The 72,089-nt window shown below is 32.9% G+C and overlaps 3 protein-coding genes and 1 long non-coding RNA gene across 4 annotated transcripts; 1 reads left to right on the top strand and 3 right to left on the bottom strand.

Annotated features, from left to right (window-relative positions):
* Positions 1-33,548: 33,548 nt before the first annotated feature.
* Positions 33,549-37,053, top strand: LOC120081054 (epsin-3-like). The gene is made up of 4 exons (XM_039035733.2): positions 33,549-33,706; positions 34,049-34,171; positions 34,862-35,029; positions 36,491-37,053. Exons 1-4 carry the CDS (start codon positions 33,600-33,602, stop codon positions 36,903-36,905), a joined length of 813 nt encoding a protein of 270 aa, XP_038891661.2. The 5' UTR covers positions 33,549-33,599; the 3' UTR covers positions 36,906-37,053.
* A 754-nt stretch (positions 37,054-37,807) lies between these two features.
* Positions 37,808-40,665, bottom strand: LOC120082211 (actin-97-like). The gene is made up of 5 exons (XM_039037488.2): positions 40,545-40,665; positions 39,490-39,558; positions 38,988-39,381; positions 38,175-38,788; positions 37,808-38,080 (listed from the first exon to the last, which is right to left on the bottom strand). The coding sequence occupies exons 2-5, from the start codon at positions 39,547-39,549 to the stop codon at positions 38,015-38,017; spliced, it is 1,134 nt and encodes a 377-aa protein (XP_038893416.1). The 5' UTR covers positions 39,550-39,558; positions 40,545-40,665; the 3' UTR covers positions 37,808-38,014.
* A 7,361-nt stretch (positions 40,666-48,026) lies between these two features.
* On the bottom strand, positions 48,027-51,522 carry LOC150035163 (uncharacterized). The gene is made up of 2 exons (XR_016530906.1): positions 50,946-51,522; positions 48,027-48,242 (listed from the first exon to the last, which is right to left on the bottom strand). It is a non-coding gene; the product is annotated as an uncharacterized LOC150035163 (long non-coding RNA).
* A 5,634-nt stretch (positions 51,523-57,156) lies between these two features.
* On the bottom strand, positions 57,157-58,974 carry OBP3 (OBF-binding protein 3). The gene has a single exon (XM_090315707.1). The coding sequence runs from the start codon at positions 58,347-58,349 to the stop codon at positions 57,567-57,569; it is 783 nt and encodes a 260-aa protein (XP_090171833.1). The 5' UTR covers positions 58,350-58,974; the 3' UTR covers positions 57,157-57,566.
* Positions 58,975-72,089: the final 13,115 nt, after the last annotated feature.

Genomic DNA, 72,089 nt, shown 5'->3' with positions numbered 1-72,089 from the left:
TTTAGAAAGCCTTCAGACCGCCACATTTTTTTTCTTCCTTCTACGATTTTCTTAGCCCTTCATTCAATGTGCATTCTATACACCACCAACATTCCATCAAAACATTTATTCCCAACTAATTTCTAAAGAGAATTGAACGTCTCTCTCATTATTCACTTTCTGTTGTCGAACGTCTCTCTCATCTCATAGTTTTCTCTCGGATTTCCTCAGCCCTTCGGATTCTCTGGTAGCTTTCTCTCATAGCTTTCATCATCGGATTCTGTCCACATTTCTTCTTCCTTCAACGATTTCTTCAGCCCTTCATTCAATGTACAATTTCTTCTCTCAAATCGCTTTCATAATAAGTGTCGTTTAGTAAATTATAAATGATTATGTAGTAATTTATACACGATCGTTTAGTAAATTATAAACGATCATTTAGTAATATATGCAATAAGTAGTAATTATACACCATCGTGTAGTAAATTAGAATGATCATTTAGTAAAATATAAACGATCGTTTAGTAATTATTATACGATCGTTTAGTAAATTATAAATGATCGTTTAGTAATTATAAACGACCGCTTAGTAATTTACTATGCGATCGTTTAGTAAACTATTATACGATCATTTAGTAAATTACTATACGATCGTTTAGTAAATTACTATGCAATTGTTTAGTAAATTATACTCATTGCATATATTACTAAGCGATCGTTTATAATTTACTATGCGATTGCTTAGTAAATTATAAACGATGGTGTAGTAATTTATACACGATCGCTTAGTAATTTATACACAATCGCTTACTTATCATTGATTTGCTTATCCAATTATAGATCAATGACACTACTTCGCATTTTTGTACGATTTGGTAGGGATTAGGATGAGTCCGGAAGAAATTATGTTGGTAGTTATATGAAAGGTTTGAAAGTCAGAAATGATATAACAATCCATGAATTAGTGAGTATGATGCACCAACGACTGAATATCGATCCGAATATGTTTGATATACACATCAAATGTTGCTACAATCTGTTGGTTCCGGCTCCCCCAATTGACAGTTGACAATGAAGATCTTAGCTTCTTTTTAGAAGGTAGTGAGGCATCTCGGATGCCATTATTTGTATCAATTACACCTACTAACAGTCATGGAGTACAACAACATTGCAATCCAACCAATCAACCCGATCCAATCAATACCATGTCTTCAATTGATGATCATATTGAGCCATGTAACTTGGGGATGACCGAAGTGAAGCTTGGTTTGGTCGGAACAGTGAACCTAAATGTACTTCACAATTCAATACTGAACATGGATATGGACAAACTTCTTCAACACCTAACATCCATTTTCCAACCCCATCGGCTCCCGTTCCACCGGTTATGATGCCTTCGGTTCTTATGCATTCCACCTTTCCAACCAAACCATTTGTTGATATACCCGGACCATCAGAGAGCCCATCGTATGACAACCTTATCACAATACCTCATGATTGTCTGAATGACGAGGATATAAAGGTCGGTTAAATTTTCTTTTCGAAATATGACTTGTCAGTTAAATTATCGATGTTTACAATAAGAAAGAACTTTGACTACCGCGTAAAAAAGTTAACGAAGAGCTTGCTAACTGTCTGATGTTCGGTGGAGGAATGCAAGTGGGGGGTCTGTGCCAAAAAAAATGAAAGAAAGTGATTCCTTCAAATGACCAAATATCACAATGAACATACATGTTTTCTTGAAATGAAAACTGGTAATCATCGACAAACAAAATGTTGGGTTATTGGACACTTAATAAAGTCCAAATATGAACAAGTTGGCCGAAGCTACCGCCTAAGAGATATAATTGAGGACGTCCAACGAGAATATGGAGTGAACATTACCTACGGAGGGGCTTATCACGCTAGAGAGTATGGATTGGTGTATGCATGAGGGTCGCCAGAAGGATCATATGTTGTTGTTAGGGCATATAGCAAGACCTTAAGCTTGTAAATCCAGGTACCATATTTGTGGTTGAAGTAGAAGACGGACAATACTTTAAGTACGTCTTCATGGCACTTGGTCCGTGTTTCAAGGGTTTTCTAAACTGCATCCGCCCAGTAATCGTTGTTGATGGGACCCATTTGCATGAGAAATACAAAGGTATGTTGTGAATAGCAACGTGTATTGATGGAAATAATAACATATATCCTATAGCCTTCAGTATTGTAGATGGTGAGAATGATGCATCATGGACTTGGTTTATGACTCATTTGAAGACTTCAATAGGAGACGTTCCCAATCTAGTAATTATATCAGATCGTCACATCTCAATTGCAAAAGTGGTTGCAGAGATATTCCCTGATGCATTTCATGTCCTGTGTATATACCATATTTGGAACAATTTGGTGGACAAATTCAAGAATAGGATATAATCCCACATTTCTACCTAGCGAAAAATGCATATAGAATGTCTGAATTTCAGATGTATTGGGCTAAACTCCATCAATATCCTGGTGTGACGGCCTATCTTGAGGAGGTTGGATTGAAACGGTGGCCAAGGGTTTATCAAGTCCATTGTGGGTATGACAAGATGACGACAAATATAGTAGAATGCCTCAATGGAGTGTTGAAAGATGCCCGTGAACTACTAATAACCAGGCTATTAGAGCATATCTACGAGTGGCTACAAGGTTGGTTCTATATCTGACATACACACGTAATGGCATGCACAAACATTGTAACTGATTACGCAATGAGTATTCTTAAGGAATCAGAATTGATGTTTAAAACATATCATGTTTCTCCGGTGGATATGCATATAATTAATGTGGATGATGGATATTTGGGGGGGTTGATTGATCTTCATTCACGGACATGTACGTGTATAGAGTTTAATTGCCTCGAGATCCCATACTCCCATGCAATATCTACAGCGACGCTGAGTAACAAAGTGGTTTACAGTTGAGTGTGTGCATGCTGCTTACGCCGAACCAATCTTCCCAGTCGGACACAGTCAAGAATGGGTTGGAGATTTTGAACCAATTCTACCACCGCAAAAGATAGTAAGTATAGGTCGACTTCAAACCGCCAGGATACTTTCAATTGGAGAGGAGCCTCGATAAATACACAGGTGTACATGATGTGGTCAAACAGGACATGACAAGAAAATGTACAGACAAACGTTGATAACACCTGGCACTGGCCCATATAGACTAAACAATATGTTATTTTCGCTCTCGCTTCGATTTTTCTGTACAACACCAGTTATTCTGTACAAATTTACACTATACAGTATGTAATTTTAGCACCAATTATATTCTGTACAACACCAATTATTCTGTACAAATTTATACTATACAATATGTAATTTTAGCACCAATTATATTCTGTACAACACCAATTGTACTGTACAATATGTAAGCACAAATTTATCTAAACGATCGCTTAGTTATATATTTACTTAGTTAAATGTTAAACAACAATTGTATTCTACAAGTTTAGCATAAATTTATCTAAATGATCGCGTAACAGTTAGCTAAATGATCGCTTAACAAAACCTAAACGATCGCTTAGTATTATCTAAACGATCGCATAACAAAACCTAAGCGATCGCTTAGTATTAGCCAAATGATCGCCTTATAAATTAGTACACGATCATGTAACAGTTAGCTAAACGATCGCTTAGTATTAGCTAAATGATCACTTAGTATTATCTAAACGATCGCTTAGTATTAGCCAAACGATCGCATAATGGATATCTAAACGATCACGGAACCGTTAACTAAACGATCGCTTAGTATTCTCTAAACGATCATTTAATAAAAACTATAGTGGATAGCTTAACAATCGCTTAGTATTCTCTACACGATCGCTTAATAAAAACTATTGTGGATAGTAAACGATCACTTAGTACTCTCTCCAATCGCTTAGTAATATCTATCTGATCGCTTAGTAATATCTAAATGCTTGCTTAAAGTATTCGTAGAGACGCGTTCGGTCTGAAGGCTTTTTAAAAATTGGGGGTAATTTTGAAATTTCGCATGGGAAAAAGGTCACTGATAGAAAAGTTTTTAAAAAGAGGTCATTGGTAGAAAAGTTTTTGGGTTTCGGATCATTTCGTGAAATTTTCCACCTGTGGGTCTAACGGGAGACTGCATCCTCTTTTGGTGGTGGGAGAGATTTTGATATGATCTAACCATCCAGATTTAAGTTAGGTTGTGAATTTGATAGTTTACTCCAATTACTTTATTTAGTTGGTTGTATTAAAGTCCACAATTTTTAATCTTTTAAGTACAATGATTGATTCTTAGCCAAATAACAAAAACAATCTTTTAAAAGCTAATTTCTTCTAGTTCTCAAATTTTGGCTTGATTTTTTAAACCATTGGTGAAAGGTAGATAACAAAGAAAGAAATTTGGAAGTAGATGTAGTATCCATAGGCTTAATTCTCAAAAACAAAAACAAAAGACAAAATGGTTATCAATGGGGCCTAATTAATAATTTTAATTGATATAACTCAAAATTTAGTGGTATGGATTGATATTTGCTCATGAAAAAAAAAAACATAACAAAAGTGTGTTTCGCATTTATTTATTTATTTATTTTGTGAAGAATAATTTCTCAATATTGATGTACAAAATGTTGACAAAGAAAGAAACCATAATTGAAACTATAGATTCAATTGGGGACAGAGCTTGAGAAAATTAAGCAGGAGAGTATTAAAACTTTTCCAAAACGAAGAATTTTTTTAACAAGAAAGAATCAAAGCTCGAAAACTTACTGGCATAATCAATGGATCCAGCAACCTCACCGTTGGTAATCCTTCTCCGACTCACGAGCCGGAAGATTCAACTACAAGCAATTCAACTCTACGTGCATCGATCGGAGAATCAGCCTTGCACCAGTGCAGGCAACTGAGATTCTCATGATCGATGAGAAAAAAGAGGAAATTATACTAAATATTCTTTTGATTCGATTATGTGTTTCTTCTTCGAAAAGTTTTATTTTAACATAAATTAGAAGTCATACGTAACAATATCCAAGTTGAGGCTTATGAATACCTAATTTGATTTATGTTTTTTTTTTTTTTTTTTTGTGAATCCAAATATAATTTAGTGAGTAAGACATCAATTATCATTCTAAAGGTTAGTGATTTCATTTTTTATCTTATAATTGTTGAATTATGTCTTTTTGTAAAGTTGGTATTGTAGCCACAATTTTAACATCAGTGAAGATATCATTTTTAAAAAAAAATTATATTGACCTTTTTCCAACGGTTGATGATAATCATAGTTTTGATTCTTCTTATTCTTCTTTGTTGGAAGGTCAACATTGATTCAATAGGTTAGAGTTTAAATTGATACAAATATTAGTTTGGAGCTTTAGTTGATGTTGATACCAAAATCTGGACAAAAAACGTACATAACCTTCATGTGACATCAATGAATTTGTTTAAGGAGGAGAAGAACGTGACCTGCAAAAGAGAGAACCTATACACTGATGTGACTCTTGCCACACACTCTGATGCTTAAGTTGTTGGAATGTACCAATATGCAGCGGAAGAGACCAGGATCCATAGCACTCTAATTCATTAATTTTGGCAGAAAAGAAAACATACTTCAACATAAATAAATGGGTTTCATGACATACCTTTGAAGAACTTCCTCTAAGCTTGAATCCAGCTGCAAATCTCCTCTGAATCTTGTTATAGACCACCCCAATAACTTTCCTACTATCCTCTTGGCACTCTAGATTGAGTAGTGGGACTCAAAATAAGCTTGAATTAAGGGAATTTGGAGACTAACTTACACAACAACCCAACGTGAAGAACACCTTTCTTCTACAAATTTTCCAGAGAAATTCTATCGGCTGCCTTCACTTTAAAACACTCCAATCTTTTGAATATATTGCAGACATTCATGCAAAGAGATTTGTTGCATGAGATGCAGCTCATACTACGAGTTAATGAAGATTGAAGAAGTGGGTTGTTAGTGAGCTACTTCATGAAGAGAATGGAAAATGCCAATTTTCCAACTTTGTGATTTTTCTTCTATTTCAATTTTGATAAATTGATTTCGTAAATCAATTCTTTTAATAAAATTGAAAATATTATTAATTTTACAAAATTAATTTTACAAAATTAATTTCACAAATTAATTTTCTTAATAAAATTAATAAATAATTATTTAAACAATTTAAATAATTCTAATTAATTTGATATCAAATATTAAATTAACTTTACACAATACCATCTTCAAATACTTAAATCATGTTTAAATATTATTTCTCCAATTTTATTTAATTCTAATTTGAATACTTCAAATTAACTTATCACGCTATTCTAGAGCTAATCCATTTACGAGCTAGTAGGGGGACCACGCGGACCTATAGTTCATGGGCTCCAACGATCCGAGATTAATCGACTAAACTCATTAGACCGATTTAACCCCTATTCGTTAACTAATGGGTAATTCCACTAAAGCCCATAGTTGAACTCCCCCCACTGTAGATATATTATGTTCACTCGATATAACCATTATTAGTAAGTTAACTCTTCACAGGTTGCTCGTAATAACGGTTGGGTCGAATTTCTGTTTTACCCCCGAAATTACCTCTTGTTCCTTAAGTCCCACTGATCCTCTAATAAACAATTGATTTGTGATCCAATCAATAAATCAAATCCCTCTCGGGTAAATGAAAGGGTGAGGCCTCTTGTTCAAAACTCAGAATCAACACTTAAAGGGAACAACCTCTCTGCTATCCTTAATTGGGTAAGAGTGAATTTCATCTTGCACCCTATGTCCCCAGCTATTCATCCGGTCTTATCTCCAAAATGGTAAGCTTATTGAGCAGAGGTAGTTAGTCTACTCACACCGTTTGCAGATCACAGGATAATCCCGAACAAACAGGAGTTCATAGTTAGTTCAAGATTAAGGTCAAGTTACCTAGGTCATTGCTTTGAAATAGTTAGTCTTAAACAGTAAACAACGTTATAAAGTAAGAGTGACTGTTTTCGTGGTCCGATCTTGCACAAAACTCATTTGCACAGGACACCCCCATTCCTCATGTCCCAACATGAACGAATTAGGATCACTTCGTTTGTAGCACTTTACAACTCTTTGTAACAACTACAAGGTAGGTCGCTTCCAATAGTGTTACAAGAATAAGACACCTAACATTATTCATATACTAGATCATTTTGACTATTTACTCAAACTTGATCCACTTGTCTGTCTCCACATAAAGTTCAAGTACTCATGTAATAGTCAAGGGACTTTTGTTTATTGGATTTCTAAAAAACAATATATTCAATAACAACTTTATTGAATTTTCAAAATAAGTTCTATTGTTTACTAACCACGAGTTTCAGGACATAAAACCCAACACACTCCCACTTGGACTAAAACTCTAGTGGTAACTTATATATCCGATATATAAGACTGAGTTTCTGAGTTTTGTTGAGAAATACAATAAACTAGGGCATCCCATAGCCATGGTTTACCATTCGGTACCTCATATCTGATATTTCTCCCACTCGCCCTAGGTTATTAACCTGTTATTTCTAGTCTCACTAGGTGATTCTCAAACACTTTAGCCAAAAGAATCATTGTAAATATATTAGTGTACAAATAGGCTTCTTATTAAACTCTATGGGGAATGCATCTAATTCTCAATAATGGCCAGGAAGCACACTTTCCTCCCACTACATTGAGGTACTTTCAACTCTTTGATTAAGATGTGTCTGACCTGCCTTAACAACTCTTGTTAACAGCCAGATCTAGAAATCTTTAAATTTATTATACTTCGATCTTAGCAGTTTAATATCTGAATATTTACAAATGGATTTTAACGATTTGATTCTTAACAGAAGTTGCTATGAGATAGAACAAACATATTTTCTAAAAATGAACATTTCATTCAAAACAAAAATATGTACAATATGTTCATTACAAGATTTACAAAAGCAGGTAATATCATCTTCAACAACAACTTCTCCTACTGATCTAGCTGAGTAAGCGGTCTCCAGGAACTAAGTAGCCTGTTTACCTTTCTCTGTTCTCTTCTCTGCAAGATATTTAGGGCAATTTCTCTTCTAGTGTCCTTGTTCATTGCAATGGAAAAATTTCCCTTTCAAAGCAGCAGTTTTCTTATTTTTCTTACCAACAGGCTTCTTCTTCCTTTTCCCTTTGTCTTTCTTCGCTGGAATACTCTTACTCTGCAAAGAGGAGGAACCATCAGGCTTGGAGGACGTTCCTCTTTTCTCAGTAGAAGCAACATTTACTTCTGGTTCTAGACCCTTAAATCTCAACATAGTCTGAAAAGCCTACAGCTTATTCAATAGAGTGGTCAAGTTGTATTCAATTTTATTCATCAATGCATTCGTACAGAATTGCAGAAAATTCTTCGAAAGAGATTCTAGAATAAAACCAACTTGGCTTCTCTCGTCCATCATACCGTCGTTTACTTTAGCCACATTAAAGTAGACCATCATGTCTAGGACATGTTCACGAACGTTGGTCCCCTCTTTCATGCGACTATTGTAAATGTATTTGATAGCATCATGTCTAAGGGTGAAGGACGGTTGTCCAAACATCCCATCCCTCTCAGAGATTCCATAATCTTTTTGGCAGTACTCATATCCTCGTGTTTTTTCGCCAAAACGTCAGACAAGCTGGTGAGAATATAAGCACGAGTTTTATCATTTGCCCTGATCCATCTATCAAATGCTTCCCAAACAGTTCGGTTGGAATTAAAGCTAGGAATGGGAGGACATTCCTCCGTTAAGATAAATCTCAAATCGTCTATCGTAGTATCGTGTTCAAATTCGATTTCCATGTGACATAGTTATCCCCGATCAGTTTGTCCGAAGCCAACAATTGTATAATTGAACTCATCATTTTGAAATTATAAAAAAATTCTATAAGTGAATTGCTTTTAAATCCAATCAAGTTTTAGCAAAGTGATAATGTACCCATAATCATTATTTTTGCAATGATACTTGAGTGATTTAGAACAAATGCTACCGTGGGGCAGTCAAGAATTCCTTCACAAAAGCAAGACGGTTCTTGACCAAATACTATCTCCAGAATAACTCATATTCCGGTCGTCATTTAGTTATCATTTTCGGTCAAGATCATTACTAACACTTAGTAAGTCTTGTAAGTGTAGACCCATCATTTTTAGATCTTACAGAACAGTATGAGTATGCCTCCGAAATAGAAGACAATACCCAAGATGAAACTATAAGAACCTATTCATTTTACTGAAGCCTGGGTTGTTTCGAATCTTATGTTACAACCCTCCGTAGGGATCGTCGCGGTTAACAACTAGCTAGTGCCGCATAAAAATGACAACATGCGCAACATAGGAATCTCACGGTTCAAACTAATGGAAGAGACCGTAGGACAATGTTGACACATTTCCTTCACCCACTTACTATGAACGACTTCTCTCATTCACCTTATTATTGACCCATACAAACACTTTCCGTATGGAGCAGTCAAGGTAAAATCGACAAGAAGCCGAGCATGGATCTCACATTGTGAGCTCTTCAGGACGTGAGAGCTAATAAGTTTTATTCTCCCACTGAAGTGTTCTAAATGTTTGGGTAAATTTATAATTAGGTTCTTTTCGGCTAATAAAAAAACAACCCTAAGTCTAGGTGGTTTATCCAAGTATAGCATTTATAAATGGATTTTAAACCTACAATGTCTATGTGATAAGTCGTTTTTATTACCTCACACCGTTCACGAATGCTCATAAAACTGGTTACCAATGCTAAATTATTCGGCCATAATCCCTAAGTAGGAGGTGTTCCGTAGACCGTCAACTTAAGTACCCCTAGTCTTCGATAGGATTATATACCGGTTGAGTTTGTAACTCTAGTTTTACAAGTTCAAAGACCTATTTTAACTATTAAAACAAGTGGTTAATCTAAGTGAGCATGCAACTGTTCTTTGTTATGGATTTTAAACGTCTAACCCAAATTTATAACAACTTACAAAATTTTAGACATGCTAAACATCCACGACAAACAACAAAGGCATTCAATATATAATATAACTATTATATTAAATAAAAGAAACCCTAACATGCATACTATATATTATAACATTTTATAACATACTTTTGATGCATGTAACATGCTTCCTATGGTAGGATTTTAAATTTACATGGCATATTGTATGCACATACAAGATTTATTTAATTATAACACACATCACATGCATAAATAATTAAACACTAACTGATATGGCTTTAGTTTTGGCATAAACAAGCAAACAAAAACCTAATTATTACAAAAAAGCTTCTGAACCACTTCTGGACCGCTCCAACCGCTCCAAAACGAACTTAAGTAACTTGAACCAGACCCGAACCTTCTGAACTGGACCAGCCAAAACCATTCGAGGCTTAACCAGACTGGACCTCAAGAGAACTGGTCGAATCGGCAGCTCTCGCTAATGTTCAACATCTCGCTAAGTCTCATTGTTTCGCAATGACGACCATCGCCATGTGTTTTGCTTGATCGTTTAGTGTTTGTGTGATCGTTTAGCAACTATCGCATAGCTCCTGATCAAACTACACAATCGTGTAGTGTCCTCGTACTATCGCATAGTGTCATCGTCTAGTGTCGAAGGAAGTTACACGATCGCTTAGTGTCCAACACTATCGCGCAGCTCCATTGTTTAGCGCGGACAATTTACTACACGATCGCTCAGTGCCATCATCTAATGCCTGAAGTTGATCGTTTAGTGTGCACGGTAGGTGATCACGTAGTGTTATCGCTTAGCATCTCGACGCATCGCTTATCTGCCGTATAGAGGTAAACGATCGCGTAGTGCTATTGCTTAGCATCTCAATGCATCCTTTAGCTCCCGATCAAAGGTAAGCGATTGTGGTAAACGATCGTGCAACGCTATTGTATAGCTCTTCATCGCATTGCTTAGCTCCCACCCGAAGCTACACGATCGTGTAGTGCCATCGTATAGCAATACAACGCATCGTTTAACTCCCGCAGGTACACGATCGTCTAACGCACAACACCTCAACGATCAACCCGAAGCTACATGATCGCTTAGCTTTTCTTCAAATTGTCTAATGCATGAAGCTAAATGATCGTTTAGCTACTGAAGTTCAACGATGATATGAATAGAGGCTGATTTTCTGGAATCTGCAACTCGGCCTCTTCGCTTGTTTCTTCAAATTACAGCTTAATTTTAACTCTAATGACTCCAAATAAATTATAGACTCTTAGGAACACATATAAGCTCATCAAGCAAGAGCCAATTACAAATTTAGATGAGAAATCAAAGAGAAATTAAAAGCCAAAACTCAAAGAACCATATCAGTACAACAGTTTCATATTACTCATATAAAACACCTACCAAACCAAAATTAAATCGAATTGAACGCTTATTAGATGCTCTGATACCAGTTGTTGGAATGTACCAATGCACAGCGGAAGAGACCAGGATCCATAAGCATTCTAATTCATTAATTTTGGCAGAAAAGAAAATATGCTTCAACCGAAATAAATCGGTTTCATGACATACCTTTGAAGAACTTCCTCTAAGCTTGAATCCAAATGCAAATCTCCTTTGAATCTTGTTGTAGACCACCCCAAGATCTTTCCTACTATCCTCTTGGCACTCTAGATTGAGTAGTGGGACTCAAAATAAGCTTGAATTAAGGGAATTTGGAGACTAACTTATAACAACAACCCAACGTGAAGAACACCCTTCTTCTACGAATTTTTCAAAGAAATTCTATCGGTTTCCTTCACTTCAAAACACTCCAATCTCTTGAATATATTGCAGACATTCATGCAAAGAGATTTGTTGCATGAGATGCAGCTCATACTTGGAGTTAATGAAGGTTGAAGAAGTGGGTTGTTAGTGAGCTACTTCATGAAGAGAATGGAAAATGCCAATTTTTCAACTTTGTGATTTTTCTTCTTTTTTCAATTTTGATAAATTGATTTCATAAATCAATTCTTTTAATAAAATTGAAAATATTATTAATTTCACAAATTAATTTTCTTAATAAAATTAATAAATAATTATTTAAATAATTTAAATTAATTTAATATCAAATATTAAATTAATTTTACGCAATACCATCTTCAAATATTTAAATCATATTTAAATATTATTTCTCCAATTTCATTTATTTCTAATTTGAACACTTCAAATTAACTTATCACGCTATTTTAAAACTAATCCATTTACAAGCTAGTAGGGGACCTCGCGGACCTACAGATCATAGGCTCCAACTATCCGAGATTAATTGGCTAAACTCATTAGACCGATCTAACTCCTATTCGTTAACTAATGGGTGATTCTACTAAAGTCCATAGCTGAATTACCCTTACTATAGATATATTATATCCACTCGATATAACTATGATTAGTAAGTTAACCCTTCACATGTTGCTCGTAATGACGGTTAGGTCGAATCTCTGTTTTACCCTCGAAATTACTCTTGTTCTTAAGTCCCACTGATCCCCTAATGAACAATTGATTTGTGATCCAATCAACAAATCGAATCCCTCTTGGGCCAATGAGAGAGTGAGGTTTCTTGTTCAAGACCCAGAATCAGCACTTAAAAGAAACAACCTCTCTACTATCCCTAATTGGGTAGGAGTGAATTCCATCTTGTACCCTATATCCCCAGCTATTCATCTGGTCTTATCCCCAAAATGGTAAGCTTATTAAGCAGAGGCAGTTGGTCTACTCTCACCGTTTGTAGATCAAAGGATAATCCTGAAGAAACAGAAGTTCATAGTTAGCTCAGGATTAAGGTCAAGTTACCTAGGTCATCGTTTTGAAATAATCGGTCTTAAACAGTAAACAGCGTTATAAAGTAAGAGTGACTGGTTTCGTGGTCCGATCTTGCACAAAAATCATTTGCACAGGACACCCCCACTCCTCATGTCCCAACATGAATGAATTAAGATCACTTTGTTTGTAGCACTTTACAACTCTTTGTAACAACTACAAAATAGGCCGCATCCAATAGTGTTAACAGAATAAGGCACCCAACCTTATTCATATACTATAGATCATTTTGATTATTTACTCGAACCTGATCCACATGTATGTCTCCACATTAAGTTCAAGTACTCATGTAAATAGTCAAGAGACTTTGGTTTATTAGATTTCTAAAAAACAATATATTCAATAACAATTTTATTGAATTTTCAGAATAAGTTCTATTGTTTACTAACCACGAGTTTTAGGACATAAAACCCAACATAAGTCAGAGAGTGATTGAATGTGAAAGCTATGACGTTTGAGAGTAGGATTCAAATTACCTCATGTGGAGCTATAATAATGTATTTATAGAGGAGGTTATTCTAGGTTTTTTCCTATTCTCTTTTAAAATTCGGTTATCTGATAACCTGATCAGATTCTATGTGGGATTCTTAAGCTTAGGAGCGTGTTGGGGGCACCCTATACGAAATTTGGGCTCTTAGGCCTCGAAGACTGAGGCAGATGTGGAGTTGGGCCCAAAGATCCAAATCTCCTCCTTTGGCCCGTTATGTCATGTCTTGATCCCAATCTTGTTTTTTTTTTCCTTATTGGTTAAATTTATTCTTTTGATCCAAAGTCACTTATAACAATTGATATAACCCTTAAAATGAGGTGATATAAGTGATTATTTTAATTTATTTTAAAGCTGGAAGAAATTGTAAATATCTTGGATTTAGGACAGAAAAGGAAATTCATTTGAATCTCAAAATCAATTGGAATACCATAATCTTTTAACAACAATCAGTCATTGCATAACGTGTTTAGTCTTATATTTTTGTAAATTAAATTTATAAATACTACTTTTGTAAATAAATTTAGACTAAGAATTCGAATGAACTGTGAAAATTATCATAATAAAAAAATTTAGGAGGAAATAAACATAAAATAAGAAAATATAAAAGTAAAAATCATGGTCATAAAGTTAGCTAAATTGTATAGGAGGCAGTTACAAAAATAGCTGTAACACCTCACATTTTTAGGTAATTTTAGTTTGATTATCCAGATGAATTTATTTGGATTATATTTTGAATTTTGATATTAGAATTGAATTATTGATTGAGATAATTTAATTTAAATTGGAAGTGATAAAAGATTTAAAAATTTTGGATTTAATTTAAAGTTAGATAAAATTATTTTAAAAGTTTGAGATTGATTTGGTGGAAGATTGGAATTTAGAAAGGAAAGTAAAAGAAAAAATTTGTTTATCTGGGTGGCGTCTTCAGCCGCCATACCTCGCCCCCCATCTTTTTCACTCTCATTAAACCACACACCTACGAAACCAATGTCAACTCCCCTGTCATCTGCCACGTTTGCCGTATTAAGTAGAACTAAATAAAACCTTGCTTATTCATTTATTAATCAGAAAAGTCTTTATATAGGCATTTACACAGTGAAAAGCTAGAGATAACAAAAATAACAAATTAACAATATTTACAACAAACCTTTAATTAACCCTTAGCCTAATACTCCCCCTCAAGATGACAGAGTTATATCAATGACTCCCATCTTGGATACCAATGGAAAAAATGAAGAGGTTGGTAAGCCTTTGGTAAACACATCGGCTAGTTGCAAGTGAGACTGGATTTGGAGTAGCTTGACAGTGCCACAGACAATATGATCTTGGATGAAATGACAATCGATTTTTATGTGTTTTGTCCGCTCGTGAAAGACTGAATTTTTAGCAATATGGACAGCAACTTCATTATCACAGTATATTAAGGAATGATGAGCAATAGGCACTAAAAGATCTTTGAGAAGTTGAGTAATCCACAATAACTCATTTGTTGTAGCTGCCAGTGCTTGGTATTCGACCTCTGCAGAAGTCCTTGAGATGGTGGACTGCTTTTTAGCCTTCTAACTGATGATGGATTCACCTAAGAATATACAAAACTAGATATAGACTTCATTGAATTAAGACATGACCCCCAATCAGCATCAGAATATGCTTTTAATTAAAACAAAGTAACAGCTTTAACATGATGCCTTGCCCTGGAAAAGTCTTCAAATATCTCAGTAAAGACATAATAACATCAAGATGAGGCTTCCTCGGTTGAGCAACAAATTGGCTAAGCTTGTGGACAGCAAAGGATATGTCAGGACGAGATATAGTTAAGTATAACAATCGTCCAATGATCCTTCGATATATTGTTGCATCGGGTAGAATAGTGCCATCATCAGTACAGAGCTTCAAATTCGAATCAAAAGGCAAGGAAGCTGGCTTACAAGCCAAAAGACCATGATCTTCCAAAAGTTGTAAAACATAATTTTGTTGTGACAAGACGATGCCCTTTGAAGACCTTGTAATTTCTAGCCCCTAGAAGTATTGAAGAGATCCCAAGTCTTTCAACTTGAAAGTGTTGTGAAGATGTTCTTTCCACTCATTTAGTATAGGTAAGGAAGCACCGGTGATGATTATGTCATCTACATAGACTAGTAAGGCTATAAATGAATCTTCAGAGCCTCGAATGAATAAGGAATTGTCTGATTTAGATTGAGAAAAACCTAGACATATGAGAGCTTTTGAGAATTTGTCGAAACATCTTCTAGAGGCTTGTTTCAAACCATAAATGGACTTGTGTAGATGACAAACTAGATGTTCACCCTATTTATGAACAACATTGTGTTTGTATCCTAAGGGCAAGTCCATGTACACTTCTTCAATTAGATTACCATGTAAAAAGGCATTGTTGATGTCGAGCTAAACTAATGGCCAACTTTTGGAGACTGCAAGAGTATATCCCTTTGCTATAAACGTCTCAATGTTGTCAAGTCCCTTTTGTTGTGTATATCCCTTTGCTATAAACACGCCTTATCGGTTAATGCTTCCATCTGCTCTATATTTTATTTTGTATATCCATTTACAGCCAATGGAGTGTTGTCCTTGAGGTAAAGGAACAATAGACCAAGTCTTATTGGTCTCCATTGCTAGGAGTTCATCTTTCATAGCTTTGTGCCAGTGTTCATGAGGGACTGCTTGATGATAAAACATTGGTTCATATGTGGCTGAGACATTGAGTGCAAAATGTTTGTAATCAGGGTGTAAATTTTCATAGGACAAGACAACTTGTAAGGGGAATTTAGTAGTGTTTGTTGAGGTTGATTCTGTAATAGTAAATTACAATGATATTCTCGGAGATAAGAAGGTTGTTTAATGACTCTTGTAGAGTGCCTAGGTTGAGAAGATTGATGGATGTTGTCAAGATTGGGAAGATTAGGTAAAGTGGTGGCAACTGCATCATTTGGTTCATAAGGAGCTTCAACTATATCAGGCACCTCATGAGGAGGAGTGGCAACGGCAGTATGTAACTCAGTAGGAGCATTTGTTGGACTGTCCACTGTAGGCATATGGCTATCATATGATAAAATCATTTGCACAACCAGATAATCCCCTGAAAAAGAAAGTGACACTGGTAATATTAAGTTAGGAAAGGAGTCAAGTACCTCTTCTTGAGAGCTGATGTGATGAAAAGAGAATATGTCTTCATGAAAAATAACATCTCTAGAAACAAAGATCTTTCTTTTCTCAATGTCATATAAACGGTAGCCTTTGACACCTGTTGGATAGCCTAGAAAGACAGAGGCAATGGCTCTTGGTTGAAACTTTGTCCTGTGTGAAAACAAAGTAGATGCAAAACAAAGACAACCAAAGGTACATAGTGAATGATAATCAGCATTTTCACCATTCAACCGATAAAAAGGAGTTTGCCAAGAGAGAATATGAAATGGAATTTTGTTAATCAAATAAGAAGCAGTCAGTATGAATTCTCCCCAAAACATTATTGGCAACCTAGACTGAAACAAGAGAGATCGTGCAACATTTAACAAGTGTTGGTGTTTTCTCTCTACTACTGAATTCTGTTGGGGCCTTTCAACACAAGAAAATTGATGTAGAACTTCTTTAGATGCAAAGAAATCAGTAAAAGCTAATTCTGATGCATTATCAGACCAAAATACTTTAATAGACTGACCATATTGAGTCTCAATCAGTTAGAGAAAGCGAGGAACAATAGTAAGAGCTTCAGACTTGTTTCTCATTAGAAAAACGAAAGTATATCGAGAGTAATCATCAACTATTGTTAAGAAATATCAATATAGCATGAGTAGCCTCATTATAGGGTCCCCAAATATCACAATGTATAATGTCAAATGCATGAGTAGCAAGCTTATTATTGCTTTGAAAAGAAAGTCGTTTCTGTTTTGCTAATGGACATACAAGCATTTATTACAAGTATTATCCAACTCAACATGTAAAATGTCTTTTAGTGATCTAAGATGCTTGTAGGATGGATGTCCAAGACGATTATGCCAAGTAAAAGTATAATGTGTAGTAGTGGAAGAACAAACAAGTTCTGTGAGCATAGAAGAATGTGTGGGGGGATGCAAAAACTCATCATTCGTAGCTTCTAATAGGTATAGTCCTTGCCATTTGCTAGCCTTGCCAATCATCTTCAAAGAGCATTTGTCCTGAATTTGACAAGAATCACTAGAAAATGTGACCATTACTGGCAAATTAAAAGTTAAAGAGCTTATGGAAATCAAGTTGAAATAGAATGCTAATATGTATAGAACATTCTGTAACATGATATCTGCATTTACTTATATATCCCCAACAAATTCAACAGAAAGCTGAGACTGATTTGGTAAAGAGACAGTTGCTGCTTTAATTGGTCGTAAAGAAGTGAATAAAGCTTTATTATAGAAAATGTGGGTTGAAGCACCAGAATCAAGTATCCATTGATAAGAGGAGATATCAATGAAAGAACAAATACCTGCTACATGACCATTAGTATTGGTTGGTTCTACTACAGTGTTGGGTGATTTAGACTTATTTAGATGGGACTAAAGTATGGCTAATAAACCTTTGCATTGCTCAGCTATAAGAGATGATAAGGAATCAGAATGCTCTATTTTTGTTGATGACTCGGGAGGCTTATAAAGTATGTGGCCAGGACGATATCCATGAAGCTTGTAGCAACGATCCACTGTATGTCCTTGAAGATTGCAATGAGTGTAAAGTGGCCTCTCCTTCTTTTTGTGTTGGTTAGTGTTGCGAAAATTATTTGAGGTAGTTTGTAAAGATGAGGCAGATGAATTATTCTTCACAAGAAGAGCAGCTGAGTTTGGTGAAGACACATTGAGGCTGGGAGATAAAGAAAGGGCTTCCTGATCCACTTCTTGTACAACCAAGGAAAAGGCACGATTGATAGAAGGTTCCGGTTCCATCAGCAGCAACTAAGATCGAATAGGGGAAGATGTTTCATTTAGGCCCATTAGAAAGGCTATAACATACTCTGTTTGAAAATATGTTTGCAGATTCTTAAGCCTCGATAGGTACATTTTCCACAAGAACAGGAAGGACGATACAAAATCAGTTCATTCCACAATGTTTTCAATTTTTCGTAGTATGTAGTAACAGAATCTTGGTTCTGAGTTAGATTAGAAAGTTCCCTTCTAATCTAAAGAACTCTTGATCGATTCTTACGCTGGTACCTTTCTTGAAGATCAGACCAAATTTCTTGCGCACAATCAAAAAAATTGATGCTCGTAGAGATACTCCATTACAGATGATCCAAGAACTAAGTAACTCACCAGAAGGACGAGGAATTTCTCCATTGATGAAGCCAAGTTTATTCTTGACAGTGAGCCCTATTTTCATCGCCTGACTCCATGAGTTGTAGTTCGATTCCGTGAGGAGATTGGAAACGAGCACAAGACTGGTATTGTCTGAGGGATGAAGAAAATAAGGGTTATGGTATTGTTCAAGAACGAATGGATTTGAAGCTCGAGCATTCTCCATGGAGTTGGAGTTTTCTAAAGAAATCGGATTTTCGTTTCCGATCATGGAGAAGATGGAGGGAAAAAAATTAGGAGGAAAGATATTTTGAGTTAATGCTCTATTACCATATTAAGCAGGACTAAATAAAACCATGCTTACTCATTTATTAATCAGAAAATCCTTTATATAGGCATTTACACCATGGAAAGCAAGAGATAACAAAAATAACAAATTAACAATATTTACAACAAACCTTTAACTAACCCTTAAGCCTAATATGCCGCATGTCGTCACCACTTTGTCGTTGCTATTTATCACATGCCACCACTCGTCGTCATGGGTTATCGTCGCCAACACTAAAGGTCACTGAAATCTCAGTTTTAGATGAGTTTTCCTTGAGTTCTTTGTGATTTTGGGTGTTTTAAAGAATTTTTAAGGAGTATCTTGAATACCTATTAGCTTTTGGCTTCAATTGATCGATATCCATTATGCTTTGGATTTTAAATTGAAGTTTTGGGGTGTCAAGAGTCGCCATACAGGTGGTTCGAAGAGGTTACGTGTAGGATTGTATCAGCAACAACAAAAGCATAAGGATCATCTAAGCACTCTAATTCACTAATTTTGGAAAAATATGAAGCATGCTCTTACAGAAAACAAGTGAGTTTCAAGACATACCTCTTGTAGAAATTCTTCAAAGCTTCTTCTCCAGCTACTATCTTCTCCAAATCTTGTTTCAGACCACATCAAGATCTTCCCCACTATTCTCTTGGTGCTCTAGATTGAGTTGTGGAACTCAAAACAAGCTTGAATCAAGGAATGAAGGAGAAATGCTCACTGCAGTAATCTTGTTGAAGAACCTTCTTTGACCTAAATTTTCTCTAAAATTCTCTATAGATTGCATCACTGAATTTCACTCCAAACTCTTCAATATATTGCATATCAACATGCAAAGGAGAGAGTTGCATGAGTTTCAGTTCATGCTTGGAGAAGACAAGACAAAGTGAATGCCATTTGAGTGAGCAACTAAGAAGATGGATAATGGAAAAACAAGCTTTTCAATTTTGTGTTTTTTATTTTTTATTTTCCAGTTTTATCAAAAATCAAAACTTGATTTTATAAAATCTATCTATTTTGATTTTAAAACTGAAAATTTAATTAATTTCATAAATTAATTATTAAATAAAACTTAATTAATTTAATATCACATATTAAATTAATTTTAACACATATCCATCTTTATATATTTAAATATATAAATTCTCCTATTCTGTTTAATTCTCAAATTAAACATGTAATTATATCTCATATAATTACTAATTCCCTTAATTCTAATTTGAACGATTCAAATTAACTTATCACGCTATTCTAAAGCTAGTCCGTTACGAGCTAATAGGGGGACCTCGTGGACCTACAGATCATGGGCTCCAACGATCTAAGATTAATTGGCTAAATTCATTAGACCAAATTAATCCACATTCATTAACTAATGCGTCACTCCACTAAAGTACATAGTTGCACTCCCCTTACTGTAGATATATTATGTCCACATGATTTAACCGTAATCAGCAAGTCGACGCTTCACAGGTTATTCGTGATGAAATACGAGACATACGCAGCAGAATTGGGACCTAATTATACTCTAATTGCTTCTAAATTAAAGGATAATAACATGCAATTAAAGAAAAAACAGTGATTAAAAATGATGAGATGCTACCTTTGAAGCTCCCGAACAACGCTTTTCCTCGCTGAATCTCGACCCGAACTCTTTCGGACCACCACTAAAGTTGACCTACTATCCTCTGGACAAAGAACCGAGTTGTGGAACCCGGTGGATGAAGAAAATCGAGAGAGAGAAAAGAGATGGAAAATAAGATGGAATTTGGGTAGGTTTGGGTTTTACTCTTTTTTCAAAGTTTTGATTTTTCCAGCCCAAATATGAAAACCAATTTTCAAAATTGAAAAAAAAAACTCTTTTCATTCAGAATGAAAGCCCAATTTATAAAAAAATCCATGCAACAATTGCATGAATCAAATGCATAAAAACCCAACACCTATATTCCACTATCTTAGTGGGCTTAATGTCTCCACTATAAGCCAACACCTAGCCCACTATTTTGTTAGTGGAATTATCCAACAAAAGTTTGGATTTTCCCACTAACTATAGTCAAAGGGCAAAATAGTCATTTGGTCAAAGTCAAATTTTGACCAAAAAGTCAACATTTTGACTTTTTATGATTTTTCCCGTGTTGACTAATTTTGACCTCCCGAGCATGAATCCGCATTCATTTTCTCGAAATTTAAATCAAATTTGAATATAAGGTCGGTCAAAGTTTGACTTTTCAAAGTCAAAAGTCAACTTTTTGACTTTTTACATCTTTGACTATTTCCATTATTTCCGAGCTTCCGAATATGAACATTTTCATATTCTTGATATTTAAATCACATTTAAATATTAAAGTTGTATCTCTAAGCTGAAAAATCCGACCACTATATCACATATACTTGTCAGTTTCTCTCTCTACATAATTCGAACAATTCGAATTATTCTATCATACTGTTCTAAGTTTATTCCATATGAGCTAGTAGGGGAACCTAACGGCCCTATAGATCATGGGCTCCAATGATCCGAAATTAGCTAGCTAAACTCTTTAGACGAAGCTAATCAACATTTGTTAACTAACGGGTCATTCCACTAAAGTCCCGTAGTTACACTCCCCTCACTATAGATATATTTGTGTCCATTTGATATAACCATGATTAGTAAGTTAATCCTTCACAGATTGTTCGTAATCTCGGTTGGGTCATAAAAATCGTTTTACCCCTAGGACCACATCTTGTTCCTTAAGTTCCACTGATCCTCTAATGAACAATTGGTTTAAGGTCCAACCTATAAACCGAATCCCTCTCGGCCCAAGGAGAGGGTGGGGCCCCTTGTTCAAGACCTGGATTCAGTACTAAAGGGAACAACCTATCTACTGTCCCTATAACGGGTAGGAGTGAATTCCGTCTTACACCCTATGTTCCCAGCTATCCACCCGATCTTACTTCTAAAATGGGAGGCTTATTGGGCCAGCGATATTGAGCTGCCCTCACCTATGCAGATCTAAGGATAATTCTGAGTGAACAGGAGTTCATAGTTATCTCAGGATTAAGATTAAGTTACCTAGGTCATCAATTAACGAAATAGTCAGTTTTATACATAAAACGGTATTTAGAACGTTAAAAGTGACTATTTCATGGTTCAGTCTTATGTAAACTCTTTACATAGGATGCCCCCACTCACATATCTCTATATAAACGATTTAGGATCACATTGTTTGTACTAATTACAAATTGGACCACATCCATAGTATCTCCAGAATAAGGCATCCAACCTTATTCATATACCATAGACCATTTTGGTTATATATTTGAACTTGATCTACCTTTATGTCACTACATAAAGTTCAAATTACATTAAATAGCCTCAGGACCTTAGTTTATTGGATTCAAGATTACAACTTCAATAACAAATTTATCGAAAAACAAAACAGAATATATTTATTAATTTACAAACTACGAGTTTTAGGACATAAAATCCAACAAACTCCCACTTGGACTAAAACTCCTAGTGGAGTATCACAATTTTGAATTTAAGTGAGAAATATATGAGTACAATAAACATATGAATACAATAAACTAGGGTATATACCCAAAAAATTCTCCCACTTGTCCTAGTTTACAAACTTTGTAGACCTAGACTCTGTAGGTGACCTTCAAACACTTTAGCCGTGAGGGCCTTTGTAAAAGGATCAACAATGTTTTTCTCAGAAGATATCTGGGTCACTACAACGTCTCCACGATGTACAACCTCCCAGATCAGATGGTATTTGCACTCAATATGCTTGCCGCGCTTGTAGCTTCTTGGTTCTCTTGAGTTTGCAACTGCACCACTATTATTACAATATAGGGTGATAGGCAGATGCATATTTGGAACTACTTCCAAATCTGTCAAGAATTTCCTCAACCATACTGCTTCCTTTGCTGCTTCACAAGCAGCTACGTATTCAGCTTCCATTGTGGAGTCCGCAATACAGTTTTGCTTTACATTTCTCCACACTACTGCTCCTCCATCAAGAGTGAACACTGATCTAGATGTAGACTTTCTAGCATCTTTATCAGTTTGAAAATCAGATTCAGTGTATCTAATAAGGATCAAATCCTTAGTACCATACACAAGCATGTAGTTCCTCGTTCTCCTAAGATACTTGAGGATATTTTTAACGACAGTCCAATGATCATATCCAAGATTGAACTGATACCTACTGACTATCCCTACTGCGTAGCATATGTCAGGTCTAGTACATAACATTGCATACATCAGGCTCCCTATTGCGAAAGCATAGGGAATGTGTCTCATATCCTCAACCTCTTGAGGTGTCTTAGGACATTGATCCTTTGACAAATGAATTCCATATCTATAAGGTAACAGACCTCTTTTGGAATTCTGCATCTTAAATCTAGACAACATTTTGTCTATATAAGTTGCTTGAGACATGGCTAGTGTTCTATTCTTGCGGTTTCGAATAATCTGAATCCCGAGAACATACTGTGCATTTCCTAAATCTTTCATTTGGAACTGTGTTGCTAGCCATTTCTTGATGTCAATTAGGTAACCTACTTCATTCTCAATGAGTAGAATATCGTCAACATATAAAATTGAGAATGCTATAGTAGAATTGACGATCTTCTTGTAAACACAAGGCTCGTCAACATTCTGTTCAAAGCCATAAGATTTGATCGCAGTATCAAATCTTATATTCCAAGATCTAGAAGCTTGTTTCAACTTATAAATGGATTTTTGAAGCTTACAAACCTTTTGTTCTTGACCTTGTGCAATAAACCCCTCTGGTTGAGCCATATAGATACTCTTCTCAAGATCGCCGTTTAGAAAGGCTGTCTTGACATCCATCTGCCAAATTTCATAGTCATAAAAGGTGGCAATGGATAAGAGTATTCTAATCGACTTAAGCATGGTAACGAGAGAGAAAATTTCTTCATAGTCCACTCCCTCTCTCTGGGTATAATCCTTTGCCACAAGTCGAGCCTTAAAAGTCTATACTTTACCGGCTGGTCTCGTTTTCTCTTGTAGATTCACTTGCAACCAATTGGTTTTACATCATTTGGTTGATCTACAAGTTTCTAGACAGAATTGAAGTACTTAGACTCCATTTCGAGGTCCATGGCTTTGACCCACTGATCACAATCCACATCTTTTATCGCCTGTTTATAGGTCAATGGATCTTCTATGCCGTCATCAGGTATGACGACTTGTGTTTCTGTAAAACCCAAGTAACGGTCAGGCTGATGAACAACCCTCCCACTACGTCGAGGCATTCTCAACTCTTGAGAAGGATGTGACTGACCAGATGTACTAGTTTTATCTACTACTTTAGTAGATGAACTAGCTTTATCTATAGTGTCTTTGGAAATTTCATTCAATACTAGTCTACTGCGAGGTTAATGACTTCTTATGTGGTCTTCCTCTAAGAATGTGGCATTTATTGATACAAATACCTTATTCTCTTGAGGATCATAAAATAGACCACCTTTTGTTTCTTTTGGATAACCTACAAATAGGCATAGTTTTGAACGACGTTCCAACTTTTCAGGATTTTGCACCAACACGTGTGTCGGGCATCCCAAATCCTAAAGTGACTAAACTGCCTTTACGCCCTTTCCATAGCTCATAAGGTGTTTCTAAAACACTTTTAGAGGGAACGTTATTCAAAATATAGACAGCAGTCTCTAATGCATGTCCCCAAAAGGAATCAGGTAACTCAGCAAAGCTCATCATTGAGCGAACCATGTCCAACAAGGTTCTGTTTCTTCTTTCAGATACACCGTTTGCTGAGGCATATTAGGTTCATAGAGTTGTGACTTGATTCCGTGTTCTATCATATAGTCCTGGAATCTTAAGTCCATATACTCCCCACCTCGATCTGATCGTAGTGTCTTAATTGTTTTACCTAACTGGTTCTCAACCTCAGCCTTATATTCTTTGAACTTTTTAAAAGAATCAGACTTGTGATGCATTAGGTAAATATGACCATACCTTGAATAATCATCAATAAAACTGATGAAATATTCATACCCACCTCGAGCTTTGACATTCATCGGTCCACAGAGGTCCGAATGTACGAGCTCTAAGGGTATTGTGGCTCTGAGACCTTTTCCAGTAAAAGATCTCTTAGTCATTTTTCCCTCAAGATAAGACTCACATGGAGGTAAAGAATTGTCTTTTAACTGATTTAGTAGTCCATTCTTAACCAATCTCTTAATCCTATTGAGATTTATGTGACCAAGTCTTAAGTGCCATAGATAGGCATTAGAAGAAATTTTTTTTCTTTTATTCTGAGTTTCGACTGTTCTAAACATCTCAGTATTTAAGACAAATTTTTCTTTAGTTGGTCTTAACTTATATAAGTTGTTTTCAAGTATAGCAGAACAAATTTGAATACCTTTTCTAAAAAATGAACGCTTCATTAACTTTAAAAGATATTTATACATTTGTTCCATAATACAAGCGATAGATATTAAATTCCTCTTTATAAGAGGTGCATACAAAACATCTTTAAGTATGATATATCTATCGTTGAAAAAAACTTCAAGTCTCCCACTGCTTCGGTCGAGACAACCTCTCCTATTTCAACCTTGAGGGTAATCTCGACTTCTTCAATCTTTTTCTAAGAACTAGTTTCCTGAAAAGAAAAGCAAATATGTGTAGTGGCTTCTGAATCTAATATCCAGGTTTAGGTATCATCTTCCACTAAACATGCCTCAGCAACTAGTAAATCATATTTACCTTGTGCTTCTTTCGAGGCAGGGGCCTGAGGACATTTCTCAGTTAAGACAAATCTCAAGTCATCTATTACTAGTGTTGAATTCATATTGTTTTTCCATATTGAGTAATTATCGTCGTTTAGTTTCTCAGAAGCTAAGAGTTGATCAAAAGAGCTAGTCATGCTGAAAAGAAAAACATATCCTTTTTAGTAAAAACATTAATCTGTTAAATCCAATCAAGTTTAGCAAAAAATCTAATAATGTACCCTTCATTATTATATTTTGCAACGATATTTCAATGGTTTAGAATAACCTCCACTGAGGGGTGATCGACTATTCCTCCGTTGAACCAAGACTATCTTGACTAGATACTATCATCAGAATAACTCTTATTCCTATAGTAACTCAGTTATCACTACTTTGGTTAAGAATTTACTAACACTTAGTAATTCTCGTAAGTGTGACCCTCCATTTTCAGACCTCAAAGATCGGAATCATTATGCTCTCGAAGTTGGAAAGACAAGAATGAAAACGGACCTGAGAGACCCTATCTATTTTTAGAGTTCGCGGAGTTCCGAATCCTATAATACAGCCCTTTGATTGGTAAGGTCGCTTCAGGGCAGACATGCAGGCGCATTATAGGAATCTCACGGTGCGACCTAATGGAAAAGACCGTAGGATGTGTTGACACACTTCCTTCTCCCACTTACTATGAACAACTTCCCCTATTCACCTTGGTATTGACTCATGCAAACACTCTCCGAATGGAGTCCGCTCCCAGGGTGGCCCAAAGCCAAGCATGAATCTCACAGTGTGAACTCTTAGGGACGCTAGAGCTAAAAGTACATTACTTCTCTCTAGCTGAAGTGTTCTAGACGGTTAGGGTATAAAATACTTAGCGATACATTTCGGCTAACTAAACATATCCTAAGTCTAGGTGATTCATCCGAGTATAACTTTTATACTGGATTTTTAACCTACGAGATCTAGGTGATAAACAAATTTTATTACCTCACACTACTCACGCATGCTCATCAAACCGGTTTAATCTAACTCAGACGCTGGCTCGATCTCCAGGTAGTAGGTGTTCCGTGAATCGTCAACTTAAAAACCTTCAACCTTTGTCATCTTATCTGACTTTTTGCCAAGATCTTACCGGGTGAGTTTTCTTGTAACTTCGGTTTTACAATATATCGACCTCTTTTCTATGAAAATTAGGATTGCTCAATGGTTAACCCTAAATGAGCATCATCTTATCTTTGTTATAGATTTTAGAAGTCTAGGTTATTTTATAACATGCTTCCTTCAATCAAACATGCTTTAATATAATATTTATATTAAAACTAAGCATGCATAGTATATATTTTATAACACTTATAAGATATAACAAATGCATGTCACATGTTTTTCCTATGGTGAGATTTTAAAACTATATGACATACTATATGTACACATAATCAAAGAACATTATACATCACATGCATAATAGATAAACAACACTAAAGTGGACCGATTTTGGCATTAAATACAAAAAAATAACTAGTTTATTACAAAAAACAGCAACCAGCTTCCCTGAATCGACTTCAAACACTTTGAACCATCAGAAACCGCTAAAAAATCACTCGAACCGGCCTGAAAACACCAAAATCTAAGCTGAACCGGTCAAACCGGCTCAACCAGGTCAAATGGACCGGTCCAGACCGTCTAAACCGACTGGTCAACTTCCACTGGCATGGTCAACGGAGGTGTGGGCGCGCGGGTTGCGGAGCGGGTCTCGGGCAGGCAGGCGAACGGGTGCGCAAGGCTGCACGAAGCGGAGCGGGCGAACGGATCGGATCCGGGTGGGGCAGGTGTGCAAATCCAGACGCGCATGCGAGCTTCCCAAACTGGGTCGAATCCGGACTAGAGAGTCGGATATGGAAGCTTCTCTCGGGTCTGGAGGCTGAATTCGGGTCTGTGATGCAATTTTTCTCCAATTTGTTGTTCTTCTCTCTCCTGGAATCAAGAATTTATAGCCTAATTTCAACTCTAGTGACTCCAACAAGTTTACAGACCCTTTTTCACACATTAATGCTCATAAACAAGTGAGCAATTACAATTTCCACAAGAAATTTAAAGAGAAAAAAAATGTCAAAATCATAATAAATCCACTTTAGTCCCCATTTCATTCAACACTTGAATAGATAGGAAAAAAACACCAACCAAAAGCAGTTGAGAGTAATTCTAGCATGCTCTGATACCACATGATGGAATATGAGACATACGCGGCGGAATTGGGACCTAATTACACTCTAATTGCTTCTAAATTAAAGGATAATAGCATACAATTGAAGGAAAGATAGTGATTAAAAATGATGAGATGCTACCTTTGAAGCTCCCGAACAACGCTTTTCCTCGGTAAATCTCGACTCGAACTCTTTTGGACCACCACTAAAGTTGACCTACAATCCTCTGGACTCAGAACCGAGTTGTGGGACCCGGTGGATGAAGAAAACCGAGAGAGAGAAAAGAGATGGAAAATAAGATGGAATTTGGGTAGGTTTGGGTTTTACTCTTTTTTCAAAGTTATGATTTTTCCAGCCCAAATATGAAAACCAATTTTCAAATTGCAAAAAAAAAAAAAACTCTTTTAATTCAAAATGAAAGCCCAATTTATAGAAAAATCCATGCAACAATTGCATGAATCAAATGCATAAAAACCCAACAACTATATTCCACTATCTTAGTGGGCTTAATGTCTCCACTATAAGCCAACACCTAGCCCACTATTTTGTTAGTGAAATTATCCAACAAAAGTTTGGATTTTCCCACTAACTATAGTCAAAGGGCAAAATAGTCATTTGGTCAAAGTCAAATTTTGACCAAAAAAGTCAACATTTTGACTTTTTATAATTTTTCCCGTGTTGACTAATTTTGACCTCCCGAGCATGAATCCGCATTCATTTTCTCGAAATTTAAATCAAATTTGAATATAAGATCGGTCAAAGTTTGACTTTTCAAAGTCAAAAGTCAACTCTTTGACTTTTTACATCTTTGACCATTTCCATTATTTCCGAGCTTCCGAATATGAACATTTTCATATTCTTGATATTTAAATCATATTTAAATATTAAAGCTGTATCTCTAAGCTGAAAAATCCGACCACTATATCACATATACTTGTCGGTTTCTCTCTCTCTACATAATTCAAACAATTCGAATTATTCTATCATACTGTTCTAAGTTAATTCCATATAAGCTAGTAGGGGAACCTAATGGCCCTATAGATCATGGGCTCCAATGATCTGAGATTAGCTAGCTAAACTCTTTAGACGAAGCTAATCAACATTCGTTAATTAACGGGTCATTCCACTAAAGTCTCGTAGTTGCACTCCCCTTACTATAGATATATTTGTGTCCATTTGATATAACCATGATTAGTAAGTTAATCTTTCACAGATTATTCGTAATCTCGATTGGGTCATAAAAAGCTTTTTACCCCCAAGACCACATCTTGTTCCTTAAGTTCCACTGATCCTCTAATGAACAATTGGTTTAAGGTCCAACCTATAAACCGAATCCCTCTCGAGCCAAGGAGAGGGTGGGGCCCCTTGTTCAAGACCTGGATTCAATACTAAAGAGAACAACCTATCTACTGTCCCTATAACGGGTAGGAGTGAATTCCGTCTTGCACCCTATGTTCCCATCTATCCACCCGATCTTACCCCTGAAATGGGAGGCTTATTATGCCAACGATATTGAGCTGCCCTCACCTATGCAGATCTAAGGATAATTTTGAGTGAACAAGAGTTCATAGTTAGCTCAGGATTAAGATTAAGTTACCTAGATCATCAATTAACGAAATAGTCAGTTTTATACATAAAACGGTATTTAGAATGTAAAAAATGACTATTTCATGGTTCAGTCTTATGTAAACTCTTTACATAGGATGCCCTCACTCACATATCTCTATATGAACGATTTAGGATCACATCGTTTGTACTAACTACAAAGTGGATCACATCCATAGTGTCCCCAGAATAAGGCGTCCAACCTTATTCATATACTATAGACCATTTTGGCTATATATTTGTGCTTGATCCATCTTTATGTCACTACATAAAGTTCAAACTACATTAAATAGCCTCGGGACCTTAGTTTATTGGATTCAAGATTACAATTTCAATAACAAATTTATCGAAAAACAAAACAGAATATATTTATTAATTTACAAACTACGAGTTTTAGGACATAAAATCCAATAGTTCATAATAACGGTTGGGTCAATATCTGTTTTACCCCCGAGATTACGTCTTATTCTTCAAGTCCCTACTGATTCTCTAATGAACAACTGGTTTGTGATCCAATCACCAAGTCAAACTCTCTCAGCCCAGTGAGAGGGTGGGGCCCCTTGTTCAAGACCTAGATTCAGTACTTGAGAGAACAACCTTTCTCCTATCGCTAAATCGGGTAGGCATAAACTTCGTCTTGCTCCTATGTCCCCAGCTATCTATTATGTCTTACCCCTTAAATGGGAGTCTTATTGAGCCCGTGTTGTTGAGCCAATCCTCACCTATGCAAATCTAAGGACAATCCCCAATAAACAGGAGTTCATAATTAACTCAGGATTAAGATCAAGTTACTTAGGTCATCTAGGTGAAATAGTCAGTCTTATACAATAAACAGTGTTATAAAGTAAGAGTAACTTATTTCTTGGTCTTGATCTTATGTAAACTCATTATATAGGACGCCTCCATTTCTCATGTCATAACATGTACGAATTGGGATCACATCGTATGTAGCACTTTACAATTCTTTGTAACAACTATAGAGTAGGCCGCATCCAATGTTGTTACCAGAATAAGATACCCAACCTTATTCATATACCATAGATTATTTTGACTATTTACTCGAACCTGATCCACTCTTATGTCTCCACATAAAGTCCAAGTACTCAAACCATAGTCGTGGGTCTTAGTTTATTAGATTTAAACTTTCATACAATTTATGAAATCAATAATAAGTATATTGATTATAGAATATGTTTATCATTTTACAAACTGTGAGTTTTATGACATAAAACCCAACATTACGATTATTATTTATTTTTTTTATGTGTGAGAATTAAATGACCAAAACATTTCAAATGAATTGGTGCGGCTGGAATTGTGGTCCTAGTTTTTAAACTCGTGATTGGTCTAGATTCAAGGTCGAGACACACTGTCCGACGAGGTAAAGGTTGGCTTTTGGTGATATGGGGGTAAATGTTGGCTTTTTGAAATCCTTGGAATAAAGATGGATTTATTGGGATTTCAACATCTAATACTTATTAGTGAACTTGCTTAGATTTGAACCTTTGAGGTGATTGTTGGATCAATTCACTTGGGTATATTGTTGGAATTTAAGTTGATTTGTGTTTTAGAATTAGGTCCTAAAGTTTGGAATTGAGTTTGGTTATGGTTTGTGGTAGAGGTTCAATCCAAGCCAAGAAAGAGACTAATTTGCTTGGTTGGGTTTAAATTTGAGATAAGTAATCTTACTATTGGAATCGCCTTTTAGCCAGGCAACATGGATAGTATAATTGATTTACTTGTTTTGATAGATATTGAAAAGCATGAGATATTATGAAAATAAAGAAGTTTATGAGCATGATATTACTTGCATATGATTGATTTGTATATATAGCATATTAGACTTCAGAAGTATGTTAAGTGTTTCGTTATGTGTATGCTAGAACTATGAGAATATAGTAATGATTATGTTGTGGGACCATAGATAAACACTAAATGATTCATGTTCAGTGGTGACAACTGCCCTTCTAACACCAGTTAGTTTTCTGATCCTTCGAATTCACTACTATGTTACCGGGAGCCCACAGATTTCTTACCATGTTACCGTGATCCTTCGAGATTCACTACCATGTTAGCTCCGAGGTCCAATGGATTTCCTATCATGTTTGTGTGCCTTCTGACCACTAGATACGTGTTAGAATGGGTTAAATTGTTCATTAGATGGTCATCCATGTTTTTCTAAGTTTCCACATATTCAAGTTTCCATGATTCTATGATGATTTAACATATGCTAGTCCCACCAATATGCATGCATTTGTAGATATGTATTCATATCCTGACCTCGATAGTGGGGTCACATATTGAGTATTTTATACTTATTCTTTATTATGTTATGTTTTTCAGGTAAGGGTAAGGACACATCGTTGAATGACAAAAGGAATCTGTGACAGTACCATTGGGACCAAACAGATGCTTTTGCTCATGTTTCATAAATTCCAGTCTTGACGTTTGAACCCAGAGTTCTAATTTTTGCAACATTAGACGCTTTATACAAAATCTTCCAGATTTATTTTATAATTTTAGGGGTATCCCAATCAAAGATTTTCAATTTCTTAGATTTTATAAAAGTTATTTACTTTATAAAGTTCTTTTTATTTTTTCTAGTTAAATTTATTTTTTAAAAATAAAAAAAAAGGTCGTTTGAGGTGTATGCATGCATGTAGTAATGACATTTGCAAGTCTTAGGAAGTCGGGTTGTTACAATAGCAATCAAGCCCAAAGTATTAGTGAACAAAATTTAGATTTAACTCTGGAATCTACCAATGAATACCATATTGCTCAGAGAAGTCTATTAGTGATAGACTATACTACAAATAGAAGTGTATCAATAACAGAGTCTATAACTAATAGATTTTGTTGTATTTACAATTCTTAAAAAGTGTTGTTATACACTTAGGCTCTGTTTGTAACTATTTGGTTTTTTGTTTTTGTTTTTGAAAATTAAGCCTAGTTCATCCAATGATTCTTTCTTAAGTACAATAGTTGAATTCTTAGTCAAATGCCAAAAATAAAAAAACAACTTTTTAAAAGCTATTTTTTTAGTTCTCAAAATTTGGCTTGGTTTTTCAAACCGATGGTAAAAGTTAGATGATAAAGGAAGAAATTTAGATATGAAAGTATTGTCCTATGCTTAATTTTCAAAAATAAAAATAACAAACAAAATTGTTGACCTTAATTATTAACCTTTAAAGTACTACTCACTATAATTCCTCTATAAAATAATACATAATGATTATCGTGATATATCTTAGGTCAATTATCCATTATCATTGCAAAATATAATATTAAAGCATTAATTACAACCAAGTTAGCAAGATTTTATATTTTTAAATACAATTTATTTGCATCACTTTCTTTTAATACCAACCTAAATACAATCTTTAAAGTAGATTGGACATAACTAAGAAGTTATAATTTCAAATCATTTCCTCTCAAATATTGAACTCACATTTTAAAAGAAAAAATACTTATTTATAAATAATTTCTAAAATGAAAGTAACCAATTAAATTTCCTTTATAAAATCTAGCCAACCTCCCCCACAACAATTAGGCAAAGGAACCTAATTTTTTCCCCTCTCTCCTATCTGATCTTTGGTCTTAAAAAAAAAAACTATAAATAGTTATTTAAATATTAAGTAAAGAAATTCTTTTAAATGATAAAACTATTGAAAATATTTATAAATAATAGTAAAATATCACAGTCTAATATGTGATAGATCATGATAGACTACTACTATTGCATCTATCATAACACAAATAAATACAATCCTAACCCAACCCGGGAACGGACTGGAGGGAATCGCAGCATGGGGAATGTCCGCGTCTCGTCGCAAGGCTCATTTTGGTAGTCTATCATAGCTTATTATAAATAAACAATAAAATTTTATTATATTTATAAATATTTTGATACATTTTTCTATATTTGAAAATGGTCGAAAATATTAAAAAAAAAAAAAAGAAAAAAGAAAAAAGAAAAAACCTTCTAAGTTTTTTATAATCTTGAAAACACTTGGCTTTTGTTTGATATTACATCTGCCATATCCATTTTGGGGGAGCAGTTGAGAGATTGAGTGGAACAGTTATATTTTCTTATATCATTTAATTAAGATGAGGCCTTAAATGATTTATTATTGAATTTTTTCATTGTGATTATCTTTTTTTTTTTCAGACAACAAAAAATGGAGGACACTTATTTCCATGAATTGAAGAAGCAAGCTTATTTCTTCTTCAAAACTAATTTCAAAATGGCTCGTTTGGCTCTCACTGATGTTACTCCTGCTCAATTGTAAGTTTGCCTTTTTTTTCCTTTTTTTTTTTTTTTTTTTTTTTCTTTTCAAATAAGGGGATTACGCGTCTTTTGTTGTTGAAAATGTTTGAACTTCCGTCTTTAATGACGATTCTATAAAAACATAATTGAAAAGATAAAACACGATCGTTCAATTTATTTAAGGTCATAAATTCAAATTTTCATAAACATGATCATTCAAATTATCGTTCAAATTATTTAAAGTCATAAGTTCAAATTTTCATAAACATCATCGTTGAAGTTATTTAAGATTATAAAGTAACCTGAACCAAAAGAAAGATTAGGTTATTTTGTGATGTGGGTTGGGATATTATTTTTCAGGCTGACAGAGGAAGCCACAAGTGGGAATCCATGGCCACCAGATTCACCCACCATGAGAGAGATAACAAGAGCAACTTTTGAGGTTGATGATTTCTTCAGAATTGTGGACATTCTTCACAAAAGGTTTATTATTATTATTATTATTATTATTATTATTATTATTATTATTATTATTATTATTATTACAAAAGAAAATATCATGTCAGTCCTTGGATTTAAAGTCTAGTTTTCATTTCTCCCATAAATTTTAAAGTATTAAATTCTTACTTCACAGTTTTGAGTTTAATTTTCATCTAGTCTATAGGTTTTAGAATTTTACATCTTTACCTTTGAGTTTTTAGTTTAGGTTTTATTTCATTTTATGTGATTTCAATATTTTATACTTTTACTCTCGAGTAAATGCTCACTTTGATATTGAGTGTTAACTTTTACTTAACTAATTTAAAATAATTATGATGTGAAATTTTAAATTAATTTTAATAGTAATGAAGAATTAGTGATAAGAAATTTAATTATAATTAATTTAATTCTTTTAAGTTAATTTTATAGACATTTATATCAAATTTTGAAAGTGAATATTTAGTATAAATCTTCAAATTTCATAGATCAAATTGAAACAAAATTCAAAACTCAAAGTTCAACCGTAGTATTGATATCTATAAACCAAATGAAAACTAGATCGAAATCTTAGGAATCAAAAGCGTTTTTTTTTTTCAATGCAATACATATTTATTTATCCATTGATTGGTTTGTTTGTTTTTTTTTTTTTGTTTTGTTTTCCCTTTTTTTTTTTTTTTTTGTAAATTAATTGAGACTGGAGAAATTTGAGGCAAAAGATTGGAGAGGAAGTTATAATGCAGTGATACTGTTAGAACATGTTCTAACACATGGCCCACTGAGCTTTGCTAAAGAATTTGGAGATGATAATAATAAACAAGTTTTGAGGGAGATGAATGGCTTCCACTTTGTTGATGACAAAGGGTTAGTTCAATTTTTTCTATTTTGGCGTTCATTTCTATTTTTATCTTCAAGTTAAAAATAATAAGTGAATTGACTTTTAATCTTGAATAAAATTGATGGGTTTATACAAATCTTCATTTAAAAAAACATGTTCAAATCCAAAGGAACAAATCATTCAAATTTTAAGGAATTGGATAATGTAAAGTAAGATAGGTATGGCAAAATCTGACAAAAATATCCAAACTTTCTAAGGTTAAATTATAAGTAGGTTTGTATCTATTTAATGTCTAATCTTTTGAAAGTGGTTAACAACATCAATATGTTTATTCGGTATAAAAAACTAAATATTTAAATAATTCGTCTAAAAAACATTTCGATTAAATTACAAATTTAATCTAAGAATTATCTACTTTACATCTATTTGGTCCTAAACTTTAAAAAGTATCAAACAAGTATGTAAACTTTTAATTTTATATCTAATAAGTAGTTTTGGAGATTATTAAATATAAAATTGAAATTCAAAGGCTAATTATATGTATACTTTTTTCTTTTTAGAGTTTAGACCAAATAAACACAAACATACGAATTTAGAGATTACATTTGTAATTTAAACTCAAAATTTTCACAAAGATACTAAGGATAGAACTTTTTAAGTGTTTAATTTTAAAAAATAAGTAATTTTAGAAAAATTTGAAGTATTTGACTACTGCTCAAAATAATTTTTGAAATATTTTCAAAATATATTTTAAACATTTTTTTTATCAAAAAGATTTAAATAATAATGAATTTTCTTAAAAACAATTTCTTCTCTCATCAATCTAAAAGCGCCCAAAATCATTAAAAAAATAAAAAATAAAAAATTAACAAGTGTATTTTTTAGATTTTTTGTGCTAAGATTGAAAGACTCAAATTTGAATACTAACATTTTGCTTACTCACATACCACTTATACCTCTTAGATTGTCCTTGCCTCCCACCCGTGCTCTTCCCTCAAATCCTTGCACCCTTGTTTCCCTTTCTCCTCTTTATACATTGGAAGGCGAGCAATCCTTACCTTCCTCCTTCATATTCTCAAGATAAATGGTCGGAAGGTGGTTAGAACCATGAGCACAAGGTTGTTGAAGTGGGTGATGAACGATCAGTCGTGGCTCGAAGCGCGAGTGTGAACGTTCGTCGAAGTAGGTGATGGATGGTCGAGTAGTGGCCACAAATGCGAGCGAGAGAGGGAAGAATGCAACACGAGTATAATGAGGAGAAAAGAGCACAATGGAGGGGAATGAAAAAAATAATGTGCATGATCTAAATGATATGTGACATAAACAAAAAATTAGTAGAGTCATTTAGTTACGATATACTTTATTCTAGAAGAACAGAACAAAACAAAAAAAAATCTTTTATATATATTCATTTATTTATTTTGCGAAGAATAATTTGTCATTATTGTTGTACAAAATGTTGAGAGAAACCGTCATTGAAAGTCCAGATTCAACTGGGGACAGAGCGTGAGGAAATTAAGCGGAAGAGTACTAAAACTTATCGAAGACGAAGAATTTCTAAGACAAGAAAGACTCAAAGCTCGAAACCTTACTAGCGGAATCCATGGATTCGGAAACCTCACCCGCCGATCCTTTCCCGATTCACGAGCCGGAACATTCGATTACAAGCAGAGAGTCGACCTTGCTCCGGCGCTGGCAAGGGAGATTCTGGTGATCGATGAGAAAGAAGAGGAAATTAGAGATGATCTGAAAGGGAAATTGAAGGAGGAAGCTGATTCAGAGTCAGAACTGAAGGGAGATGGTGTAAATATTGAGATTGATCATCCGTTTTCTCCAATTAAGCATCATCGCCTTTCACAATCTCTTCTACACAATTCTCAGTCCTCTCCGCAGCAAAATTGAACTCCACTTGAGGCATAATTGAATTCAATTCCAAAGCTTATTGGTATTTAGTTTTGTGTAAGAGAAACTTTGAGGAAGAACATTAATTTGTAAATATTTAGTATTTCTTAAGAATTCAACCATTTCGTTTTTTTCTTATTTTTAAAAATTAAGTGCCTATTTTCCCTTTATTTTTATAATGATTTGCATGCTTCTTATAAATAATGATTGAATTCTTAACCAAATTTCAAAAACAAAAATAAGTTTTTGCTACTTTTTTAAGTTTTCAAAATTTTGCTAGATTTTTTAAATCATTGGTAAATAGGATATAGGATATAAGAAAAGAAGAAGTTTGAAGATGGAAAGAATGTTTATAGACTAACTTTTAAAATAAAAAATGCAAAAACCAAATGATTATCAATCGAATAAAAGTTTATAGATCAATCAAATTTTTTTTAAGAAAATAAAATTGTGGTTAAACCACTCTAGCAATTATGATGCCGTTGAAATTGAATAACAAGATTACTAAAGGAAATATAATAACAGGAAGATTCTATGATATTCAAAATTATGATGTAAAAAGTGAAGTTCTTAAATTACTTATTAGGAGAAGAACAAAAAGAATTGACACAATGTCCATCATGCTCCATATGAGGTTCTTAAAGAACAAAGAATCAAGTATCATAAATAATATTTTATCAAGTAGTACTTGATAAAATTATAGTACATACATAATTGGTTCAGAAAAATAAAAAAGAAAGAATAAAAAATCATAATAAACTTCATATTTTATAGACTTTGAGAATCAGTAAAAAGAAAACAACCCACATAAAATTCTAAAGCCCCTCTAAAGCCCTATCCCTTGACAGATTTAGAGATAAATCTTGAGGGAAAATAATAAGAAAGAATATGACAGATTGTGAAAAAATTTTCAATAACAGAATATTATTGAAAGAATTTGAACCCTTTTATCAAGTAAAATCCAGGCCATCTCAAAATTTGAATAACAGAAGGAATAAACAAAGCTAAAGCCAAAGAGAGGAGCTTTAAACAAGTTTTGATTCCATTTCAGAACACACCATTTTTGCTCTTCTCTTCCACCAATGAATCTTCTTCCTATTCTTCTTCCTTTAGAAGCATTTCCTGTGCACAATCGATGGTCCAGATTCATCGTATTCCGCTTTGGCAATCCACATCTGCAGTCCAAAAGAGGTCAATCAAAGTTATAAATCTACTAGTAATCGGTAAGTTGGCTTGTAAATTGTTGGCATTGAGTATAAGAAAACCAACCTGTTGGAAGGTGCTAAGGGATGCCAAGATGGATCCTCCGATCCAGACACTGTACTTTCTCTCCGGTGGTGCCACTACCTTTATCTTCATGCTGCTAGGGGCCAGGGCAGAGATTTCCTTGTTCATTCTATCAGCAATGCCCGGGAACATGGTCGAACCACCGGATAGGACAATGTTGCCATACAGGTCCTTCCTGATATCCACATCACACTTCATGATAGAGTTGTATGTAGTCTCATGAATGCCTGCTGCTTCCATCCCGATCATGGAGGGTTGGAAAAGAACTTCGGGACATCTGAATCTCTCTGCACCGATGGTAATCACCTGTCCATCAGGCAATTCGTAGCTCTTTTCAACGGATGAGCTGCTCTTGGATGTTTCCATCTCCTGTTCATAATCAAGGGCGATATATGCCAGCTTTTCTTTCATATCTCTCACAATTTCACGCTCAGCAGTTGTGGTAAAAGAGTATCCACGCTCAGTGAGGATTTTCATCAGGTTATCTGTGAGATCACGGCCTGCCAGGTCAAGACGAAGGATGGCGTGTGGGAGGGCATACCCTTCGTATATAGGAACAGTATGACTGACACCATCACCAGAGTCCAACACAATACCTTAATGAACAAACACAGAGAACCTATTAGGCCAAGACCACATGCTCTACAAATTACAAACATAGAACTTGGATTATTCAAACTATTGCCATTCTCCCTGTTCAAATGAGATCACATGAACACTGTCACCAATTAAAGTTACATGATAGCACTAGCATCCCATAAGCTAAATAAAATGACTCAAATGGATACTTCTTACCAGTTGTACGACCACTTGCATACAAGGACAGAACGGCTTGAATGGCAACATACATGGCTGGAGTATTGAAAGTCTCAAACATGATTTGTGTCATCTTCTCACGATTGGCCTTTGGGTTAAGTGGAGCTTCTGTTAGGAGAACCGGGTGCTCCTCAGGTGCAACACGAAGTTCATTATAAAAAGTATGATGCCAAATCTTTTCCATGTCGTCCCAATTGCTAACAATACCATGCTCAATTGGGTATTTCAAAGTCAAAATACCACGTTTGGATTGAGCCTCATCACCTACATAAGCATCTTTCTGACCCATCCCAACCATCACACCTGTGTGGCGAGGACGACCCACAATACTAGGAAACACAGCTCTTGGAGCATCATCTCCAGCAAACCCAGCCTAGAGAGTAACACAAAAGACACCATTTCATCTTAGATGAAAATTGAGTTCACAACAAATTAAAGAATGATTGCAGATAATGTGTTAAGAAATGTATCAACTCAGTACCTTAACCATTCCCGTTCCATTATCACATACGAGAGGCTGAATATCCTCAGAATCTGCCATTTTCTAAGCCTGCTAGAAGAAAATGCAAGTTAAATATCAAATACATCCTTTGCTTCTTCCAAGGGCATACACTTCTCAACAAGCTAGCTCACATACACCTCGACTAGTCTTGCACGACGCTATATTACAGATATGTTTGAGAGTGATTCCAAAATGGTTGAGAGTGATTCCAAAATGGTTAAAATCACTATGAAACTCGCTTTTAATGATTTAAAACCAACATTTTGATGATATGAAAATTACATTTAAAAGGGTAAAATTAAATATTAAATTAATTTTAAGTGATTAAAGACATGTTTATTTTAAACATGAGAAAAGTGATTTAAATAATTTTAAAATCACTTTCAAACATGCACTGCCAAGGTCATGAAAACATTATTATACACTCAAAGCTGCCAACTCCTACACGTATCTACTTAATTAACCAAATTGAGTTATCTAATTGGTTATACTAAAAGATACCCCTGTCCCTATAAATTGCAACAAAAAGAAACAGCTGAATAAAACCAGGCCTCATGAAAGAAAACTTCTTCCTCCCGTGGATCTTTTGTCAATCCTCACTCAAACAGACGCCATAAATTCTATAGAGGCTTAAATATACACAATGCAATTCTTAAAGATTTTCAAGAGGAGCAATGGAGAAATGATCCACTAGACGATTCATTATACAAAATTAACAAAAAGAAAAAAGAAAACGATCAAGAAATCAATGTGATCCTTCGATTCAAACAAACCCCAAAAGGTATGATTACCCATGTACGATCAATCAAATCAAATCTAAATCTAAAAACACAGGCATCCTCACGTCCAAAAACAGAAATAAAGATCCCCCACATTGCCATTCCTCTTCCCATTTCTTTCATTCATTCAAACATCAAACAAAACAAAACTATCAAGATGCACAACAAACAAACAAAACAGATATGAATGAACAAAGGAAGCAAGAGATAAAGAAGAAATCAAAGGGAAATGAATGTAGAGAGTGAGAATTGAACCTTTTGGCAATGCAATGAGAGGATTGATTGAAGGAGAGAAAGAAAGCGAGGGAAAGAGAGAGAGAAAGAAAGAAGCATATAAAGGAGGAAACGGAGAAGACGGAATGGAAGAGGGAAGTGAGATTGAATGTGGGCCGTTGGATCTTGAAGAAAGTTCGACCCAGACTGGATCCACAAGAACGCGTCCGTTGTGCCTCTTAGGCCACACCACTTTCCGGCTTTCTTGTCATTTTTCTTAAATTGCCTTTTGCTCCCTTTACTATTTTTGTTTTCGTATTCCACATTAAAATATTACTCCCCAAATCTTTGCTTAATTATATATATATTATCTAACATTACAATTTTGATCCTTTATGTCCCTGTTTGGTTTTTATTTGATTCTTTTGTGTTAGAATTGAGGATTTAGTTTTTTATGGGATTCTTCTTTATAATCTTAAAAATCTCCGTTTAAGATTGAATTTGAAATTGTTAAAATTATTATTAAATATATATTTAATCATTCAAAACAAATATTAATAGTAAAAAAGTCATACTGATACTTTAAAACCAAACACAAGAATATATTTCGAGAATTTTGCGTTAAACATTTTAAAGTTCTCAATTTTTTTTATAATTTCAATTTCAAGTGTTTCTTAATATTGTTTTAATTAATCTAATTTTTTTAACTACTTTTTATATTAATTTTTTCCTTTAAGAAAAACCCATTTTGATTGTCACAATTGGTAAGCTAATACTAAACACACTTTACATCATAATTTTTTAAAGGTGCATATAGAAAAAACTGTTTCATTTTAATATATATATAGATATATATATATATTTCTAAAGTTATTCTAAACATCCTCTTTTTCCAATTTCATCAAAATACATCTTCAATTTAAATATGTTTTGTAATTTTTATGTTAAATCAGAATAGATGTTGCTATTTTCATCTTTCTAACAAGATTGCTACTTGCTTATTACCTCATCTCTTATAAATTGATTTTCATCTTTCCCAAGAAGGTGTTTATATTCTTAAAGAAATCAATTTTCATCTTTCTAACGAGATTTAAATAAGTTCCCAATATCAATTTTTATAGGTTTTGATGGGTCAATCTGTGGTACCTCATATGGATATCGATGAGAAGCTTGGCCTTGTTGAGAGCCAACCAGAAGGGTCATTGAAGCAATGCAAGTTAGAAAAATAATACTCTCAAGTCGCACCTAGAATGTTTAGCTCGTAATGCTAAGTAGTGAAACTTTAGACCCAACATGGATGCAAGTTAATGTTATGGGTGATTTTGGATCGAAAAGTATAATTTATATAAAATAAGAAGATAACAAAGTTTGGGCCAAAAAAAAAGCATCCTAGGCCCAAAATTGACCTGGGGAAGAGGGTTAGACCGGTCAAAGCCCAAATTGACATGTTTGGCCTCGGCCTCGGCTGACCCTAGCAAAAATAACGAAAGTGGCATGTCCTACACATTTTCTAGTCCAAAGCATCGCCCTAGGTCCATTTTGACATGTCCTGCGCATTTTCTAGTCCAAACTTGGTAAGTCATCTAATTATCCTAAGGCGACTCCAAAATCTTAAGGACCAACCTAGGTCACTATAAATACATCATTATAACTTCATATGAGATAACTTGAGTCTTACTCTGAAACTCTGTAGTTTCCACTCTTTTACTCTCTAATTAAAGCATCGGAGTATGTATGGCAAGCACCACATTGGTGTGCAAGTTTTATCTTTTGTAGACCACGTTATTCTCCTCTTCAAACAAATTCACCATTGGTATCACACGAAGGTCAGGTGTATTTTCCCTGTCCAAAATTTGACATCAACAAGTACAATGATTGAATTTTTAGTCAAAATTCAAAAAAAAAAAACAAGTTTTTAAAAGTCATGGCCTCGTTTGGTAACCATTTCGATCGTTTCTGGTTTTTTATTTTTGAAAAGTAAACCTATAGACACTACTTCTACCTCCAAATTTCTTCATTTATTATCTACTTTTTATCAAGGTTTAAAATACTAACCAAAATGTGAAAACTATAAAAAGTAGCTTTTAAAAATTTGTGTTTATTTTTTGAATTTAGCTAAGAATTCAACCCTTGTACTTAGAAAGGATGCAAATCATTGTGAGAAATGGAGATAAAATATGTTTAATTTCCTTTTAATACTTTTGTTTCCCTTTTTGACGTATATTTATCAAGAAATTTCCATTCTTTCTAATTTTATCCGACAACAAGATTTCGGTAATAAGTTTCAAACTTATTATATACTAATAATAATTAAAAAACAATATTATTAAAAAAAAATACCCTGAAAATTTTTTTCCTTACTAATACTTCATTTGCTAAAATTTTAATATTTTTTTCCAGAAGTTTTCTCTAAAGTTTCCTTTTAATTTTTCTATTCCTTTCTCTGATTAATTTTATCCTCTCTAACACATATATCCTTTGATTTCTTTTACTTAATTTTTTTTTTTAAAAAAAATCCTTTTTGGTTCTCAAGAATATACTCAATTCCTAAGTGCGTTTAGTCATTGGATTCTTAAAATCCCAAGATTTTAAGAATATGTTCAAAAGTCCCTAAAGTAATTCTTTTATTATTTTAAATAAAAATATGACATTTTAAATTTTTATAAAATTATCTATTCTCTCTCTTTCAATTTTTTAATTGTTTTTCTAATTTAATATATCATATCATCATTTAAAATAAGAAACCTTTTAAAATTATTCTTAAAAACTCAAAGACTAGAAGGTTATATTTTAGGAAGTCAGAGGCGGTTTGAAACATAAAGTTGATTATTATTGTTTGTGGTTATTATAATATTATGTATTTAGAGTGTAGACTATTTTAACTCAGGTTATAATATCTTATGTTTCGGCCTTGAGACCAACTATTTTTAGTCTAGTTATAATAGTATGTATTTGGGTGTAACTATTTTAGTCTATGTTTAGATTTTTTTCTACTATTTTTTATTTTTTTGTAATTACATTCTTGTACTTTAATTTAAGAAGGGAAGTTGATTAATTTTTTTTATGCTTCATTTTTTTATAACTATACTAAATTAGAAAAGATCAAGTTTGAAACTTTTTCAGTGTTTATATAATTATATTTTTTTATATTTTACTTTTTTTTTTTAAAAAAAAAAGAATTGGATTACTTTTTTTATATACTTCATTTTTTATAACTACACTATTACAAAAAAAAAGGTCAAAGTTGATTTTTTTAATTACATTTTTTATATTTAAATTTAAGAAATGAATTTAATTAATTTTTTTATGATTAATCTTTTATAACTATACTAAAACTTTAAAAAATCAAAGTTGAAACCTTTTTTTTTATATAATTACATTTTTTAATGCTTTAGTTTAAGAGAGTACTTTGATTCCATTTTTTTATACTTCATTTTCTATATATTTACTAAAGCTAAAAAAAGGGTCATGTTGAATTTTTTTTTTTTTTTTGGGAAATATTACTACAACTAGAAAAAATGTCAAATTTGAGTTTTTTTTTTCTACTTACAATTTAATTTGAGAAAGCAAAAGTTGGAACTTTTTCAATTTTTTTTATCACTACATTTTGTATACTTTAATTTAAGTTAAAAATCTGAATAGACTTCTCAATAGACTTCTTTTATATTTCATTTTTATAATTATGCTAAAAAAGCTACAAAAGAAGGTTAAAGTTGAACATTTTCATATTTTTTGAAATTACATTTTTATATATATACTTTAATTTCAGGAAGTATTATTTTGTAATTTAATGGTTGTATCTTATTTTATATTTAAATGAAAATAGAAAACTGGTTTTTTTGTTTTAAATGATGTTATTTTAATAATTATTAACAAAAAGATTTCATGCTCTCATGTAATTGTAGTTTGTAATTTACATGTGTTTGACATATACATACCTCCTATTGATGAATACTAGAAATTGTCTCATTTCAAGCGATGCTATGAAGGTCGTTTCCATTCAATACAACATCTAGATTATTGGTCATAATCATCATTTACAGAAGTTCATCCAAATGTAGACTTATTAAGAGAACAGAGTTGCCCAAAAAGTATGCTCATTCATAATGAAATGGATTGGAGAGAGATTAGCCAAAAAGTTCAAGGTACAATTTGCAAAGGAGAAAGACATAACAAGCGTACTTGTCCACAACGTACATTAAGTGCTTCCTCTTCGAGCCATTGATGACTTCGTTATGTAATCCATTTTCTATGTTTTTTTTATTTTTTATGTAATTATATTTTTTATGAAATAGATTTTGTTATGTAATGAATTTTTTTTATATATTTTTTTTGTTATGGACATAACTACTATATTGTTGAACTTTATCCTTTGTTATGTAATGTAATTTGAACTTCTTAGGTAATGGAGTCCGGTCCTTCTAATCATATGCAACTATATCAAAGAAATACCTGTTGTTCATAATCGATATGGGATCGTTCTTCTACCATAGTTTTGGGTTGCCGGAGAGAGGAGAAATCTGCACAACATACTATCCCATTTGATCCATGCATTACTCCTCACGTTCAACAAGTTGGTTTTCTTGGGGTTGCACAAATTGGATTTATCCAACTTGATTGACACCTCATTACTGCTTTAGTAGAGCGTTGGAGACTAGAAACCCACACATTTTCACTTGTCTTGTGGGGAATGTACAATTACTTTACAGGATGTTGCTATTCAGTTTGGGTTACGAGTGGACGGAGAACCTTTGGCAGGTTCATTACAATATGATTGGAAAACTGTTTGTGATGAGCTCTTGTGCGTTCTACCAAATGATCTGAAAGGCTCAAGATTAAGTATCCCGTGGTTAGCGTCCCAATTTTTCTAGAATTTCCTCCTGATGTCGACGACATCAGCGTACGTAGATATGCATGAGCATACATTATGCAACTTATTGGAGGATTTTTGTTCGCTGATAAGTCAAATTCTCTGGTACATCTTATGTTTCTCCCTCTACTGTCTAATTTTGAACATGCTGGTATGTACTCATGGGGTGGTGCCTGTCTTGCATGACTTTATAGAGAACTTTGTCGGGTTACTAATACACAAGCGTTGGAAATAGCGGGATCACTGATACTACTACAGGTATGGGCTTATGATGTATTTAAAATTGTAGCACCACAAGTCTAGTTATAGGACCCTAGGTCATCGTCCACTCAGTGCCAAATATTTTTTCATTTATATATTTATTCCATTATCATTTTATGTAATAATATAAATTAATTGTATTTTTTTTATAATTTTAGATAAAGTGGTGTATTAATTGGCTCTAAACAGTCACAAATATGTTACTATTATACCAACAAATATTTGACAGATTGATGCACAATCAAGTAACAAATGTATATATAAATGAATATTTGAAACCTTTTGGGTGTATAATAATAATTATTTTTTTGTCAGATTAATTGGACATCATACACACAAGATATTTGATCATCATTACTTGATTACTGTCGTGATGGTCAATACATCTGGTTGACCATTAGCTCTTTTATATGCTTCTATATAGTAGAGTGGCATCATCCAGATTGTGTGTTGAGACAGTTCGATCTGCAACAAATGGTACCTTCGTTGTGTTATACACTCCCAGCACTATACCAGATTGAAGGTAAGCACAACCAATACTGACGTCGAATTCATGCAGAATATATATCCTATTGGCGTGTGCGTCATGATCGTTGTGCACAGGGAGAAATAAAAAATGGACCAGCTATATCAGATGATTATTTTTCCTGGTGACTCAATTACGAGGCGATTTATCACATCTGACTGCGCTTACTATTAATGCATGGTAAGAGATTTATAATCTTACATTTCCCAAATATATAGTATGAATATTATTTAATATTATTTTTTCATCGTACAAAATAATTTTATATAAGATGTACAACAATATTTACGTTGAGTTCAATGTGTGACCAAACATTGGTTAACGTAGAAAGTATTATTTAACAAACAAGATGACTCAATGTTGCTGACACTAATTGAAGACGTATTCATCATAGATGACAATGGCAACAAGGTGAAGTTAATTTAAAGACACACGAAAACAACCACTGTGGGGTAAGCATTAAGAGGGTCGTCTTTGAACTTCATGTAAACTTCTATTTTGAAATTAAAAAACTATTTTCTCTTTTTCTAAATAAGACTCTACCATATCCATGAGATCTTCTTTTTTTATTATTATTATTTTTATTTTTTATAGAGATGTACTACTTAGTCAAGTCAAATTTTTATTTTTAATATGGGTGCAAACTAATTAAGTTTTCATTACAAATTAAATATATAATTAAGTTTAGTAATGATGAAATTTGATAATTAAAATTAAAAAAAAAAGTCAAAGACAAAAAACAAAAAACAAAGGCAAATCGTGGACTCAATCCACGAGTATGCCTTTGACCAGTCCACCAGCTCTAACCTGATACTATAACATGGTGCTGACTTGATGTTGATTGGATTAAAAGTTAATTGTGTACCGGGTACACGATTATCCTTCCCAAAAATTATCTTATTTTTGTCAATAACTTCCATTCACACATATTTTTTAAAATTCTTTTCCATCTACCCCGTTTTTGTCACTAGTTTGAAAACCACTATTTTCTTGAACTTTACCCTAGAAAACTATTCAAAATTATGTTAACATATTTCTATGTACATTGACATACTAAAAAAAAAAAAAAATTAAACTTGTGGACACTACTTCCACCTCCAAATTTCTTTCTTTATTATCTACTTTTCACCAATGATTTAAAAATAAGCCAAATTTTAAGAACTAAAAAAGTATCTTTAAAAAAATTATTTTTGGAATTTGGAATTTGGCTTAGAATTCAATCACTATAAATGTGGATAGAATATACCTAATTTTCAAAAACAAAACAAAAAACCAAAAGGTTACCAAACGAGCCTGAGTGATCAACTATAATAATCCATTCCATTCAACTCTACTTGGGGCTCAAACCTCTCAGATCTAATTGCACCTATTCTTCAAAACATGAGAACTAGAATGGTAATTTTCTGAAGTTACTTTTTTTTTTTTTTTTTTCTTTTTGCTTCCTTTAAATTTCTTTTTGTGTATTACTTTTATTTCAATTTCTCTTCTAATATATATTTTTCCTTTTTCTATCTAAAGTTTCTCTAATGTACACTAAGAGAAATGTGACTTCTCCCGATGTCACATTTCGTCGGGAGAGCCTCTCCCGACGAATAAACGATCGTCGAGAGTTTGGTTGGGAGAAATCCGTCAGGAGAGGATCTCCTGACGCACATTTAAACGGCGTCGACATGTGCGTTGGGAGTTCCCCCATAACCCCCGACGTCGTTTGTACATCGGGAGATCTACCATAACTCCAGACGCGGTTTTAAAGTGCGTCAGGAGATCCTATATGCGTGGAGAGTATTAAAATTTAATATATCGTTTGTAATTTTTTAAAATTTGATCTGAAAACCTGTAAAACATATTAAACCAAATAAAGATTCACATAATTAAAAAACGAAAATGAAGTCCATATTATAACAAGTAAATAAAAAATTACAATATCCAAACAAAGTCGATATTAGAAATTACAATATCCAAACGAAGTTGATAAACATTCATATCACAAATACATAAAAGAAGTAAAATCAAAACAACATCTAGAACACGTTCCGAACACAACATCTTTAACAATTGTCCTAGCTCATCTCCGAACAACATTCTACAATAAAACAAAAATATTGAAATGTTATATCGATAAATATCCACAACACGTTCAAACTTCAATACCGGTGGTAATAAAACTCTACCCACCCTCCACGACAAACATGTAACCTCCCGAACATCAAAAACACACAAAACGCCTCAAGAATGACCAACACACATAAAACTCAAATTTGTCTCCAAAATGGTTTATCTCAATCCCCTCCCCTCCCCCCTCCCCTACTAACACAACACATTACCCATCCCCGACGAAAAACATGGAACCTCCCGAATATCAAAAACATACAAAGCGGCTCAAGAATGACCAACACACATAAAACTCAAATTTATCCCTAAAATGGTTTATCTCAATTCCCCCCCCCCCCCCCCCTCCCCCCCCCCCCCCACCCACCACAACACATTAAACTTCGTAAACATTCATAAATACACAAGATAGCCAAGTTCAAGGACAAGACGGGTGTAATGAAACTCTACCCACCCCCCATGACAAACATGGAACCTCCCGAACATCAAAAACATACAAAACGAGTAAACAATGACCAACACACATAAAACTCAAATTCGTCCCCACCAACCCAACCCCTCACAACACATTAAACTTCGTAAACATTCATAAATACACAAAATAACCAAGTTCAAGGACAAGACGGGTGTAATGAAACTCTACCCACCCCCCACGACAAATTGGAACCTCTCGAATATCAAAAACACACAAAACGAGTAAACAATGACCAATACACATAAAACTCAAATTCGTCCCCATAATGGTTTATCTCAAAGCCCCCCACCCCCGAACATGGAACCTTCTGAACATAAAAAGCATACAAAACGAGTAAACAATGACCAACACGCATAAAACTCAAATTCGTCCTCAAAATGGTTTATCTCACCCTCCCCCCCAACACATTAAACTTCATAAACATTCATAAATACACAAGATAGCCAATTTGAAGGACAAGACGAGTGTAATGAAACTCTACTCACCCCCCACGACAAACATGGAACCTTCCGAACATCAAAGACACACAAAACGAGTAAACAATGACCAACACACATAAAACTCAAATTTGTCCTCAAAATGGTTTATCTCAACCCCCTCCCCCCTACCACAACACATTTTAACTTCGTAAACATTCATAAATATACAAAATAGCCAAGTTCAAGGACAAGACGAATGTAATAAAACTTTACCCACTCCCACGACAAACATGAAATCTCCTGAACATCAAAAACACACAAAACGAGTAAACAATGACCAACACACATAAAACTCAAATTCGTCCCCAAAATGGTTTATCTCAACCCCCCACCACAACACATTAAACTTCGTAAACATTCATAAATACACAAAATAGCCAAGTTTAAGGACAGATAGGTGTAATGAAACTCTACCCACCCCCATGACAAACATGGAACCTACCGAATATCAAAAACATACAAAACGAGTAAACAATGATTAACACACATAAAACTCAAATTCGTCCCCAGAATGGTCTATCTCAACACACCCTCCCCACCACCACCACACATTAAACAATGAAAACATTCATAAATACACAAGATAGCCAATTTGAAGGACAAGACGGGTGTAATGAAACTCTACCCACCCCCACGAAAAACATGGAACCTCCCGAACATCAAATTCATCCCCAAAATTCACAATATGAGGGAGATATTCCATATGTTAATAGATGTCGTTTCACAATATCTATCTTTTCCCAAATTGAATTCATACAATTCTTGCATGGACATCTTATTCATCCAGAATCATTAACATGAAATCTTGTCATATCTAAGAACTGTGATACTCCTTTCTATACTCCACTAATAACTTATTCCTTAGTTTAATCCATTCTTTATTCATCCTTAAAAATAAATATTTTCTGACCAACTTGTAATCCAAAACAATAACTTGGATTAGAGGACAAAGTACAAAGTATTATTAAGCATTGAGTTCCATAATTTTCATTTTTTAAGGCAAAATAAACACATAGGTCCTTAGACCGTTTAAATTGTCTTAACAACTTTCAAATATTTTATTTAATACATCTCCAAGCTTTCAATTTTGTGTCTAATATAGGTCTTTCATCTATTCAATATTTTCTAAAATTTACAAGCCTATTGGACACAAAATTTGAAGTTCAATTTTCTATTAGACACAAAATTTAGTTTTATGTCTAGTAGATTCTTTAAACTTTTTTAAAATATTAAATGTGTTAAGTATCAAATTGGAGGTTTAAAGATTTATTTTATATTTTTTAGATTAATATAGGTCTTTCATCTATTCAACATCTTCGAAATGTTAAATCATGCATACTTGGGTTCCAAATAATCAACATCATATGACATGTTCGTTATAAAATTACTCTCAACAATTTCAAAAAATTGTAAAACAAATATATTCTGCAAAATCGACGAGATATTAATGGGCATGATTTGTACAAAAAAAATTCAGAGAAGATTTTAATGGGCATGATTTTAATGGGCATGATTTTAATGGACATGATTTGTATAACAATTTCAGAGAATTAACAAAAGCGAATACAATATTGAAACACATTTTAATGGGCATGATTTGTATAACAATTTCAGAGAATTAACAAAAGCGAATACAATATTGTTAATGGGCATGATTTGTACAAAAAAATGTGAAATAATGATTTAAATAAATATACAAGATAAAATAAAATGAAAAGATTACCTGCAAAGAGACGACGGAGGCGGCGGGCAGTTGATTGGGGGTGTGGCGGCGGAGGAAAAATGGATGAAAAATGGGAGAGGGAGGGAAAGGAGTTGGTGGAAAAACACTAAAGGGAGAAATGGGAGAAAAATAAGGTGGGAAAAATGGGATTGGAAAAATGGAGAAAATGGAAGGTAAGGTATAAAAGGATGGGAAAATGGGGAGAGAGAGGGAGAATGGTGAAGAAAATGAGGAAAATGGGAGAAGGAGGGAAAAAATTGAGAGGGAGAGGAAGAAATAGCTTGGCGGCACCGGTTAGGGGAAGGGGGAGATGGGGTTAGGGTTTTATGAAAATGGGGAAAAAAATGGGGGAATGGGGAAGAAGAAGGGGTCTGGTTTAAACCAGACCCCTCTCCCGATGGGCAACGCCTAGCGTCGGGGAACTCCTGACACCCTAACTCCCGACGTTCTATTTAGGCGTCGGGAGAACTCCTTTTTCTTGTAGTGGTATCTATCTATCTCTAAAATTTATCTTTCTGTTTTAGTGCATCTCTCTAAATTTTCTCTATGATTTTTCTTATTATTTCTCTAATTAGTTGTAGCTAGCCTAACCTATCCCTCCTTTTTTAACTCTATGTCTAACATTATCATTTCATTCTTCCTACTCCCTTTTTCTTTTTCTCTAATTAATATTCTCTCTTTAACATATTTCTAAATTTTAATATTCTCATTTTGATTCTCTTCTTCTAATTCTTCTCTCACTCTATCTTTCTAAAGTTACTTTCTCACTCCTTTTTATTAAAAAAATAATTTTAAAATTTTTTATTTTGTTCGACTTATTTTATTGTTTCTAACATTTTTCACTACTATTCAACTAAAATGGTTATAAGACGATAAGTATCCTCCTAAATAATTTGGAATACCATGGTACAAATCACACATTTTTCACCTATTGAAATAATTATTTTCACACATTTTTTTTTGTATTCAAAGGTGGCTTTTGTTTCTTTTTTCCAAACTTTTTTTGTGCATGCTTGTGACAGGTAAAACTATATAGTACTCCAAGGGGATGAATATAGTTTAGTTTGAGGAGTTTTTTATTCTTTATTTACTTCATTTCTTGCTTTTGAATTTTACCCCAAAGATATATGTGTTTCTTTTAGTCCAAATTGAACTAACTAAAATTTATTGCAATTAATTTCTAAATATATTTGTAAAGCAGAGTTGATTTTCATAGGTTCGCTTGAATTAAATTTTTTTCGAGCATAAGCAATTCATACTTATTATTAATTATTCAAGATAATTTTTCTTGTAATGAAAATATTTATGAATATGTTCCTCTTAAACTTAATTCGGATCTATTATTGTTATTATAAATTATTTTTTTAAATTTAATAATATGGAAAGATTTAAACTTTTAACCTCTTGATTGAGATTCATGTATCATATGTTCGGTGGAACTATATTTAAGTTGACTTAAAATTAATTTTTTAAGTTTTTAAAATATATAACTTTTCGTATATGAATTTCAAATTTAATTTGATGGTTGAGGAAGAAAATAAATTTTTAAGAAATTGACCTTTTATTTTATTTTTGTTAAATATAAATTTTTGAATAAATGACTCAAAATAACTCAAACCCTACAGCGCTTTGTGGGGTGCTTAGCTTCCAAGTGCTTGATTAGCTATCACAATGAACTTTGAGGCTGTTGTGCCAAGTACCAAGCATCTCATAGTTGGTTTGGGAGCAATGGAGATTCATTTAATTCGTCATTGATGAAGTTTTGTTTATTCGCTTGTGATCAACTATGTTTGGATTGACTATTCATCGACAATTTTAGATCGAGAAATTCGATGTTTAAGTAATTTATAGCTAAATTTTATTTAAAAATAATGTTTGGTTAGATTACAAGTTTAGTTTTTAAACTTTCAAGGTTATGTGTCTAGTAGATGAGATATATTTTTTTTAAAAAAATCAATTTTATATATCAAATAAGTCAAGTTGTCATTAATAACTCTATCAACTGAATGTTTACAAGACATGATGACTGTTGGGCGTGTTTGGAGGCTAGAATATAATGAATTTATAATGGGTTGTAATTCCAAACTTACGTTTGGATTAAAGGCTTTGGGCATGTTTTATAATCTATATTTCATTTTTTTTTGCATCCACTTTTTTAACTCAACCCTCTTTTCCACTGTTTTCAAGCTTCACGGTCCTATTTTAACATCGATTTTAACATTTTATCATGAAAAAATCGTAAAAAGTACAAAATTGAAAACTTTTTAAATTACAAGAACCTATTAGAAGTATAACTTTCAATGTATAGTGACCTTGTAAAAATTTAGAACTTCAAAAAGTTGGAAATTGCTATAAACTATTAACTTTATAATTAGCTGATAGAATATAATAGAAGGAAAACAACATGTTGATTTTGGTGAGTGAGAGAATTAAATAGTGCATAAAGGGAATGGCATAAGGAAAAAAAAGTGAAAGCTGCCATATATATTACTTTCACTTTTCACAAAATTCCCTACCCTTTCTCTCCTTAATTTACCTCTCACTCTCATTCATCTCTTCTTTCTTTGCTTCTTCACTTCTTTTCCCTCCACATTCTTCACTAATTACATTGTATAATATGATAGAGAGAGATCACTAAGTTATGTTTTCAAAATGGTCTTTTTGTTGTTTTTTTTAAATCATGATTTGATGACACATGTAAAAGTTATAGTGTCAGTTTGTATGTATATGTTGAAGCTATTATATATTCTCATTTTTTTTTAAAGAGGAAAAATAACTCCCATACAAAAATACTTCTAGTTTCTATCGTTTATTTAAAAAATACTTCTAATTCTTCCAAAAGTTTTAATATTGTCTTTTCTTTTAGAAAAATGGTACTTCATTAAGGGACATATATGAGAAACAAATTAGAAAAATGATATTCATGGATGATATTACGACTTATGTAATATTCAAAACTTGAACTTTTATAAAAAAAAAAACTAGAATTTCTCTTTAGAATAGGAAAAATCATCAGAATTTTATCGGCAGAAAGTCGAAATGTATGTCAGAATATCGTTCTTTTAGACCTTAATCTAATTAAGTGTCCTAGTCACTACACCACATCGTCACACGACACCGTTCAAATTTTCATCTAATATCATATTTAAAGTATTTAACGATAGAAAAAAAAATTATGTTAGATTTTTTGTTTATAAAACAATATGTCGTTAAACTACTGTTTATATTATCAAAATTTACATGTGTCACATGTAAGAGATAGATTTTGTTAATCAACAATTTGCATATCCTGCATCATTTAACATCAACAACACGTCTAAAATCTATATATCTAAAATATGTTAATAAAATAATAATTAAGGTTTCGTTTGATAACCATTTTGTTTTTTGGTTTTATTTTTAAAAATTAAGCCTATAGACACTACTTCCACCTCCAAATTTCTTCTTTTGTTATCTACTTTTTATCAATGTTTAAAAAACCAAGTCAAATTTTGAAGAAAACAAAAAATAGCTTTTAAAAAGTTATTTTTGCTTTTGGAATTTGGCTAAGAATTCAACCATTATACTTAAGAAAGATGCAAATCATTGTAAAATAGGAAGGAAATAGACTTAATTTTCAAAAATCAAAACAAAAAACGAAATGGTTATCAAACGGGATCTAAACGATCATCGAACACATTAATGATAAAGTAAAGAACTCTATAACGTTAATGACCCAAATTGCAATATTTCCTAAAGATTAAAGACAATAGGATACAATTAGCTTTTAATTTCAAGTCTTTTGGAAACCAATATATATGTTTGTTAACTTTGTGTGTCCTTATCTCTTTTTTCTTTTAATTTCTCAAAGTTTCAAAGGAATATTTACCCCTAAATTATCATTACTTACTAGATATAAAAATTATGTAGCAAAGCCATAGTCAAAAGCCTTGTATTATGGTTGATTTTATATGGAAAAAAGAAGAAAGGTAAAGAGAGTGACAAAAAACAAGACAAAGGATCAGACAGAATCCGAGGAATTTTTTTGCTTTTTTAGTCAGCTTTGACCATGTGGAGAGCTCAGTGATTTTACATTTTTTTTAAAAAAAAAATAATTTGTAATAATTTTATATTAAAAAAAAAAATCCAATCAAAAGACTCCCACTTCAACTTCAGTACTCTCTGCATGGTTTTGAGTGGAAATTTGTTGCCTTTTTCTTTTTTTTCCCTCTTCACCTTAAAAGCAATAACATAAATACAAAAAATTCTCTCCATTATATTGATTTTCTCTTCTGTTTTTGCTTTTTATTGGTCAAATTTCTTATAATTTCATAATCATTTCTCTGTTCTTTTTTCCCACATATTTCAAAACTACCCAAGAGTGTAAGTACTTTTTTTTCCTCTTCAAAGTAACTAACTTTCATCATTAAACTCTCTCCTCCCTCCCTTTTCCCTCTCTAGGGTTTCAAACTGAAAATAAAGTCTTAAAAGATGATCAATAATATACCATCATTCACTATTTTCAATATAGGTAAATAAAGCTAGTGTGATCTATATTTAGATTATTCAAATCAATAAGTTTAAAATTTTGAAATTTTGTGACTGATTTACATCAAAAGTTAGTGTGGATGTTAAAAAAAAAAAAAAAAAAGGAGAGAGAGAGATTGATACATTATTTGTTTTGTTTGAGTCCGATACACAAATATCCTCACAGATGACAAAGGGGAACCAATCGAGTAAATGAAAAGAATCTCTACCATCTTCTTCGAAGAAGGAAGAAAAGAGATAATTTACGTCTAAAGAATTTCATAAATTAAATCACACGTCTCTATTTAACTTAGATTCATGTACTTCATAGGTTTTTTATAACTTAGGATATGTTGGATAACTATTTTGTAGTTTTAAAATTGAACGCTAAATGTTATATCTACCTATAAGCTTTTTATGGACCGTTTTTAAATATAGAAAAATTGGACCAAACTATTTACAAATATAATAAAATGTCACGGTTTATCAGTGATAGACACTGATAGATTACTATTATCTATCACTGATAAACACTGATAGACACTAATAGATATTGATAGATGTCTATCAATATTTATCACTAATTATGATATTTTATTATATTTGAAAATATCATCAGTAATTTTGTCATTAAATTTTTTTTTCTTATTTATCTTTTACAAGTATTTTCAAAATTCAAAATTTTAATTTTTAAAAGAAAATAATGTTTTTTATTTTTTATAAGTTGAATAAGAATTTAAGTATTTCCTTAAAATAACAAAAACTGCCCGAGGAGATCATGAAAAAAAAACACAATTTTTTCTTTTGAAAAAAAACATAGTTTTAGAAAATTTAATAGTTATCAAATATGACCTAAATAAATAAAATCTTCCTAACATAAATATATAAAATTTTATGAAACATGTTTGAGAAAATATTCATTGATTTAAGCATCTACCTTTAGTCAAAAGGTCTGCCATTCAAATTTTCAACTCAAAATATTTGGAAAAAAAATACAAACTTTACTCATGAGAGCCCAAAAAAAAAAAAATAAATAAAATTACAAAATTAGTTTCAATATGTGCTCTCCTATTTAGGGCTTTTTAACAGATAATCAGAAAGAAAGTTTCACTATATAAAGCAAAGGAATCTAAGTATGGGCACATAATCCAAGACCTTTTAATTCATACTCATTCTTGCTATTTGTATAAGAAACACTCTTCCCATAATCTCTAGAATACAATATCTCTAATATAGAATATCTAAATAGATAATACACTTTATTCAATATTATATCATTTCTCCCTCTTTTTTTAGTTCAACACGACAGTTAAAATCGAAGATTTGATATAATCTTCTCTCCAACCTCGTGGTCGAGAACATATGCCTTTAATTAACCAATTGAATTATCTTCGATCTAATACTTATACTTATATCTTAAGTTATATACAATAATTTACCCAGTGAATGTCTAAATGGAAAAGGTTAACTAACTGTATATCACAGTCAAATAGCATATGAGCTTTTAAACTCTCAAATTTTAAGTAAAAAACATCACAATATGAAGTTTTTACTCATCGATAGGATCTAAAGTATATTGCAATAACTCAAAGAGTCCCAAAACAAGTAATTCAAGCAGTTGTGTGTTCACAATACCCCATTGAATAATGTCAAGCATAAAATCTAAACAAGAAATTCAAGTACAATAACCATAACACTAATGTTATAACATTAAACATAATAATTTATATATATAGGTCATCTTTGTAAATATATATATATATTGTCACCCCCTAAACTTACAAAAGACTACCTTCCCAATGATATACATATATAAGAGAAACCCTATAGTGATTAATCAACCATGCACCATCCAAAATTCTAAAATTAAAATTAAAAAGAAAAAAAAAAAGAAAAAAACCCTTAGATAAAGCCTGAAACCCTAGACAGGTCCATCATTTTTTTTTCTATTTTGATCATCACTTTCTTTGCTCTCTTTTAGTCACAGTTCAGCATTGAAAACCTTTAATATGATATGATTGGTTTCAATTCTTTCTTTTTTTTTTTTTTTTTTTCTTTTTCCTAGTGAACATTTTAATAACAAAAAGAGAAGTTCAAAAGGATTGAGAAAAATTACTATCTCAATAAGTGGCTGGCGGAGGATGAGGAGAAGCCATGAAGATCGCCGCCGCCACTGCTGCCACTCCATGCATTAACGTCGCTTCCACCACCGCCACCGACCCAAAACTGAAAATTCTTCCCCAAGTTCATCCCTTTACTCTCCTCAACCTTCATTGCCCCGGCCTCCATCGTCATTCCAATGTCGTTTTCAATCCCTAATCTCGAGAACCCGCCGAGATTATACCGAGCCATGGCGCCTTCGGGTGGCTCGAATGTGTAAAGCAAATTAGGTTGTTGATCATTAGCCAAGAGAGGGAATTGTTGTGGTACTTGTTGTAATCTCCAATGGTCACCTTGAAATTCATGAACATCCAATCCTCCGGTGGTGGAGCCACCGCTTGTTGGCGGAGTTTGCGGCGGAATTATCCCCAAATTGAGGCCGTAATTAGAGAAATTATGTAAAGAAGACAAAAAGGGCAAATGGGGTTGGGTTGAAAGTGAAACCCCAGCAGTAGAATTAGTTGATCCACCTAATAATTGACGTTCACCGGCCGCCGGAGACTTCGACCGATTCCGGGATTTGGTCCTCTTGTTCCTCCGACAGCCACCGCCCACCGGAACATTCCTCAGTGCACCACCACGTGTCCAATACCGTCGACAAGTCTTACAAAAGTGGCGAGGCTGAGAAAGATTATAATTATTGAAGTAACAAAATTTGGTATTTGTAGATTCACATCTAGGGCATTTCAAGCCAGCCTCTGGATGCGGAATCTTCGCCAAACGAGCTCGATCGGTCATTGAAACCGGCCTAATCGACCCAGTACCACCTCCAACACCACCACCATCACCTCCTCCCCCACCACCAGGTGGCGGAGGTAGTAAAACCTGACCAGAATCCTCTGCAGTATCATTTCCTCCCGTCTGGTGATTCGTCAAGTAGAAAAAAAAACACAAAATCAAAAAATTCGCAAAGAAAGATGAAATATCGAGTATATTCAAGAAGAGATCGAAAAAGGGTCAGAATATTTTCCGATAAAAATGAACTTTTTTGGAGAAGAAGGAAGCTAAAGAATTAAGCAAAAACAAAGCTTTCTTTTTGTTGTTCTCTCTTTATAAGTTGTAGGTTCGAATTCAACAACTTACTGGTTGCCAGTTAGGAGGATCCAAATAAGAAGGGAGAGAAGGAAAAACCATAGTATTGTTATAATTCTTGTGAAGAGCTTTCTCTTTTGAGCAAAAGTTTGTTGATGGTGGAGAATCACATCAATGGGAGAGACTTGCTCAGAAATGAGAGAAAGAAAGAAAGAAGATAGAAAAGAGATAAAGGAAGTAGGGTTTCTTTTCTTCTTTTCTTCTTTTTTTTTTTTTTTTTTTTTTTTACTTTTTTTGTTCTCTCTTTCTCTCTCTTACCTCTAATTTCTTAATCTTGAAGTTTCATAATTTTTTTGTTGGTTTAAATTAATATGGTTTGGCCATGCATGGGGTTGGAGAGAGAGAAAAAACAAACCCTAAGATAATGAAACATTTAGGTAGGGTCTATGGGAGGTCTTTGAGCTGAGAGAAGGAATATTAAAAGAAATAAATAAATAAATATAAATGGTGATAAAAATATTTTTTTTTAAAAAAATGAAATAAAAGAAATAAAATAATAAAAAGAAGAAGAAGAAAAAGAAAAAGTTGATGGTGGGGGGAATACTGTGGGTGGAAGTGTCGCAATCGAATGTACCTTTGTTTCTGCGTCCTGTTTCCACTATTGCCATTGTTTTGTTTTCTTCTTAATTATATTCTTTTATTATATTCACCTATTTAACTTTTTCTTAATTAATTTTAACCTAAAATCAGATCTACATTTTTCGGATATACAAGAATTAAAATATCGATATCAATTTCAATATCAAAATGTTGATTTCACAAATATATTAATGGGGCGTGTTATGAGATTGACAAATAAATAATACAAAAAAAAAAAACATATAAGTAGAGAATCAACACACGGATTTACACCGTTTATTAACTGTGTGTTAGTTACGTCAACGGAACAAAGGGAGAATAATTTTATTAGAGAGAATAATAATACAAAATTACAATATGAATGGCGTCGTTAAGGTTTCAAGAGTTTTTATAACACATTTCTCTAAACCTTAAGATCATAAACGTAAATAATGTAAATATGGTAAATACGTAAATCACTTAAGTTTCGAAGGCGTTGCTCCTGTATTTGGTCATTCGAAGTACCAGACAACAGATTCAAGACATTCTAACAATTGGCATAAAGAAATTTATAAAAAATAATTAAATTAATAATTGATTGTTGTTTTACTTCAAAAGTAAGTTATAAAACGTATTCTTAATATTTGTAGACATCTTCAGATTAATATATAGATAATCATTTGTTGTGTTTTATGTTGTGAAAAATTTATAAAAAGATGTCTGAGATATCGATTAATCATCAACATTGATCTCGAATCTTTCGATTTATAAATGTTGACGATATTTCAGTCGAAGATCCACAAAATTTTAGGGTTTGGATAAGACTTTGGAAGTTAAATTAAAACATTAACAACGTATATATGTGAATCTCTTCCAAAGAGAATTTTGTACTTAAACGATTAATATGTTTGTGTAGTTGACTATATATTTTTGTTGATATTCGATGCATTGGTACAATTACGTTTTAGAACTATTGAGCGATTCTTTTTTTTTTTTCTTTCTTTTTTAGTGGAATATTACATTATATCTTATGACTTTTTGGAAGAACCAAAAAAATACTTTAATAGTACCAAGGTGAATATAACTTGTGATAATTGGCTAGGTACTCCTCATGAAGTCGGAGATGTTTTTAAAGCACTTTCATTTGTGTCATTCTAACCATTTTTTACTGTAGTAAATTTCTTTTTGGTACATCGTGATTTTTCTTTAATTTTGAAGTTTTTTCACGTAAATTTTCGTTTTTGTTAATTTGGTCGTATTCTTTAAATTTCTCAATTATTTTCTAGAGAGATTTTTTAAAATAGAAAAATTAGAAAAAATATTTACATAATAGCAAAATTTAATTATTTTCTCATTCTCCATCTTCCGACTTCTTCCTCCTCCTCTTCTCCTTCTCTATTTATACTTTTGCTGCTAGTTCAAAAATGTTAATTAGAATGACAATAATAGACAATAGAAGGCCAAATTATAGACCAAGTGACAGTTGTTTTTGGTAGTTTTGTTGCTAGTTCCAAAATTGTAATTAGAATGATAATCATAAACAATGGAATACCAATGATAGACAATGATAGTTTTCTATTATTATCTATCAGTGATAGACTACTATCAATTTGTCTATTAATAGATAATCATTTTGTTGTTGCTAGTTGTTGTAGTTTTTTAATTTTAGATAGTTTATGATACATATACTAGACATTATTATTGAAAATTTTGTTGCTTTTAGATAGTTGTGATAAACATTGATAGAAATCTATTAACGTCTATTAATTATAAGAACTCACTATAAGAATATAGGTCTATTGCAACGATTTTTAGCCTATTGCAGTGAATTAAAACCACTGCAACATCTATAGCAACGATATTATAACCTCTGGTAAAGATAGTGTTGACAGGTCTATTGCAACGATTTTTTAAACCACTGGAATCAAATTTATAAATTGTTGTAATATCTAACAACATTTTTTATGGTTTATAACAACATTCATTTCAATTTATAGCAACATTTTCCGTGGTTATAAAAAAGTTGAAAGCTACATATTGTGACAAGATAAAAAATGGTGCAAGCAATTACAACACTTTTAAAAGATCTTTTGCAACAATTTTGTCTAATATTTCACAACACTTACTAATTGTTATATATATTACATTGATTACAACCATTCTTATAAATTATATTGCAATATAATTCAAACTAACATTTGTCGCACTTTTATTAATTATTTTAAGTATTTATTTATCGATGTTTGTAGCCATTTAAAACTATACAATTAAAAAATGATCAATGTAGTTACTAAAATCTTTTCTTTTAACATTGATAACAAAAATGAGTAAAACCACAAGTCATAAAGTAAAATAATTAAAATTTCAAGACAAACTAATGAGATATTATTCAATATTAACAAAATGTATTATCAAATTTGTACAAAATATGTCCAACATCATTAAGAAAATAAAAATAAACTACTGATTAAATTACTTTATCACCAACAAGTCTTCAAGTTCGAAATAAGTTCAAGTGACTCCTTCGAACACAACATTGTATATCTTGACGACTGTTTTTTTATCCTACTAACAAATTAAAATAAAATATTATATTACAACATTGATGATAAAAATGTTAAAACATTCACTTAAATAATTCCCAATAAATCAAATAGTTTATATTGTTAAATAAAACAAAGTATGCATAACAAGCCCTACAACAATTTATATGTATAACAACATTGCAATATTACTTTATACAACATTACGAACAAAAATGGGGAAAAAAATGTTACCAAAATAGCATAATTTAGTTATGTGTTGCTAAAAATCGATGCCATTGTAAAAACTTTTGCAGCACTTGTCAAACCACTGCAAAACAAATTGTTGCAATAAACTCATTTTCTTGTAATGATTAATACAAGTCTACCACTGATAGACACTAAAGGAATCTATCAGTGTCTATTAGTGATAGAAACTTATAGAAGCATATCATTGATAAGGATTGATTGAAGTCTATCCATGTCTATCTGTGATAGAAACTAATAGAAGTCTATCATTAGTACTATCATTATAAAAACTGGTACAAGTCTATTATTGATAGAGATTGATAGAATTTTATCAGTGTCTATCAATATTTTTTACTATTTCTGTAAATAGTTTGATATTTTTTTATTGATAAAAATTTCTTTATTTTCTACTTTATTCCTGAGATAGTAATACTATGTTCATTTCGACCATGAAAAATTTATGTGATTTTGTCATCATATTTTATTTTATCGGTAATCCACCTAATCAAGGTAAAATTTTATTGATACTTTCTATTATACTATTCATTTGTTATGTTAGTAACTTTATTTGTGTCCATTTTTTCCTATGTCAAATGAATTTTTCAATTCATAGATCAACCAATTGAATTATATTCAACTAGGTCTTTTATCCTATTATAATTAGATATTATTAAAATAGAAGTCATTTGACTCCACATTAATTACAATGTCAATATAAAAGCCTCTATGTCGGTCAAAGATATTTTTTTAAAAAAACATTAGAGAAAAAATATATGGAAATTTACATCAATAAAGTAAAACTTAAAATGAATAAAGAAATATTAGTGGTAACAATTGCCTTTTTAATTAATTTTTTTAAAAAAAGTTGAATCTTAATTAGTTAATTAAATGGAAGTAATTTGACGACGAGTCGACAACAACAAAATCAAATTTAATACAAGGATTTAACTTTAATTAGTACACCCGTTTTATGAAATTCCAACGCGTCGCTTGTGTAAGAAAGATAATTATTCTCTTAATTAAAGTTAGGTGAGCTTTCAATTTTTCTAAATTAAAATAATTGTCTTTTACCTTTTTTTTTAATTCACACGTGGTTATGAAAACATGGGAGGAAATTTTTGTCAAAATTTAAATCCCACTTATTTTTAAAATAAAAAATTAAACTCAAGGTTGGGTTTTATGTCAAAAAAAAAAAAAAAAAAAAAACTAATGGTTTATAAACAATAAACTTATTCTATTGTAGATGAAGATGTTGTTGAGGTTTATTCAATAAAGTTATTATTGAATGTATGAATTATTCATTTCGTTTTAGAAAGAACCTAAATCCAATAAACTAAGATCCTTGACTATTACCTGAGTACTTAGACTTTATGTACAGAAATAAAAGTGGATCAAGTTCGTGTAAATAGTCTAAATGGTCTACAGTATACGGATAAGATTGGGTACCTTATTTTGGAAATATTATCAAATGTGGTCCATTTTGAATTTAGTACAAATGACGTGATCCTGAATCGTTCATGTGAAGATATGTTAATGGAGGCGTTTGTGTAAAAAGTTTGTATGAGACCGGACCAAGAAATAAGTCACTCTTACTTTATAACATTGTCTACTGTTTAAGACTGACTATTTCAAAATGATAACCTAGGTAACTTGATCTTAATCCTGAGCTAAATATGAACTCTTGTTTATTCGGGATTCTACTTAGATTTGCATGGGTGAGGATTGACTCAACAACGCGGTCTCAATAAAGTCTCCCATTTCAGGGGTAAGACTAGGTAGATAATTAGGAACATAGAGTGCAAGACGAAATTTATTCATACTTGCTTTTAGGATAGTAGTGAAGGAACGGCGTAGTTCCACTACGAAAGCGGGAATCGATCTAATTTTTTATTTTTCACAGAATTAAGAATTTCACAGAACCAAATTGCATTAATATGTAATTTATAGCATACATGGAAGAAGGAGAAATAGAAATTAGGGTTTCAAGAAAACTTACCCTTGAAGAACAATTTCTTCTTCTTCACAAAATTTCCTTACCAAAATGTTCACAATCAATCACAAACCAAGCACCGCCAATGAGGACATCACCATAAGAATTTCCTCTGTATTCTTTTAGGGGAAGAGAATTCTCAGAAGTTGTATGGGCTCCGAGTTTTGGGAGAGGGAGGAAAGATTTAGGGAGGGAAATTTTCTTTTGTGTGAACGTTGGTTAAGGGAGAGAGATCGATTATTTTGTTTTATCTTTTTAAAAGATCTTCTGTGTGAAAAAGATGATAGGACTACTAGAAAAAAAACCACCCACACAACCCACGTAAGATTGAGAGAGAAAAGAGGGGGAGGGAGTTCCCTCCCATATTAATTTCAAAAAATTAATATAATAATGTATAAAAAATTTAAATAAATAAAAAATTATTTAATATATATAATACCAAACTATATGTTATATCAAATATAACATATAACTTATAGTTTTTATATTGTATTAAGTACAATATAACCTATAGTCTTAACTCTCTCAATCATTTGTGGTATTTAATATAAATCACATTTATACTAAATTTAATTATATGAATCTCATCCATATAATTAATATTTAAATCATATTCAAATATTTATTTCCTCTCAAATAAACTTTATATTATAATGTATCAAATACATTATATTAATTATATCATATATAATTATGTAAAATTAATTATATCACATATAATTAATTCTCTCAATTAACTTGAACAATTAAAATTAATCCAAAATTGATTCTTAATAATCTCTGTTGAGCTATAGAAGGGACCTTATGGACCTGTAGATTGAAGCTCCAATAGTACTTGAATAATTAATAGTTTAATTAATTATTTAATTAATGGATGTTGAATAATTTAATTAAAGGTAGGGATGTTAAAAAAAATCGAAGACCCGAAAAAATCGAGCAACCTAACCCAACACAACTGGTTTGGGTTGGTTAAAAAAAAAGGTTTGGTTTGGATTTTTTTTAATGAACCCGAGTAGGTCAGTTTGGTTCACGGGTTCGTAGAAAAAAATCGATTTGAACCGAACCAACCCAGGATTTATAGAGAATTGATTATAAACCCAGCGCCCAGCCCAACAGTAGACTTTTGCATTCAACCCATTCCCTTCGGCCTTCAGTTCAGCTCAACCCAAGAACTAGAAGGCCCAAACCAACTTCCCACTTCTCGGTAGAAGCCTGAAGCCATTACCTTGTTGACACGTGGCCCTTGGAGATTGGAGGTCATTTTGATTTCCTTCTTCTCCATGTTTCAACTTCCCACCCAGTAGACGCCAGACAGAGACAGACGGTAGGTCAGCGACTCAGCGGCGCCATTCGTTCCTTTGCGTCACGCCATTCGTCACTGGTCTGTTCCGTCGATTCTGTCCGAGTTCCAACTCTTCCTCTCCGTTCGAGTCCGTCACTCCTCACTCGTCCATCCGCCATTCCCTTTTTGTCACTCGTCACGCCAGTCGCTAGCCTCTCCATCCGTCACTCCTCTCCGTCAGTGTCATCTTCCAAGTTACTCATTTTCGTCACTCATCCGAGTTCCGACTCTTCCTCTCCATGAGTGTCATCTTCATGTTAGCCATTAAACTATTATATATATATATAATTATTTTATTTATTCCTCATGGTTCACCTATACTCACAATTTTTTTCTTTTTCTTTATTTGTTAATATTGTAGATGGAAAATAGTGAGTTGATCGACAAAAAATCACCACCTATAAATATTTTCGTCCCCGATGCATGTTCTAAACCATCGGAAGTTATTGGCAAGAGAAAACCAACTAGGCCATCATCTTCAGTGTGAGATCACTTTACAAAGATGGAAAGATGTCGAAGGTATAAGATGCAAATGTAATTATTGTGATAAAGATTATGTTTATGACACTTCTTTGTGTGGAATTAGTACCTTATGGAAGCATTTACGAAAACAATGTAAAAATTATCCATTTAAAGAGAAACCTAAAGGGAAAACCATACTAAAATTTCGACTGAATGAAATTGATGCAAAAGGTGCTATCAATATGATTTTTTTTTTGTCTACTGCCTTTAGTCAACAAAGATTTAGAAATGCATGTACTAAGATGCTAGTATTGTCTAAGATACCATTTAGATTTGTAGAGATAGAGGGGTTTAAAGAATTTTGTAATATTTCATGTCTTAAGTTTGACATTCCTTCAAGAATCACAATTGCTAGAGATATTTATCAGTTGTATGTGGATGAAAAAAATTGTTGAAATCAACTTTAATCAAAAGTGATCAAAAAGTGTGCCTAACAAAAAATACTTGGATTTCCTTACAGAACATCAATTATATGGTTCTTACAGCACATTTTGTTAATTCTGAATGGAATTTACAGAAAAGAATATTGAATTGTTGTCAAGCACCTAATCATAAGGGAGAGACAATTGGTAAAGTAATTGAAAGTTGTTTATTGGATTGAGGTATTGATAAAGTTTTTTCAATTACTATTGATAATACAACTTCAAATGATTCAGCAATCTCATATATAAAGAGAAAAATAAAGATTTGGAAGTCTCTTATTTTGGATTGTGAATTATTACATATGAGATGTTGTGCTCATATTGTGAACTTGATTGTCAATGATTGATTGAAAAAATTGCATGATTTGATAGCTAGTATACGAAATGTTGTAAGATATGTTACATCTTCTCCTAAGTGATTGAAAAAAAATTTTAGATTGTGTTGGACATGAAAAGATTGAATCTAAGGCCCTTGTTTATCTGGATGTGTCTACAAAATGGAATTCAACATATTTGATGCTTGATCATGCTTAAAATTTGGAAAGGCTTTTCAATGCTTAGAAGAAGACGATGAAGATTTTGTACATCACTTTACTGAAGATGAGAATGGAAAGAAAAGAAAGGGACCACCGACCTTAGCCGATTGGAACCATGTTCGAACATTTGTTAAATTTTTTAAGATGTTTTATGATCTTACATTGTAGGTTAGTGGCTCAACTTATGTCACTTCTAATACATTTTTTCATGAACTTTGTGGGATTCAAAGACGTTTAATAGGTTGGAGCCAAAATGTAAATAGTGTGATATATACTATGGCTTCCAATATGAGAATGAAATTTGATAAGTATTAAGGATCTCTTGACAAGATGAACAAAGTGTTATTTCTAGCTATTGTGCTTGATCCACGATATAAGTTGGATTATGTGTTCTTTTGTTTCATAAGTATCTATGGGGATGGAGTTGCTAGAACAATGACTGATGAGGTGAAAGTTAGTTTGAGGCAATTGTATGAGTTTTATAAGACAAGTGATTCAAGTGGTCATGTTTTTTAACAACCATGTCACATAGTTGAAATAAGTGAGGATTGTGATGATATGGAAATGGATTTACAGTTGGAATACATACGAAGATGAAAAGAGAAAATTTTTAATGAAACAATAAATGATGTGGAGAGATATTTGTCAGAACCTAATGAAGATCTGATAGAAAATTTTGATATTTTGAATTGGTGGAAATTAAATGCTCCTAAATACAAAGTTTTATCACAAGTTGCTCAAGATGTCTTACCCGTATCAGTGTCAACAGTTGCTTTTGAATCAGCATTTAGTATAGGAGGTAGAATACTTGACTCTTTTAGAAGTTCTTTAAGTCCTAATATGGTGGAGGCTTTAATATGTATACAAAATTGGCTACGTGTGAAGCCAACATTATTAGATCTTACTCCACGAACTAAAGAATTGGAAACTTGTGATCAAGTTTTATCAAGTAGTGTTATTTTTTATATATTTACTCTATAATCTATATTAATATATTGAAATTATGATAGTATTCTTATATAATTTATTGTTTAAATCTTGTTTAGGGTTCTTCAAGGAGCAAGTTTTGTCAGGATCATGAATGGGTCGTTGAAATCTATTGGATTTTAAAGACTTTTGTAGACATTACATTATAGTCTTACTTATGGAGTTTATAGACATTTGAAAACATTGTTGCTTATATTTTGAGTTTTGTAGACATTATGGTCTTTCTTATGAATTTTGGAGACTTGTTTGTTGGATGGATATGGCAACCCTAAAGGGGTAAATAGGGTTTCATCAAACTTTTTTTTCTAAATTAACCCAATTAAACTAATTAATACATTTTTTATAAATAATAAGAATAATTCAAATTATGCAACAACTAAGATGACAAAAAATGTGATAATTTAATTCTATCAAATTTTAGCAAATAAATAAGAACAAATTAAAACATACAATAAATTACTTAAATTAATTGCAAAAATAAAAAGGAAAGAGTTAGAGAAGAAGACATCGTAATTTTTATAGTGGTTCAGTCAAACTCGACCTACTCCATTCCCCAAGCGCCTATTGGGAATTTGAATAAAATCTTTCCGACTCTTTCCATGGATTAGAGCCCAACCGTTACACCACCGCTCCTTTTACGAGTTCAAGAACAAACCCGATCCTTTCCACGGTTTAGGATCAAACCATTACAAATGCTGGAATTTTTGAAGAACATAATATAACTCTCACTAGAGTGGATTTACAAGTTTAAGCACTCAACAAGTTTATCCTCACAATACAATAACACTCTCTCAAGAATAAGATGAAAAGAAAAAAATTGGGAACTTAGAGAGAACAACAATGGAATTTTTGAGTTTTGGAGGATTATGAAATGTAAAATTTGTTAGTTTAAAATTTGGAGAGGAAGATGGTTTATATAGAGATGGAAAATTTTTTAGAAACCACAATTAATTTTGACCATTGGATTTTGGAAAAGAAAAATCAATGGTGGAGATTTTAAACTAAATTAGTCGTTAGATACAAACAAAATATAATATTAAATTCCTTTTCTTTTGAAATTCATTTTCTTTCTAAAATTAATCCAAAAAATAAAAAAACATACCATGTGTCAAAAACTAGCCATTAGACACAAACATAAAATAATATTAAATTCATTTTCCTTTTAATTCATTTTCTTTTTAAATTCATTCTCTTTAAAGTAAATCCAAACATAAAAAAATATACCATGCATAAAAAACTAGCCGTTAGACACAAACATAAAATAATATTAAATTTATTTTCCTTTTAAATTTCTTTTAATTTCAATTTTTTTATTTTAAATCAATCCAAAAATCAAAAGTCCATCATATGTTAATCTCTTAATGATCCACCATTCAAGCACTATGCTGCCACATGTCTACATGCAAATGGTCTGGTTATGCCACGTCATCCACCACGGTATTTTCACTATAGACTTGTTTCGGTCATATCGTCTTCCTTTTAGCTCCGATTTTAGTGATTTAAGAGGTGTTGGAATCGTTATTCCGAGCTCTATGCTATGGACATATTAAAACACTAAGATTTTAAGTAATTAAAAATGGAGTTTGTTATCATTAAAACATTGATTAATTAATTAATTTGAGATTAAGGGCCAAAGAGCTAACATTGTTTTGTTATAATAGATTTTGGATATTGTTCTTGTGGATTGTGGAATCTTATGTGTTTTTTATTGGTGATTCCAAGATTTTTTTTTTTAAGGGAACCAATGGAACCGAACCAACCTAACCTATGGATTGGCTTGGTTCGGGTTCATAATTTAACAAGGGTTAGTTTAGGTTAGAAAAATACACAAACCGAAGCATAGGGTTGGACCTAAAATATCCCTAAACCCAACCCAACCCAACCCACAAATACCCCTAATTAAAGGAGTTTAATTAATTATTCAACATCCATTAACTGTCGGCCACTCTACTAAAGACCGACAACTGTACTTTTCACACTACATATATATTTCTGTGTCAATTGGATATAACTAGTCAACAATGCAATGACCCTTCACAAATTACTCGTAAGTACAGTTGGGTTAAAATTACGGTTTTGTCCCTATATTTACATCTAACTCCTTAAGTACCATTGATCTCTTTAATGAACAAAAAGTCATAGACCAACTATGACCAAACCCCTCTCAAGCTAAGAGAGAATGTGACACCACATTGTTCAAGCCTTAGAATCAGCCCTTAAAGGAGCAACTTATCTACTTACCCAGACATTAGGAAATGAGTGAATTCTGTCTTATGTGGTTGTGTTTCCAGCTCCCCAATAAGATGAATTCCCGAAATGGTAGGCTTATTAAATCAGCGATCTGGCCACTCTCTCCCATACAAATCAAAGGATCGCCTTTATAGGCAAAAGTTCACACCTCACTCAGGATTCAAGACATGTCACCTATGGTAATCTTGGTGAAATGTAAGTCTCTATTATGAATGATGTTATATAATGAGACTAGTCATTTCATGGTCTGATCTTATACAAACTCCTTTATATAGAACATCTCTGCCCACATCAGATCATTTATAGCATTTTACAACAATTGTAACATCTATAAAGTGTGTCATATTCATAGTGTCACCAGGATAAGGTACCCAACCTTATCCATCTACTACAAACCATTTAGCCTATCACTTAAACACGATCCACCTGTATGTCTCTACAAACCATTTAGGTTATCACTTGGGTGTTAGTTTATTGGTTTCGTGGGTTAATGCTACTAAATGATATCTACTACAAACCATTTAGCCTATCACTTAAACACGATCCACCTGTATGTCTCTACAAACCATTTAGGTTATCACTTGGGTGTTAGTTTATTGGTTTCGTGGGTTAATGCTACTAAATGATAAATAAAACCTCTCATATTTTATTAAATAAATAAAATATTTGTACATTACAATTACAAACTATGAGAGCCATGAGATTTAGGGCATTAAACTCAACAATCTCTCACTTGTACTAAAAGTTAGTGAGGTGTACAATATACAAGTCACACTAATATAAAAATACACACAAAACAATAAACTAGAGCATAATAGGCATGATATGCACCCAATACAAAATCTTCCACTTGCTCTAGACTAGATATGGTCTGTCAAGTAGATTCATACTCTGTAAGTGATCCTCAAACACCTAAGCCATGAGAGTCTTTGTAAATGGATAAGCAACGTTGTACTCCAAATCTATATGTATGGCGATCACGTCTTGTCGATGCACAATCTCTCGGATGAGATGATACTTCTCACTATGTGCTTCCCGCGCTTGTGACTCATAGACTCTCGGGAATTAGCCACAACAACGCTATTATCACAATAAAGAACGATGAACTTTGACATGTCTGGAACCACTTCCAGATCAGTTAGGAATTTTCTGAGCCACACAGCTTCCTTACCAACTTCATAAGCCACTACGTACTCAACTACCATAGTGGAATCAACAATTCACCTCTACTTGGTGCTCCTCCAGACTACTGCCCCTTTATTAAGAGTAAACACTTATCTTGATGTGGATTTCCTAGAATCCTTATCACTCTGAAAATTAGATCCTTAGAATCATACACGAGCATGTAGTCTCTCGTTCTCAATAGATACTTGGGGATATTCTTAACAGTGATCCAGTGATCAAATCATGGATTAGACTGAAATCTACTAACTATCCCTACTGCATAGCAGATGTCTGGTCTAATACATAACATCACATACATCAAGCTATCAACAGCCGATACATAGAGGATCCGTCTCATTTCTTTAATTTCTTAAGGTGTCTTACGACAATGTTCCTTAGACAATATAACTCCATTCCTAAAATGAAATAAACCTCTCTTGGAGTTCTGCATCGAAAACTTGACAAGCATCTTGTCAATGTACGATGCTTGAGACAAGAATAGCGTTCTGTTTTTTTTATCTGAATCCCAGAATAAACTACGTCTCTTCCAAATCTGCGAATTTTTAATTTCAGTGAGTAGGATAATGTCTACATATTGATAGAGTAAACTAACATACAGCGGAAGAAATCATAATCATCAAGCACTCTAATTACACTTAATTTGAGTTTAAAAAAAGCATTGAAACAAAATTTTCAGAGAAAGGGTTTCAAGAACTACAACCTTTCATGAATCTCTTCAAACACAGCTTCTCTCCATGGATTGAGACTTCAAATTTGCATTGGACCACCATAGAGACCTTCTCTACTATTCTCAAACTTGGAATGTGTGGTGGAAACATTAAAT

The sequence above is a fragment of the Benincasa hispida genome, chromosome 7 (assembly GCF_027475165.1).
Source record: "Benincasa hispida cultivar pf3 chromosome 7, pf3_genome.v1.1, whole genome shotgun sequence".
Taxonomy (NCBI): Eukaryota; Viridiplantae; Streptophyta; class Magnoliopsida; order Cucurbitales; family Cucurbitaceae; genus Benincasa; species Benincasa hispida.
This window is presented reverse-complemented; position numbering and strand designations above follow the sequence as displayed.

Excerpts from the sequence above, each read along its gene's own strand:
- LOC120081054 (XM_039035733.2), top strand. The coding sequence starts at position 33,600 with ATGGAGGACACTTATTTCCATGAATTGAAGAAGCAAGCTTATTTCTTC. Across the intron at positions 34,172-34,861 it reads GTGGACATTCTTCACAAAAG|ACTGGAGAAATTTGAGGCAA; the intron begins GTTTATTATTAT and ends AAATTAATTGAG. Across the intron at positions 35,030-36,490 it reads CACTTTGTTGATGACAAAGG|ATTCAACTGGGGACAGAGCG; the intron begins GTTAGTTCAATT and ends TTGAAAGTCCAG.
- LOC120082211 (XM_039037488.2), bottom strand. The coding sequence starts at position 39,549 with ATGGCAGATTCTGAGGATATTCAGCCTCTCGTATGTGATAATGGAACG. Across the intron at positions 38,789-38,987 it reads TGCAAGTGGTCGTACAACTG|GTATTGTGTTGGACTCTGGT; the intron begins GTAAGAAGTATC and ends TTGTTCATTAAG. Across the intron at positions 38,081-38,174 it reads CCCTTAGCACCTTCCAACAG|ATGTGGATTGCCAAAGCGGA; the intron begins GTTGGTTTTCTT and ends TTTGGACTGCAG.
- OBP3 (XM_090315707.1), bottom strand. The coding sequence starts at position 58,349 with ATGACCGATCGAGCTCGTTTGGCGAAGATTCCGCATCCAGAGGCTGGC.